Source organism: Pinus tabuliformis, chromosome 1_1, assembly GCF_031772625.1.
Source record: "Pinus tabuliformis cultivar Carrire ecotype Pingquan chromosome 1_1, CPIR1, whole genome shotgun sequence".
NCBI lineage: Eukaryota > Viridiplantae > Streptophyta > Pinopsida > Pinales > Pinaceae > Pinus > Pinus tabuliformis.
This window is the reverse complement of record NC_142297.1, coordinates 736,360,498-736,432,586: the sequence shown is the minus strand read 5'-3', so window position 1 is coordinate 736,432,586 and position 72,089 is coordinate 736,360,498.

Sequence of the window (72,089 nt, the reverse complement as noted above, 5' to 3'; positions counted from 1 at the left end):
GGCAGGTAAACTAGCAATTTCCCCTAAAGGTGCAAAGATACACCGAAGGAATAAAAGATTTGGAAAGATCTTCGTAAAAAGCTAAATTGGTAAATATAAAAACTAATCATCTTGAAGTACATAGACAATTTTATACTTCAAAAATACATTTAGAAAACAACATAAAATTTAAGAACAAGTCAAGTCATGGCATGAGTGACACTTGTTTCACCCAAGGTTTTCACATAGGGTTTGATATTTAATGTTATAATGTTAAGCAATAGAAGTTCAAATAAATTATCTAAGTTTGGGAACCCTTAACTACAATGTGTTAAGTGGCATTATTTATAATAATAGATCACTTTGTGGGAAGAAATTTGTGAATTTCATTTTTAAATAAAATGAAAATAATAATAATACATATTTTATATATACAAATTTACATAAATTTAAAAGAATATTAAAAATTTTACGAAAATGCTTTTTAAAGTAAAATGATGATAATATTTATATTATTTTTCAGAACGAAAAAGCACAATTGTAATGATAATATCTATATTATATATAGAAACAAAATTCACATAAATTTAAATTAAAAGGCACCGACAATCTTACTATTTTTTTTTAAATATATATAAGCTGATACAATATTTTATATAAAATTTGCCATGTAATTATACACATTTTATTGCATCTGTCTGGATCATGAATATGTATATAAACTAATACTGTACATAAATTTAATTAAAAGGGGACCGAAAATCTTAACGATTTGTTTTTTGAAGTATATATAAACTAATACAGTATTTTATATATAGAATTTCCAATGTGAATACACAGTTTTTTCCGAGATCATGATCTTGAGTATATATAAACTAATACATTACATAATTTTAATTAAAAAGGCAAGACTCTTACACCCAGGAGTCGAACCTAGGGTCTAGCATGTGTAGTGTATTGAACCTGTGACCCACAGGAATGGCCACTGAGTTAATATATATGCACACCAACCGAGATCAATGATCCCACTGCAGGATCACAAACCTCGGGTCTGCACATGGAATAACACAAATTTTATTGTGGCAATCGAGCTCTAAATTTTTTAGGGAAAACATCCCAATCAAATATTATCTTAAAAACTTTTATCATAATCACAATGGTATAAAATATGAGTGGAGTTGCCCATTGTTATATGTGATACTTTTTACAAGTGGAAAGAAACAATGGCAACTCATTCCTTCCATGTGGATGAACCGTGACCTTGAATTGAAAAACATTTACCTTGAAGCTTTTGTATTTCATCATTTTACAGGGGTTTGGATGACTTCAAAATTTAATCTTTAAGGTAAGCAACCATCCTGGTTGCCTCAGCTCAACTCAGTCAGCTATGGCCATACCAATCCGTGTTTCACAGGTATCTTGAACATCCAAGGCACGCACTGCACTAGTTTTTTTCCATATCCTCTAATTCACAAATCCAAGTGTTTATTTAGCCATCCTCCCTATCCATCTGGCAGACATGCATTCCTCTATCACCATTATGCCCTTTGTAACAGGCTTATGCAAAGAGTGCTAGCTTTTTGGCTTCTCCCTGATCCTTTCGACCCCTAGTCTCAGCGGAGCCTCTCCCCCTGAGCATTTCTCTATCTCTTTATCAGAGGCCTTAGTGTTCAATTTTCTATTTTTGCGGTTTTTGCTGGAGGTCAACTAGTGCTCTCCCCTTGATATGCGCCTAGAAAGAGGTCAGTATATCACCCCTTATAGTCTCTGGTTTATCTTTGTATCTGTATCTCGTTTCTTTATGGAAGTAGTTTTTTAAACTCTAAGTTACAGAGGTGGTATAATATTATGGGCATGAGTGTTGTTTTTCTAATTCGAAATTCCACGTCGTTGTTTTAAGCACTATAGATGGAAGGAATATATGGATAAATCTTGTTTGTGTGTTTACCAAAGTGTTTATTTTAAGTCTATGAGCATTGTTTTGGTTTTTTACAATGGTCTGGGAAATCATCCACAATTTGAAGAGATTCATAGTTATTCATAAACCTTGCTCAAACATTCGTCTTAAGATAGGGGGGTGGTGGTGCATCATGGAAATATATTGTTGCTGCTTGGTTTGTAACGACTCCTCTACCAGCTAACAATCCACAGGAAGATAGCATATCTCATGAGCCTCATCCAGTTGTTAAATGATTCATCCCCTATAAAACCTGTGACCTCCAGGAACTGAACCCTGAAAGCCTTGTTCCCCGCCTACCAGAGTTTTTCCTTCCTCAGGACCGGAAAATTTCCCACGAGACCAGATTTTTTCAGCTAAATCAGGAAAGGAATTCCAAATCTCATTGGGATTTGAAGAGTGTCCTTTGGGTGACGTGTTTTTGTACTTGAGAGTACATTCTATATAGGATCATCCTTTCTTACTTAATTTCCTTCAGTAGTGACGGCCCCCATCAGTTAATATTTTTGACCATAAATTGTTTTTCTAATCCCATGCATGCCTCGATCCCTGGAATCATACTTCTCGAGTGTTCTGGGTTTCAGTCTCAGTGTCAGATCTGTTTTAAATTCCCCTCATCTGGCATTAATATTCTCCAGGATTTATATCTAGAGTATGGCTAGAGATTGATTAATTGCTGGTACCAAGTCTGATATGAAAATCTATTTAGGACATAGATAATCTCGATAATTATTGAGGTAATTACTGAGGCAAAGGAGTTGGTGGCGCATGGATGGTGGATCGGATGCGTCGGCCACGGAGGCCATGGTCAGGGCCGCAATCCAGGTCGAAAAAGCATGGAAGAATGCCACGTTGCCGGGTGAAAGGCAATCGGCCCGTGATGACGTGGTGGTGAAGCCGACGTGTTATGAAGCTAATAGAGACTCTCGCTGAGATAGGCAATTCCATCGGCGGGTTTGTTTATGTTGATCCTTGGTGCCTTGGTGCGAAGGACAAGAGAATAGCGTGGATCCTCATTGAAAAGGCCTATAGGGGGGGGGGGTTCCCAGACCATATTGAGATTGCCTGGAGAGACTTGAAAATAAAACAAAGGCTGGATTTTTGGGGCATCCCTTTCAGATGCTCTACTTGCCACAGAACAGGTCATTTGATAAAGAATTGCCATCGGATGTCGAAACCGAAAGGTAGACTAGCGCATCGAAAGATTCGGACAAGCTCGCCCACGCGCGCTGAAAGGGAGGTCCCATCTCCTTCAGCTAGCCTATCCCCGACGGTTATAGTGGATGGGTAGAATAACAATGTCATCCTATCCCCGCAGTTTTTACCTCAGGACTTTTCCTGCGACCAGGAGTCAAAACCTGAAAGCTCGGGCAAGCTTGTACGCTCTGAGAAAACCATGTCTCCTCTTCTGCAGTGTTCGCCCATTCCTGAACCGACCGATGACAGAACTGTTCCATCTCCTCCTCCCATCCAGTTTAAAGACTTTATAGTGGGATCCCATCCCATTCTTATATCCTCATCATCGCCGACGCCCAGAAAGAATACGCCTCCATCCTCTAAAGGCAAGGAGCCGATGTCGACTCTTACCCCGCTAAATTCCTCGGTCTCTTCCCCTGCAAATCCATATGACAATGATTTAGACTTTCTCCTAAGTAGAAGATCCCTGGAGCTTGAACCGCTGACCATTCATAAACCTTCAAATCCGACCCTGCCATTTATAAGCCCGAACTCAGCAAGGAACATAATAGTAAGAAAGAAGCATAATGGAGGAAGCAGACATTTTAGAGGAAGGACAACTGTTGATGACAGCGGGATAAGGAACCTATCCCTGACCGATGTTCCCATCTATGAAATTCCAGAATCTCAGCCTCTTAGAGCAAGTACGGCTGGAGAATCTTCCAAATGACCTTTATGATCTCCATGAACATCAGAGGTCTGGGAGCAGACCTTAAATTTTTGGCGTTGAAGGATCTTTTCTACTCAGCTAAGCCAAAAATCATTTTGATACAAGAAACCATGCATAGTAACCATGTGTCCATAGCTTATTTCAGGAAAATGTTTCCCTCATGGTTCCTGGTAGCTTCAGAGGCTAAGGGTCTTTCGGGAGGGCTGGCGGTGTTGTGGGACCCTGATTGGATCAGGGCAAAGGCGTACAAATGTTTTGCTGGTATTCTCATTTCAGCTTCTATCAGAGGGAAAGAATGCCCAATTAATATTCTGAACACCTATGCTCCTTACAAGAACAGGATCCCTTTTTGGGAAAAAAATTTTGATTCAGAAATTCTTGATATTGAATCATTGATAATTGCAGGTGACCTGAATGTAACATTAAGCCCAGAAGAACGATGGGGAAACTGCAGGTGTAGTGATCCGCTTGTTGACCGCTTGAAGTATGAACTTCTACACAGAAATCTCGTAGATATAGCTCCATCTAAAATGATGCCGACCTGGGACAATGGAAGATCAGAGGAGGCGTACATTGCTAAAAGGATTGATCGTTTCATTGTTCGTGGTAGCATTATTGATAAATTGGGTATGCCATAGTCTGCTATTGGGCAGGCATTCATATCTGACCATAGACCAATTTATCTCAGCTGGAAGGAATGTGGTTTCAGAAAAGGGTACTCCTTTAAATTTAATAGGGCATGGTTGGAAGACCCGGAGTTCAACGAGGTCATTGCCAAATCCTGGAAGGATCTGTCTGCATGCGATATGGCCCCCCCTTTCATGACTTTCAGGGATAAGCTATCAGCCATGAGGAAAGTGGTCAAAGATTGGCAATTTAAAAAAAGACAGAGGGACAGGGCCAGTCTTCAAGAAACGCTGAAGGAGCTGGACAATATTTTAAAGGATTTGGATGCTAGCTCTTTTTCTTTTAGTCTGAGATGCCGCATCAAAGAATTGGAAAGGAAAAAACAGAACTTCCTGAAGCAGGAGGAAGCATTCTGGAGGCTAAAAAGCAGGGTAACTTGGCTACAGGAAGGGGACAGGAATACTAAGTTTTTTCATAAATTCGCTAATTCTAGGCGCGAGAAAAATACAATATGGAAAATAAGCGATGGCCAGGGGGGCTTTTTTACCTCACAACAAGATATATCTAAAGAAGTCGTAAGACATTTTAAAAACCAATATAACAGAAGAGAAGGATGCGGCTTCCAGGACATTCGTTGGGGTATTGACCTGGTCCCTCAAATGTTTGACGATGAAAAGAATGCAAGCCTTTTTCGGCCTATAACAGAAAATGAGCTCATGGATGTCATGAAGGCCTTTAAAAAGGACAAATGTCCTGGCCCGGACGGCTGGACAATAGAGTTTTTTATTCACTTCTTTGATATCATCAAACAAGACTTGCTGAGGATGGTTGAGGCATCCAGAATCTCAGGGAGCATTCATCAGCTCACATCATCAACTCAAATAGCTCTCATCCCAAAAAAAGTGGAGGTGGTCTCCTTTCAAGACTTCAGACCGATTTCCTTATGCAACATAACCTTCAAGATCATCACAAAAATCATAGCGGAAAGGATTAAAGTGACTCTGGCCACTTTCCTTACAAAGGATCAACATGCTTTTTTGAAGGGAAGAAATATCCTGGATGCCGTCGCTAATACTCAGGAATGTCTGTTTTCTATGCTCTCTAAGAAGTCAGACGCTGCCATTCTTAAAATTGATCTACAAAAAGCTTATGACTGCTTAGACTGGGGTTTCATAAGATGCTTACTTGTGAAGATCGTCCTAAGTTCAAACTCTATCAGCTGGATCATGGCATGCGTGGAAAATGTGAACTATGTTGTCATTATTAATGGTATGCCTTCTCCTTTTTTTCCAGCTGAAAGAGGCCTCCGCCAGGGATGCCCCCTCGCCCCGCTTCTGTTCATCCTGGCAATGAACTCCCTAAGTCTTCACATAAACAAGGCGGTCTCTGAAGATAGATGCAAGCCAGTAAAGATATGCAGGAATAAATTCATCTCACACAATCTTTGTGTTGATGATGTTCTTATTTTTGCAATGTTATGCAGGGTATTGTGGATCTGCCTAAATAACATCCTTAATAGATTCCAAAAAGCTACTGGATTATATATAAACAAGGCTAAATCTATTCTCTTCCACAACGACAGCAACTTGGAAATGGTGAAATGGATCTCAGAATTGTTTGGAATCGAGTCGAGATCGATTAAAGATGGCTTAAAGTACCCGGGCTTTCAGTTAAAAGCAAATAGTTATTCTATAGCAGACTGGCAGTGGTTGATGGATAGATACTATAAAAAGATCTCGGCATGGGAATACAAGTTTTTATCCTTGGCTGGTCGGGTGGTATTAGTTCAAGCTGTATTAACGCAAATCGCTGTTTACTGGGCTCATATTTTTTTCCTCCCCACAAGTATCATCCACAAAATGAATAAGATTTCTGCAAATTTTATTTTGGGGGGCAAATCAGACCAACAAAAATATCACCTTACTAAGTTGGAAAAGGTCTCTTTGCCCAAGAATTTGGGAGGCTGGGGCTTATTGGATTTAAGGACTTTTGGCAAAGCTCTCCTTTGCAAATCTCTGTGGAGAGGAGTCTTCGAGGATGGTTTGTGGAGCTCCACCATAAAAAAAAATATATGAAAGGAAGAGGCATAGAATACTGGTTCAGGAAAGGTAGGATTGGAGCCAAATATGGCTCTGCTATTTGGCTCAGTTTCCACAAGATTGAGAAATATTTTTCAAACAATTTGAAGTGGAGTTTACAAACGGGCAGCAGAATTCTTATTGGCATAGATCCCATCATGGGGGGTCGAGAAAACATATCCTTTCCAGGGAAGCTTCTTATCTTTTTCCACAGATATGGTTTTTTTACCTGGGATAAACTCATAGTTGCGTGGAATGGTCCAATCCCCCTCTGGAAGGAGTCCTCTGATTTTGGCATGCCAGCGTCGCTGGCTAAACTGTGGAACACTGTAAAGGAATCGTTGACTAGTTGCGGCTTTCATCGTTCATTCACAGCTGACTTTCTGACCTGGGCAGTTCCTAAAGCCTGTCTGATGGCCCAAGTAAAAGATATCTACAAGGATCTGATTGGATTGAAGACTCCTCTCGCTAGCTCGCCTTTTCCTCCGATCTTATGGAAGTCTGGGTGCCCTCCAAAGTTCATTTTGTTCTCATGGTTGATGTTCCATAACAGAAATTTGACATGGGAAAATTTGAGGAAAAGGAGATGGCACGGTCCGAGCAGATGTGCTATGTGTGAGTCTAGCGAAGAATCTAATCTTCACATGTTTTTCAAATGTCAATCTTCTTTGCAAGTCTAGCAGGCTCTGGCAAACCTATATGGTTTCCCTCTCATTGATTTTGTCTCAATTCAGGAAGCTTACATCTAGTGGAGCGGACAAAGAGATTCTTGGAGGCCCATGATTATTATTTTTTCCTAGTACGCTTGGAAATGGAGAAACAACAAAATTTTCAAAGAATCAAGGATATCCCTAATGTCTATCGTGCAACAGATCATAGCATCCTTTGATGCCATACCAATGAAGCGTCCCAAGATGAAAATAGACAACAGTAAGGCGCAGGCGAGCATCTGCACTGGATCCCCATGTGCGTTTTTTGATGGAGCTGAACAACAATCCATTTGTGGATGCGGGGTTCACATCATAATGGATAAGGATCTCCAATACTTTATTTCATGGAATGGAGGAAAGGGCACAAATAGTTTAGCTGAGGCGAGGGCTCTTGCAGGCCTTCTCGCTTTTTGTATCTTTTTTGATATTCAGGCTATCTCTATTTATGGTGACTCCAAATCTGTGATTGATAATGTCCTGGGGACGAGCCATATCAAAAGCCCTCATCTAGCAGGCTGGCTGGACCGGATCATGTTTTATTGGGGTCTCCTGAAAGACAAATCCATTCAACACATCTGTCGTGCTCAAAATCAACATGCGGACAGCCTGTCAAAGGAGGGTCTGCTTCTTGCTGCAGGTTCATGGTCTTTGAAGATATCAGATGGTGAGAATTCCTGCTTTATCCAGGACTTCTCAATCCCCGGATCATAACTCCCCTATGGTGTATTCCCAGGTTTTTCCTTTATCATCTTTTTGCTGTTATTTTTTTGGACAGGCCGAGGTATGGCTTTTCAGAAATCCCTGTGATAAAGGACTCATATATGAAATGGTTTTGTCCGTGAGGCATATGTCAACGTTTCTCATATAGGATATGGTTTATGGTATGTGATTATCAACGATTTTTGTATATGTCCGATGATTTTTGTTTCTGCACTGACGTTTTCCTTCTCTCGTGGGGGAATCGTCTTTTTCTTAGTTTTTTTATTTAGTCTTGAGTAAAAGATCGAGATCTAACTGCTCGACTACTATCTTATGTGAAAGCCTAAATAGCATGTGGAATTCAATACTTAAAAGAAAATAAATCTCTAGACAGAGCATTAATATAAATGAAGCTGCTACCTCGAATAAATGGTTATGCATATTAATTTAATCCTCTCATTAATTAAATGATAGCTATGAACAACCATTCTTTATATGTGCCATTAAAATTACTTACTGTAAAGAATTATAAACACTGGATGCTCAAGTATGCTTACCTCCAGCCATTGATGTTACTTTTGTTGCAAACCAAACTTACTGCGAAGTTTGAAACAATCCCTTCCTCATATAGATAACCAGTGCTCACGACAACGGATGCAGAAACACGTGATTTTATGCTGCACAATCTCAACACTACGCTCCACGGCTGTTGGTGGATTCGCAGCGACCCATCTCTAATTATTCATTCGCTGCACTACTCTGATGTGTTGTAACGAAGAACAGTCTTCAAGTTTAAATCAGACATGTGAATGTATGGATGAACGGATGGATCATATATGTAAAACAAAATTTATATGGACAACGCTGTCAAATGCATATAAACCTACAACTGCATTAAATCTAAAAGCAGAGCTTTCAATGCAGAATTTGTAGAGCTTCCAACTATGGGAGCATACAATAGCCAAAAGCAACAACGGTAAAAATAACGTAACACAATCTTCACCCAAGCAAAAAAAAAAGAACACAGAAAATCTGAAGGTACTTCCAAGCTCTGCTCTCTCAGCTTGATGGTGTAAAACTGAAGGGGATTGAGATGCTAGCTTGGGGACCAAACAGATAAATTTATAGCCAAGCTTCCATCAAGCTTCTGATGGCTATGTGTCAGGTGTTCCACAGATCAAGGTAGAGAAATCCAGATGGAGTAATGGACCACTTCAGAAGCTCCCAACAAGAAAATTAATTAACTGCAGTCGATTTCCTTAATTTAAGGAAATTACTGCAGTTGGTTTCCAGAAATTAAGGAAAGACTACAGTTTACTTCCATAATTGTAGGCAGCAGTTGGTAAAAAAAATTAATGGAGCTTAACATTCTCCCACTTGGTCCATACTTCCAAACTTAATGTCTCAACTTAAAACCCATTGATAATATGTATTAAGTAATAGATACATGAATCATGGCGATAAGTCCTCTAATGACGAATATTATCTTCCATGTATTACTATGTATTTATTCTTATTATAATTTATGTGGCAACAATTTCTTAATGAATAAACCTTATGTTTATTCTTGGTCTTTCTTAAATGAATTTTCTCAAATCAACTTAAGGTGCACATAAATATGAGAAAAAACATCACAATAATTAAGAATTTCATTAAAATAACATTGTCCATACAATGAGAAACTACATAATGGAACCAAGTCCCATATTCATTACATGATCCTTGAATTTAAACGGTGGCATGCCCTTTGTCAAAGGATCAACGATCATCAACTCAGTGCTGACGTGCTCAATGACCACTTTCTTTTCTTTAACACGTTCCCTTATAGCTAAATACTTAGTGTCGATGTGTTTATTTCGACTCCCGCTTTTGTTGTTTTTAGCCATAAAAACAGCAGCTGAATTGTCGCAATATATTCTCAATGGCTTAGAGATAGAATCCATAATTCTAAGCCCAAAAATGAAATTCTTAAGCCATACACCATGTAAAGTAGCCTCAAAACAGGAGACGAACTCGGCTTCCATAGTGGAAGTGGCAATCAAGGTCTGCTTGGCACTCCTCCATGATACAACTCCACCGGCCATCATAAAAATGTATCCTGATGTTGATTTGCATGAATCAACACATCCAGCAAAGTCAAAATCTGAGTAGCCAATTACTTCCAAAGTGTCCGTCCGTCTATACATAAGCATGTAGTCTTTGGTTCCTTGAAGGTACCTCATTACTTTCTTTGCAACTCTCCAGTGGTCTAAACCTGAATCACTCTGATATCGTCCCAACATTCCCACAACAAACGCAATGTCAGGTCTTGTGCAGACTTGAGCATACATTAGGCTTCCAACAACAGAAGCATATGGAATGTTCTTCATTTGTTCCCTTTCAAAGTTGTTCTTCGGGCATTGGTTCAAATTGAACCTATCACCCTTCACAATGGGAGCTACACTTGGTGAACAATCCTTCATCCGAAATCTCTCTAAAATTTTATTAATATAGGTTTCTTGTGATAGACCCAAGATGCCTCGAAATCTGTCTCTATAGATCTTTATGCCAATGACATAAGATGCCTCACCCATATCCTTCATATCAAAATTTTTAGAGAGGAATTGTTTCACCTCATGTAGCAAACCCTTATCATTGGTTGCTAGCAAAATGTCATCCACATATAAAACAAGAAAACAAATTTTACTCCCACTAACTTTCAGGTATATACATTGATCCATAATGTTTTCTACAAAACCAAAAGAAGAAATTACATTATGGAATTTGAAATACCATTGGTGGGATGCTTGTTTTAAACCATATAATGACTTCTTGAGCTTGCAAACCAATTTCTCACCATCACTAGAGGGGAATCTTTCAGGTTGTTTTATGTAAACCTCCTCCTCTAGATCTCCATTAAGAAAAGTCGTTTTCACATCCATTTGTTGCAACTCCAAGTCAAAATGGGCTACTAATGCCATAATAATGCGCAAGGAATCTTTCTTAGATACAAGAGAAAAAGTCTCCGTGTAGTTGATTCCTTTTTTCTGAGTGAATCCCTTAGCAACAAGTCTTGTCTTGTATCTCTCAATGTTGCCCAATGAGTCTTTCTTTGTCTTAAAGACCCATTTACATCCAATGGCTTTTGCACCATTAAGCAACTCAACAAGATCCTAGACTTCGTTACTCTTTATGGAATTCATCTCTTCCTTCATGGCATCATACCATAGTTCTGATTCTTTGCAACTCATGGCTTGTGAAAATGACTCGGGATCATTTTCAGCTCCAATGTTGTAGTCAGATTCTTGTAGATACACAACATAATCATTAGGAATTGCTGATCTCTTTGGTCTAGTAGATATTCTTAATGTTGTACCATCATCTTCTTGAGAAGTATGTGGTTCAACTTGTTGTTCAAAAGTTCTTGGCAACTCTTGAACTCCCTGATCTACTGGAATATCGTCAGCAGCTTGTGGAACTTCAACAATTGGTTGTTCAACACCAGTTTATACTTGAGGGGTGCTATGAACAATAACCAATCTATCACTTGAGGTGGAAGGTTGAGATTCTGAATGATGTTTTTCAAAAACTATGTTCCTGGTTTGATCGCTCCCACTGATCAAGTCATTTTCAAGGAACTTTGCATTTCTTGATTCCACAATCCTAGTGCTGTGAGATGGGCAATAAAATCTGTAACCTTTAGACCTTTCAGCATATCCAATGAAATACCCACTAATGGTCCTTGGGTCCAGCTTCTTCTCTTATGGATTATAAATTCTCACTTCAGACGGGCATTCCCAAACGCGCATATGTCGCAAACTTGGTTTCCAACCTTTCCATAATTCAAATGGCGTTTTAGGAACTGCCTTGGTTGGAACTCGGTTTAATATATACACTGCCGTCTTAAGTGCTTCATTCCACAAGGCTTTAGGAAGATTAGAGCTGCTAAGCATACTCCGCACCATGTCCAATAATGTTCGGTTTCTTCTTTCTGCTACACCATTCTGGTTGGGTGAACTAGGCATGGTGTACTGGGCAACAATCCCATGCTCTTGAAGAAATTTAGCAAATGGACCAGGTGCTTGTCCATCTTCTGTGTATCTACCATAATATTCTCCACCTCTATTTGATCTCACGATCTTAATTTGCTTGCCACATTGTTTCTCTACTTCAGCCTTAAAGATCTTAAAGGCATCTAATGCTTCGCTCTTTTTATGAAGCATGTAGAGATACATATATCGTGAGTAATCATCTATAAATGAGATGAAGTATCTCTGACCATGCGAGTCCATGTCTGGACTGCATATATCAATATGTATGATCTCTAATATGTCCGAACTCCTATTGGCACCTTTCTTTGACTTGTTGGTCTGCTTTCCCTTTATGCAGTCCACACAAGTCTCAAAATCAGTAAAATCTAGAGTATTAAGTATTCCTTCATTTACCAATCTTTTAATTCTTTCTATGGAGATATGACCTAGTCTCCGGTGCCATAATTTAGAGGAATCTTCATTAATAACACATCTTCTAGTGCCAGTGAACATGCATTGAACCATAAGTGACATTGTTTTGTAAATTAATGCAGTAAAGATCATTAGACAAAATACCATTCCCAACATGATCAGATTTATAAAATAGACTGAAGGATTTTTCTGAAAAGTTAAAGGAATATCCAAAAGGTACAAGCCTTGAAACTGAAATCAAGTTTCTAGAAAAACTTGAAACATAAAAGGTCTTTTCTAATTCTAAAACAAAGCCACTACTCAAAGTTAAATAACATGTTCCTATAGCTTCCACATGCGAGCCCATCTTGTTTCCTGATAAGATGCTCTGCTCACTTTCCACCAGCTTCCTTAGGTTTTGCAAACCCTGCAAGGAATTTGTAATGTGAATTGTTGATCCAGAGTCAATCCACCATGTGTTAATATTAACGTTAACCATATTAGATTCATAACAAACAAATGAGATTAAATTACCTTTGTCCGCAAGCCATTTCTGAAATTTGGCGCATTCCTTCTTCATGTGTCCCTTCTTTTTACAGAAGAAACACTTGGAATCCTTCTTGATATCGGCTTGGGGAGGTACTTTACCTTTCCCTTTCTGATTGGCTTGAGATTTGCCATTTCCACACGTTGCCAACATTGCACTCTCTCCCAGTTCCATCACCAGTCTCTCTTCCTCTTGAACACACATGGTCATGAATTCATTAATTGACCATTTATCCTTATGTGTGTTGTATGAGATTTTGAAAGGTCCATATTGGTGCGGAAGGGTGTTCAAGATGTAGTGCACTAGGAAGGACTCCGATATATCAACCTCGAGTTTCTTCAATTGAGCCACAGTGTCCCTCATCTGCATGATGTGCTCGTGCACACCTTTCACACTGGTGAGCCTTAGGGATGAGAACTTCATGATTAGGGTGCTTGCTAGTGCCTTGTCTGAAGTGACGAATTGATCATCAATGGCCTTCAACAAGTCTCAGACCTTTTCATGCTGATCAACGGAACCACGAATACCAGTTGAAATTTTAGTCTTAATGAACATCATGCTTAGACGATTGGATCACTCCCATCGTTCATAAAGCGTGATGTCCGCTGCAGTGCTGGTATTAGTGAGTGTCGGTGGTTCATCTTTCCTAATAGCATAATCTATGTCCATCCACTCCAAATGAAGTAGAATCCTATCCTTCCAAACCTTATAGTTATCTCCCTTAAGTTTGGGAATGTCACAACGAATTCCAGATAAATTTGCAGGTTGTACAACTGCATCAAAATTAAAAAACCACATGCTTATGTTAAAATTGAGGCTTAGATAAAATTTCATGTTTTACCAATGTAAATCATGCTCAAAATTGAATCTAATGACATAAAAATTGCCTATGGGCTAAATTTTCAATTCAAACAGATTCAATTATTCATAATTCTGAACTTTATGATAAAACTTATTAATTCATAACTCCTGTGGGTAGGTTATGAAATTTTATCCTAATTAATTACATAAATATAATAAAAATTCCTGTGGGATAGAATTTATTATATTTAGTCTAATTAATTACAATTTAATGTCTAAATAATTTTATGTGATCTAACCAATCATAATATATAATTTTATTTAATTAAAGATGTTGTGGCTATTCTCTAATTAATTAAAATTATATGGATCACTAGACATTATCCATTATAAATTGCATAAACAAAAATATACACAGTTCTTCACGTTTCATGCTACGAGAAATGGTGTATACACAGTTTAATATAAAGCAATTTAAAATATATATATATATATGGAAAGCAGAAACAATTACCGCACTAATCAAACTCTTAAATTTTTTTTTTATAAAATTATAAACATTTCTTTAACCAGAGTAAAAAAAAAATGTTTAGTAAAATGAATAAGTCAAAATAACATTTTAAATAAACTTCATACAAGAGAACTATATGAGTAAAAAATAAATATGAGTATTACTCCAAATGATAGCAAGAATTCCTTTCTAAAATAAATAAACCTTAAATGATTTTTTAATGAAAAACCATATAATTAAAATAGTTAATATTTTGGGGAAACATATTGTTCTTGGTCCACAGAAACTTCATGGAGACCAAGAAAACCAAAGCGAGAATTAAAATATGCAACAATTTATCCCCAACCTCACTATCGAGAGCTACACACTATAACTAACCATAATATTAAAAAAAAAAAAAAATCACGGAAAAATTCCAACAATTCTAAGAGCATGGACTGTAATTTCCGTTCTCATAACAACATGATTTGGTACGCAGAACACACCAAGGCAGAGATAAATTAAAGCTCCGATACCAATTGAAAGCCTAAATAGCATGCAAAATTCAATACTTAAAAGAAAATAAATCTCTAGACAGAGCATTAATATAAATGAACCTGCTACCTCGAATAAATGGTTATGCATATTAATGTAATCTTCTCATTAATTAAATGATAGCTATGAATAGCCATTCTTTATATGCGCCATTAAAATTACTTACTGTAAAGAATTATAAACACTGGATGCCCAAGTATGCTTACCTCCAGCCATTGCTGTTACTTTTGCTGCAAACCAAACTTACTGCGAAGTTTGAAATAGTCCCTTCCTCTTATAGATAACCAGTGCTCACGACAACAGATGCAAAAACACGTGATTTTATGCTGCACAATCTCAACACTACGCTACACGGCTGTTGGTGGATTCGCAGCGACCCATCTCTAATTATTCCTTCGCTGCACTACTCTGATGTGTTGTAACGAAGAACAGTCTTCAAGTTTAAATCAGAGACGTGAATGTATGGATGAACGGATGGATCATATATGTAAAACAAAATTTATATGAACAACGCTATCAAATGCATATAAACCTACAACTGCATTAAATCTACAAGCAGAACTTTCAATGCAGAATTTGTGAGCTTCCAACTATGGGAGCATACAACACACAAAAGCAACAACGGTAAAAATAACGTAACACAATCTTCACCCAAGCAAAAAGAAAAGAACACAGAAAATCTGCAGGTACTTCCAAGCTTTGCTCTCTCAGCTTGATGGTGTAAAACTGAAGGGGATTGAGATACTAGCTTGGGGACCAAACAAATAAATTTATAGCCAAGCTTCCATCAAGCTTCTGATGGCTATGTGTCAAGTGTTCCACAGATCAAGGTAGAAAACTCCAGATGGAGTAATGGAGCTCTGCTCTCTCAGCTTGATGGTGTAAAACTAAAGGGGATTGAGATGCTAGCTTGGGGACCAAATAGATAAATTTATAGCCAAGCTTCCATCAAGCTTCTGATGACTATGTGTCATGTGTTCCACAGATCAAGGTAGAGAACTCCAGATGGAGTAATGGACCACTTCAGAAGCTCCCAACAGGAAAATTAATTAACTGCAATTGATTTCCTTAATTTAAGGAAATTACTGCAATTAGTTTCCAGAAATTAAGGAAACACTGTAGTTTACTTCCATAATTGTAAACAGCAGTTGGTAAAAAAAAATTAATGGAACTTAACATTATGTACTATTTGGTCCTTTATATTACCTAAAAAAAATTAATACTATTTGGTCCTTTATATTACCTAAAAAAAAATTAATAGAACTTAACATTATGTACTATTGGTCCTTTATATTACGTCAATATGATACATTGAAGCTTTTTCGTTCTGAAAAACATTTTATTTTTGTTTCTTTATTTTTCACTTGCATATTTGTCATATTTCACTTGAGGATTGCCAAATTTTTTGTATGGAAAATATAACATTTTTGTTTCAGCATTTTCTGAAAATTTTCGTTAAAAAATTGTTTCGCTTCATTAATTTTTCTAAATAATTTGCATAAGGTTTAAGTAGATGATTGACCAGTAAGGATTTTCCAAAGTTTGATATTGTTTCATCATATCTTCTTTCAAAATTTTGCATAAGGTTTTGTATGGAAAATTTTGTTGTAAAGACGTCTTGTTTCATGTTTTTTCCTGAATAATTTGTCTGGAGATATAATGGAAAATATAAAAATAAGAAAGCGACAATCTTATTCGTTATTTTTCTTTTTCATATTTGGTAGAGGTTTCGCACAGGAAAATTCATTGTTAAGCTGAATCGTTTCACTAGTTTTATCAATAAATTGCGTAAGATTTTGTTGTGTATGGAGAAGTTCTACCATAAAGGATTTTCTGCAACATTCTTCTTCATAAAGTGTGGCTGACATCAGACCACAAGCCTATCCTCCTCGACTGGCGATTTTCTGATCGACGTATGGGTTATTCCTTCAAGTTAAATTCTATTCATCTACTGGACGCATCTTTCAATGAATTTATAAAATCCAGCTGGATGGAAATCAATCAGGCCGTCGATGCCTTTCTTCACACCTTTCGCGACAAAATTCAGCTGCTCAAGGATAAAACTAAAGCATGGCAGATTGAAAAAAAGCGCAGAGACTCTCAGGACCTGATCGACATCAATCTTCAACTAAGCCGGTTTGCATCAACCATCCAGCAAAATGGAAGGTCTCTAGATATGGCCTCCCTCATCTGTTCCCTCGAATGAAAGAAAAGACAACTTCTATTAAAAGAGGAAGCATCTTGGAGGTTAAAAAGCCGCGCTACTTGGCTCAGGGAGGGGGACAGGAATACCAGATTTTTCCATAATTATGCAAATGGCCGCAGATCAAAAAACGCCATATGGAAAATACAGAAGGACGACGGTCAATGTATCTTCTCCCAGCACGAAATTTCAGCAGAAGCAACTAGATACTTCAAGGAGCAATACCAGAGGCAACACAGTGATATATCTGACTCACTATGGGCTGTGGACCCTCTGCCGATCATGTTCGACGACGCTGCCAACGACGACTTCTTCAAACCGGTTACGGAGGAGGAGCTATCTGAAACCATCAGGGGTTTTAAAAAAGAAAAGAGTCCCGGTCCTGATGGTCTGCCAGTGGAATTTTTTTCCCACTTTTACGATCTATTTAAAACCGGTCTGCTGGGTATGGTTGATGCTTCTCGCCTCTCCGGAAGCATTAATAGTGCTCTCTCGGCCTCTTTCATTGCATTGATCCCGAAACAATCAAAGTCCACATCCTTTGGTGATTACAGGCCGATTGCCTTGTGCAACTCGCTATACAAGATCATTACTAAAATAATTGCCGAAAGACTGAAGAAAGTCCTCAACTCCTTCATCTCAAAGGATCAACATGCTTTTCTAAAGGACAGACTCATTATGGATGCAGTCGCCATGGCACAGGAATGCCTCTACTCCATATATTCGAAGAATATCGACGCTGCAGCACTCAAAATCGATCTTAAAAAGGCTTTTGATTGCGTCGACTGGAGCTTCCTCAGAGTTCTACTTGCCAAAATTGGATTGAGGCCCTTGGCCGTCAGCTGGATCATGTCATGCGTTGAAACTGCCCACTACTCAGTGATTATAAACGGGATCCCATCCTCTTTCTTTCAAGCAGAGAGAGGGCTCCGTCAGGGATGCCCTCTCTCTCCCCTCCTTTTTATTTTGGTGATGAACTGTCTCAGCGCTCACATCAACCTTGCTGTAGCGGATGGTAGATGTAAGCCTGTTAAAATATGCAGAGAAGTCCTCCTCTCCCACAACCTCTTCGTCGATGACATCTTAATTTTTGCAATTTTGTGTAAATCTTCTTGGATCTGCCTCTATATGCTTTTTCAGAGGTTTCAAGGCGCTACTGGACTCAAGATCAACTGTGGCAAATCTGTTTTATACCACAACGACTCAAACCCGGCATTGGCTCTCTGGATCGCTGAACGTTTTCAGATCAACCTTCGTCAGATAAAGCAAGGTTTCTCTTATCTGGGGTTCCGATTAAAACCAACGAGATACCGATGCCAGGACTGGGCCTGGTTAGTTGACCGCTTCTATAGCAAGATCTCATCATGGGAATTTCGCTTTTTGTCCCTTGCTGGTCGATATATTTTGGTCCGAGCGGTTCTCTCTCAACTTGCGGTATATTGGTGCCATCTTTTTTTCCTCCCTGCATCTGTTATCAAGAAAATGAATTCCATAGCTTCAAATTTTCTGTGGGGTGGACGATCCTTCCACTCAAAGCTCCACCTTGTTAGGCTGGACACCATCACTCGTCCTAAGGAAAAGGGAGGCTGGGGACTTCTAAATATGTATTTTTTTGGAGAAGCGCTCATCTGCAAATCTCTACACAGGGGCATATTCGGGAACAGCCCGTGGAGTACCTTGATCAACAAAAAGTACCTGAAAGGAAGGAATCTGGCGTTCTGGCACAGAAGGTCCTCTCTCGGAATCAGGAGTGGCTCCCCCATCTGGCATAGCTTCAAAAAGATCCTACCCTTCTTCCTTTCCAACTTAAAATGGACTCTTTCTACTGGTTCGGCTGTCCTCATTGGAATCGATCCTACCCTTCACAACCTAGAGTCTATGATCCCACCGCCTTTACTCTCCTTTCTTCACTCTAGGGGCCTCTTTACCTGGAACCATCTTATTCACTCTTGGTCCTCTCTCGAGCCAATCTGGAAAACTGACCTTCAGCTTGACATTCCCCCCCCCCCCCCCCCCCTCCGTCAAATATGGCTCTCCTTCACATCCAGATTCACTCATCGCGGGGTTCTCCAAATTGGCACCAAGGATGAACTAATCTGGTCCACCAACAGCTCTATTCACCCCATCACTGTCCGGAACATTTACTCTGTTCTCTCTGCTGCTTTACCTTCTCTTCCTTCTGTCTTTCCCATCTCTCTCTGGAAAGCCCCCTGCCCTCTCAAATCCATTCTCTTTTCCTGGCTCCTTTTCTGCAACAAGAATCTCTCCTGGGATGTTCTACAAAAGAAAGGATGGTCTGGGCCCGGTAGATGTCATCTTTGCCAAGCAGCTTTGGAATCGAACTTCCACTTGTTCCTTCAGTGCACAGCATCCACAGCTCTATGGTATGAACTCTCCTGCATCTTCGGTTTTCCTTACAAGCTGTTTTCTTCTGTACAGGATGCTTTCTCCTGGTGGGGCACTCAATGCCCAATCTGGCAGGCTCTTTTTATTACAACATGTTGGAACATCTGGAAGTGGCGATGCCGGCGCATCTTTCAGGACTGCCCCCTTCCACTTTTCTCCATTCTTCCTATTATCCGGGGGTCTCTGCCTGATCCGTCCTAGGATGGGCGCTATTCGGTGTCTTCTTTTCTGCTACTTTTCTCATTTCAGCCTTTTCTATATATATATCTATTTGTATTTGCATATTCTCTGCCTCATCCTGGGCAGTTCTTTTTGTGCTATCTGCCTTATTCGAGGCACGATCTTCCTCTGCTTGCATTTGTGGTACAGCAGTTCGGCTATCTATATATGTTCCTATTTCACTCGATTGTCATATTATGGCTTTGCTCAAAATGCTTGGGTTCCTGCATGAGGCATCGCCTCCATTGTATTTCTGGATCTATACTTCATCTTTGCCTGTGGCTACTCGCCCTATGTATCCTCGATCTTTATATCATCTTAATATAATACATTCAGCTTTTCCTTCTGAAAAAAAAAAAAGAAGTCTCCACATTGAAAACTTTACTGTAAATCGTTCTGGCGTCGTCATCATTTTCTACAGTAATTTTCCAATAGCTTCAGTATGTCGAATTTCTATGCCAGGTTTTCTTTTAAGATTTCTTTCTGGATAATTTACTTGAACTTTCAACGAAGAATGTTTTAGCTTAAATAGATGTCTATCTCATCTTTATTCACCACTTTCGTAAGGCTTTATACTGAATAATTTTATTCAAAATATTTCTTGTTTCATAAACCGAAGATAATACCAAAATCTACCGGTCCTTGCATTTAAACGTATCAATCTGCAAGAGAAACTCGCCAATTCGAAGATTTTCCTTAATTTCAACTTAATGTGAAAAGATCTTGCTAGATTAAATAGATTATTTGATCTCTTCACTCGTGGATTCATGTAAGGGTTTGTATTGAAGCTTTTCATGAAAAGGTCTTGCTAGGTTAAATAGATTATATGTTTCATCTTTCTTCTCTCGAGGATTGAGTAAGGATTTGTAATGAAGCCTTTCATTCTCAAGCTTTTTTGTTTCCAGGATCTTTATTTAAAGGTTTTCGATTTAATTTCGATTTAATCGAAGATTATAGTAAATCATACTGCTTTTCACTTTTAAATGTATTAACCTGCAAGTGTAGCTTTCCAATTCGAGGATTTTCCTTCATTTCAACATAATATGGAAACATCTCTTTTTAATTTTTTGGGAAGTCACTAAATGTAATCCAGAGGGACGTTTCCATTTTTAAATTTCTGATAGAAGTGACGTGATTCTTTCGCTTCTGCTAAAACGAATCAGTATGTGTATCTTTTCCGTTAGGATGTGATCGTGTCATTAGTTATCATAAACAACATTGCGGCTTCCAGGCAACAACTGCCCAGCATTAAAATTCAAAGATTCTGGATAAATTATAGCTACCGACTCAGAATTTGAATAGCTGTCTCCCAGGACTTGAACTGTCGATCACATATATTTAATCAGTTGGCTATAACGCGATTTTTTGAAAGTTTTTTCGGTGGGTTTTTTCAGTCGAAATCCGGCAGGAATTTATTGGAATCACAAGTTTGATAGCTAGTTTCTGTAACTCCCAGGGTTTTCCAGGGTGCTGAATCCAAATATGTAGTTAAAAAACCATTTTAATTGCAACAAATCAAGATTTAACCTCAATTTCTTCTGCCAGATTCCGTCACCAAAATCTCCAAAAAAAAATCAACATTATAGACAACTCCTATTTAATAGCTAAGGGGGAAACTTGAACAGCCGACCTGTGGCATTAATTGGTTTAGTCAAACTGCTCTGAACAAGATTTACATTCAATATCTAATGCAACGGGTACCCCTATCATTCGAGAAACTGCCAAAGGTACCTATCGTAAATCTGCCTCTGGTTTCCATTTAAACCATATATGGTTTTTGATGTGCCCATGACGAAAGTAGGGCCCACACCGTTTCCACTCCATTTCAAAATTATTTTATAGGTTTGATTTAAAAGGTTTAAGAACCTCGAAATGTAGCTATTGTATATGTATTGTTTAAAGGGAGAGAACACGATTTAATATTATATATTTATATATAATATTAAAACTAGTAATGGGTCGTACTTTAAAAAAAGGGAATTCATTATTATTTATAAAAAGATTTGAAACAATTTTATAACTAAAATAGTTCAACTTTAAATATTACTTTCAATAGTTAGCTTAGGGGGACATTAAAAAAAAAGGAAAAATGAGATAAAATAAAGGTTTGGACACTTATAATGTAAATGGTTATGTATGGGCAATCTTTTAGAAATCAATAAAATACAATCAATTTGATTTCAAATTATTGATCACAATTGCAATGTTGTTTTTCCTTTTATGTATTTATCGTTCCATTTATGTTTTTCTTTTGTTGGTCAAGTGTATGTAGCATCAAGTTCATTTAAATTAGGACTATTAATTTGCCTTATAAATAGTACTAATGTTTTAGTTTAAATCTCTTAATGGGCATTCCATTTTTCTAGAAATTCATTCACAATTCCTTCTTCAAGGTTCAAGTTCAAATTCATAAATACCTAAGTTATAAAACCTTGTCCCTCTTTTTTTCCTCTAACCATCTATTTAATTTAAAGCTTTGCAACCTTCATTGATTTGGTCATTCTGATTGGAAATGATAGGCTTTTGAACTAGAATGTCCATTACATGCTTTATGATCCCGCTCTGACCAATTATAAAAAAAATCTCAAGATATTTGTGGATGTCCTGGGCATGGATTTCCTGCAGTCAGAGGTTGTCTCCAAACTACAACATATACCACTATAATGTTCCCTACTAAATTATCTTGACCAAACTTACAAAACCTTTGACTTTTATCTTTAAGACATTTTGTCAAACACTTTGCATGTAAACCTTTCTTCAAACCCTTAGCATGTAATTAAATAACAAGCCTTTATCTTGTAGACATTTTGACAAACATTTCACATGTAATCAAATCATAAATGTTTCTAACATAATGATCACACGTCAAATGTACCACAAGCAAGATCACCACAATAAATACCTCGACAAATACATTCTAATATGTTTATTAATCTGGCCTTTTATTACAAGCCGGGGTAACCATTTAAGGAACAAAAATAAACTCAAAGAATCACATGAATATCATTAATTGTGGCACAATTTGATAGGAAAAAGAGAATGATAATAGTGTTTGTATATCCCCTCTCCTAAATACTAAAAAAAATAATGTTGGATAGATTAGTTATAGTAGATTGATCCTTCTTTTTATGCCAAGAACCAACAAAAATTGAATTGTTTTGCAGAGAGAAGTAGTGTTGGGAATGAACAACAATACTTGAATCAAAGTAGCCCCTTTAAATGTTTATAATGTAGCTTGTAAATGGGAATGAAACCTCCCCACTCCACAAACTCAGGTTGTACCCGTGGCTTGGCCAAAACAAGTGAATAAACCCTTGAATGGATAAGTATAATTGTTATGCCCTCCTTAAAAAAATCCATGGTTTGGCTATGAGATGGATCTTCGGTAGTAAGTACTTATGAAGATGTGGGTGACATTTACTCATGATCAACTAGGATGGATTTGTTTCACCATTAAAACCAACCCAAGTCAAATCTCTTATAAGCCCATTGTGAGAAAACATAATGATTTCCCCAACTTACAAGCTAGGGTTGAATCTTTGACAACTGAAACGAGAATACCCCAGGCTGATGGGAGAATGTCTTCTGTGTTGAAAATAACAACAAGAAATGTTAAAAATAGAATCTAGAAATTCCAATTTAATTTGCCTTTGAATTAAATTGTAACTATTTTCTCATGGCAACTTGTAATAGTTAACTAAGTTAAGTTGACTTAGTTATCTTAGGAAATTTGAGTTGGAAGTCTATATGGAGTCATGTAAGTATGATCCCTATTTTTAGGGTTCCAGATTGAGTCTATTGGAGTTGTAATTAGATAACTTAGTTTGATTGAATTATAGTCATTTAAACTAGTTCTAACTGTTGGAGGAACTGGTAGAGGTCTAGTAGTGAGTTGGCACACTGGTGCATCCTCAGTGCAGAGTGTTTATCATACTTGTGTAGGAATTGTTCTAGTGAGAACAAGATTTGTATTTTCTTCTCAGATCTTTTGACTAATGCAATATAGATAGTATGGGTTTTGAGCAGTGGCTTTCCCTAGATAAATATTGTGTTATGTGCCATTGATGTTCTTCCTCTTGCTGATTATTGTTTTCATCAATCATTGGTTTCCATTGTTTGTGAGTAGAATAGATTCTTGTCTTGTGTTTTAGTACATTACATGAGTTGTGAATCTACAGGAAAATCTACATGGTATCGGATCTGATTACAGTACAGTAGAGGATATTTCGAGTTTGGGGTTATAGGAAAAATTCAAATCTGCAGTTCACACTTCAGGGTCAGAAAATAGATTTCTATGGTTTCAGACTTGAGTATGCCTTAGATGACAACTCGAATTACATATCCCGGAAGGACATGATGGAGGTAGCATTGGAAGATAATGGCCTCAAGGAATTCATTGATTAAGACATTCCTAAGCCTCTAGCATTGGATGCTAAAGATCTGGCTAAATGGAAGAAGTGTGTGGCAAGGGCGAGGAGAATTATCCTTGAGGGAGTTCGATACCACATTCTCTCAAGTCTCCATGGCAAGGAAACTCCGTATGCTATGTGGAAAGCATTGATGGACCTATTTCAGAAAAACAATGACCATAGGAAGTTGGCATTGAAGGAAAACTTTGAAAAATCAAGATGGAGGCGGACGACTCAATTACAAATTACTTGAGCAATTTCACTCATTGTCAGGATGAGCTTGGAAGTGTTGGAATCACTATTTTCGAGAATGATATAGTGAGCCTAGCTCTACTAGGACTTCCCAAGATTTTGCATAGTTATCAGGACTCTGTCAATGGGAGGGAGAATTTACTAGATTTGGAACAACTATGGTCAAATTTGGTACAAGAGGAGTTTCGACAGAACACTAGAGATGGGACCTCTTCCAAAGAAGTGGAAGAGGACTTTGCCTTAGTGAGTAAGGAAAAGAATGTCAAGGGAAATAATTCCCAAGGTGAGGTGAGAGACAAGAAGATGGACTTGTCGAATGTCAAGTGTTTTCACTGTCACGAGCACAAGCACTATGCCACGAATTACCCACAGAAGAAAGCAAGAAATAAGGAGCTAGCAGTAGCGACATCGGGTGAAGTTGTACCTTCATAATTTGAACTTGATTTCGCTCTCATTGCATGCATGGACATCACTGTCATGGGAGGCATAAGGTATCTTGACAATGGTGCCTCGTTCCGTATGACGGGGAACAAATATCTCATTAGTGATTTGGAGGAGAAAGACCTCAAGCAAAGCATAGAGTTTGGAGATGACAGGAGGTATAGAGCTACTAGGATCGGTATAGTTACCTTTCAGAGGGAGTTTGACTCCCCTCTCAGAATCACATATGTGATGTATATTCCAGAAATAAAGAAGAATATTGTTTCAGTCGTGGTATTGGAATATTGTGGCTATGATGTGATTTTTAGTAAGGGAAATGTTTTCCTTAGACACATCGCCATGGGACATGTGAAATAAATTAGTACACGAGTCAAGAACTTGTATGCCCTTGAGATACAAGATGCATATAAAGCCTTGAGGAGCAAGGAAAGGGTTAGATACTTGGTGGTTGAGAGGGAGAATGAATTAACTCTCAACATGAAACCCAGAAGAACCCTCAGAAGCAGTCTTAGACAATTACGGAGCAGCCACAATTGGAGAAGAAAAGAGGAGACCAAGTGGAGAGATCCACTCAAGTAGTCTTAGACAATTGTGGAGTAACCATAATTGGAGAAGCAGAGAGGAGATTGAGTGGAGGAATCGACTCATGTAGAGACCTCTAGTAGGGGGGGATTTCGAGCTAGGTGGGCAGAGGGAGCACATGCAACCATACCTCAAGGTGTGAGGTGGGGCAATGTGAAAAGATAGTCCTAAGAGGGCTGAAATTAGGTAGGGTCCATTGAGAGGTTTTATCTCATGGATTGTACCTTGCTACGGGATCCCAAAGTACATAGTAGCAGGAGGAACCAGTGGTGGTTGATGCAGTCAGAGATCAAAGTGACAGAGGCTAGAGAAATCAGATACTAAAGAGTGCAGAGAAGAGTTGACAATAGTGCATAATGGTAGAGTCAATAGAAGCGCAGATTTTTCAGTCAACAGAGGTAGTAGCAGTTAAAGAGTTTGATGAAAGATGCATCATATTGATTCAGGTTGGATGTTTTCTTTTGGTTTCAAGAGTTGTTGTAGCAACAACACTAGAAAGAAGTGTTGCATGTAGAACATTCCAAAGGTTCAGGATTGGGATAGAGTTGAATTCATTTCTTGTTGAGAGGGAGTGTTGAAATAGCAACAAGAAATGCTAAAAATAGCATCTAGAAATTCCAATTTAATTTGTCCTTGAATTAAATTGTAATTATATTCTCATAGCAACTTGTAATAGTTAACTAAGTTAAGTTGACTTAGTTAGCTTAGGAAATTCGAGTTGGAAGTCTATATGGAGTCATGTAAGTGTGATCCCTAAGTTTTAGGGGTCCAGATTGAGTTTATTGGAGTTGTAATTAGATAATTTAGTTTGACTGAGTTATAGTCAGTTAAACTAGTTCTAATTGTTGGAGGAACTAGTAGATGTCTAATAGTGAGTTGGTGCACTGTTGCATCCTCAATGCTATTCTATCTAACTGGAGATTCACTAAAGAGAAACTCATGCATGTCAGTTCAGAGGAAGACCCAATTGAGACTAGAGTGTAGGGACAATGTACTACCAGTTGTATAATTTTTGGAGTTGTACAGATGGTGCATGCAATAAGTTGAGGGCCTTAGTTTGGATTGCAATGTTATGCAAGAAGGATTTCCTCATTAAATAGAGGTTAATTCCTCTAGGAATTACGCAAGGAAGTAGGGGCTTGGAGAGCAACAGAATAGGCTAAGTGTTGGCTTGAGCTAGTTTGTGAGTAGAGAGTTGATCATACTTGTGCATAAATGTTTCTAGTGAGAACAAGATTTGTGTTTTCTTCTTGGATCTTCAAATTAATGCAATATAGATAGTAGGGGTTTTGAATAGTGGCTTTCCCTGGATAAATATTGTGTTATGTGCCATTGATGTTCTTCCTCTTGCTGATTATTGTTTTTGTCGATCATTGTTTCCGTTGTCTGAGAGTAGAGTAGATTCTTGTCTTGTGTTTTAGTGCATTACATGAGCTGTGAATCTACATGAAAATCTACATTCTGAATATAGACTTGGTCAAATCTTATGATTGCGTCAAATGGGAGCTCCTCGGGTTGATTCTACATAAATTTTGTTTTAGGCTTTTGACGGTAAGATGGATCATGGCATGTGTTTATTTAACACACTTGGCAATTATCACAAATGGGTATCCAACGAAGTTTTTTAGGGCATCCACAAGGCTGAGGCAGGGTTGTGCTTAGTCCCCGCATTTATTCTTGATCATGATAGATGGTCTTAGTAGAAGGATTTAGGATGCTAAATCTAGGGATATTATCTTTGGATGCAAGCTATCTAGACATGTGACTATGTCACATCTGATGTTTGTTGACATTGTCCTTCCGATGGGAAAGGGGTCATATTTGGAATGGCAGACTTTTTTCCAGATTCTTGGTAATTATGGGGATGCATCAGGTTTGGTCATTAATTATGGGAAGTCAGCTCAATATGCTGTAGATCAAGAGTTGATTGTGGTAAATAAAACTGCCACCCTTTTTGGGGTTACTTCTCACTCAATGAGTAAGATTTTGATACCTTAGTTTGTTCATCAAACCAAATTGGTACTAGATAAGTGACTAGAAGGGGTTGGAATTGAAATTTAAAAAGAGGCTAACATCTTGGTCTAACACTTGGCTTTCTTTGGGTGGCAGATTGGTATTGATAAAGGTTGTACTTCAGATCATTTTGATATATTGGATGCACATTTTATGTATTCTAGTTGCATTTATTCATAGGATCAAGTCGATTATGGAAAACTTCCTTTGGGAGGGTGTTTGGGACAAGAGGAAGTTTCATCTTTTGAAATTTTAAGTGCTTTCCATAATGTATCTACAGGTGGGTGGGGTATTATAGATATATACATTTTCAATTAGGCTTTGCTGATTAAAATATTTGGAGGGTGGTCAACGTGAAGGATTTATGACATCAAATTATCAAGAGTAAATACTTACGACAACATTCACTGATATCATGGATCAGAGCGGGTTCACCTATTAAAAAGGACGCATCGCTATCTTGGAAGAGCCTGATGAAAGTTACCCCCTCAATTGGGAGTAATCTGAGGTGGCTTATGGGTAATGGTAAGCTTGCGGAGATAGGCCCGACTGTTATCATTGGTATGCTCAGGTATAATCAACTATATCTTCACTTAATTAATTACTTACACAACAAAGGAATTTTTAGTTTCAAGGTTGCTATTGAGGATAGATATCTAGTGATTATGTGTATCACTTGGAAATAGGCAGAGGCCATTGGCCTTATGGGGGACCTTGTGACAGAATGAGAGGAATATATTCTTCTCTTGAAATCATTGAGCATTAGCTTATCCGGAGAGGTAGATTGTTTTATGTGGAATGGACCCATGATTAATGGGCAACCCATCGTCAAAGATATATATGCATCTTTTAATCAAGGACAATCATTCTACCCTACATTTGGTTGGTTTCAAGCTGTGTGGAAGTGGTATATCCCACTGAAATTGACTTGTTTTGTATTGCTGGCAGTCCATGAAAAAATCCTTACATGGAAATTTTTTTTTTATTCACATAACAAATGTATATATATATATATATATATATATATATATATATATATATATTGTAAAGTCAACTTATATCCCTAAAAATTTACTCAAATTTTGAGCCGGAGCACTTGTTGAATGCATAATTGAATTCCTCATCCAAGGAGTACCCATGTTGTATACTTTGGATGAACCCCGCTACACGAAAAAAGATAAATACATGAAAAATGTGATCGTAATCACATATTTTCATGAATTTTTTCATGTAGAAAGGTCCACCAAAAGTACGCAGCACAAGTACTCATTTGATGAGGAATCAAAATTTTCATCCAATGAATGCTCTCGCTCAAAATTTGAGTAAAACAATTATATTTTTCATTTATTTATCATTTTTAGTGTAGCAGGGTCCATCAAAGTATGCAACATGGGTACTCCTTAGACGAGGAATTACATTCCACATACAACGAGTGCTCCCCCTCAAATTTTGAGTAAATTTGTAGGAAGTTAAAAATATGAGTAGTAAAAGTAGTTTTTTCATTTTTCCCTCTAAAATTTGATGATGTAGTCTAATCTTATTGTTGGGTGTGGAGCATGATTATTTATAGGTCTTTGTTTGAGCCGGATGTATACCCCAGGAAGTTTTTAGACCCCGGGGGGGGGGGGGGGGGTGCGGGGGGGGCTTGTCCCCCCAATGGGGGTCCGGGGGGGCCCATCCCCCCTGGCTGGGGGGTCCAGGGGCCAGCGGTCCCCCGACGGGGGTTTCGGGGGTAGCGCCCCCGAAGCTAAAAACAGATGTAAAATTGCCTTGTAAAAGTATAGTAATTTCTAGTCAATCTGGGCCGTTCATTAGGCGGATGATCTGACGGTAGAACTTATGTTTAGTTTAAGGTTTTTTTCCCTAGAAGCCAACCCCCTTTCTTTGTATGAGGGCATTGTATTGAGGATGTGTAATGGAGGTGTATTCTCTGAGCGAGAAACAGAGAGGTGAGACTGCGAGAGAAAACAAAGGATATTATAGCGGATCTGCTGTAGGTTGTTTCTCTTCATTTTGCTGGATAATAGAAAGAGAAGGACTCGCTGTTAGGTGTGGACGTAGCCCAAACTATGTGAACCACGTATATCTGTGTCTCTCTGGTTTTATGCATTTTCTGTGTTTATATTTATGCAATATTCTATGTGTTCCATTGCTCTGTAATATATAATTTTCTAACACTTATTTCATTATTTCCACTATTATTTTATAATATTCCTTAGGAGGCCCATTTTAGACCTCAAAATTTTTCTAATGGAACATTTTTTGGCATTGGTCAATGCATTATTTCCTTCACCTTTTCTCGGTCAATTGAAATCCCTTCTCTTGAAATGATGTGCCCGAGCTAATGAATTTATTTATGAAACTGATATGGATTTATGAAGGAACAAATGAAATACAGATTCAAATAAAAAACACAAATATACAACGAAACTAAAATTCAATTAATAAATAGCAAATACTGAAAAATGTTTACATGTAGAATGGAAGCAAACTAGCTTGACTGGTAGTAGCTTATTTATAAGGAGAGATGTGACAACTACATCCCTCTAAATTGTGTTACAATGAGGCTATGAGGTCTTTTTATCGTGAAGAAATAATGAGAAACCCTAAACAGCCAAAAACCAAACCCTAGGTGATGAAGCGCCAAAATCTTATGGGCCTCGTTGGGATTAATTGGAACATTAACTTTTCAGGGTCATAACTTTGGCATACGATCTTCATTTGGCATGCATGATAGCCTATTAGGAAGGTCTATCCAAGGAAAACAACTTTTGAATGCATATTTCAATCAACAACTCACATTTTCCCATTTCACCAAGAAAACATCGTTTAGGGCTTCAAAACAGGTCTATAAGTTATGGACCTGAAAAAACGTCCAAGAATAGAAAACTGTCGAAACAGGAAACTAGGTTGAAAATTAGGAAACTAATAGGAAATAGTGTTAGGGGTTCAAGTGAAATAGGTGGGTGACCACCAATATCCACTTAAATCTGAAAGAAAGAGAATTTCAATATTTTTCCATAGAATTTATTTTCCCTTTAGCATTGCAACACAATCCTTACGTTCTCTTAATGCTCCTGTTCATTCTAAGTACATGAGAACACCATATAGAAATACTTTCACAAAATGGTCTAGATACTTCTGGAACACACCATTCATGAGGCTCATGAACATTGGCAGTGCATTGGTCTAACCAAGTGACATTACTATGTACTCATAGTGCCAAAATGGAGTTTGAAAGGCAATTCTTTGGATGTTTCCTTCCTTAATCCTTACTTAGTGGCATCTAGATCGCAAATTTATTTTTTAGAAAACCAGTGCTCCCTTCATTTAAGCAAAGATATATTTTATTCCAATAATCAGGTACCTATTCTTTAATGTGGCTCAATTCAAGTCCCTATAATCTATTCACAATCTTAGGATTCATCTTTCTACTTGAAAAAAATCACTGGCACACCCTAGAGTGAAGTACCGAGAATAAACCAGTGCTCCCTTCATTTAAGCGAAGATATATTTTATTCTAGTAATCAGGTACCTATTCTTTAATGTGGCTCAATTCAAGTCCCTATAATCTATTTACAATGTTAGTATTCATCTTTCTACTTGACAAAAATCACTGGCGCACCCAAGAGTGAAGTACAAAGTCTAATAATTCCCAAATCTGACAACTTTTTTAACTGCATCCAAAATTCACAAAGTTTGAGAGCCATCCTCCTATAGGGTGCCCCATATATTGGCTTCGTACTAACTTTTAGGTTGATTTTGAAATAAATCTCTCTTAAGGGGTAATCTTGGCAACTCCCTTGGGAAAATATCCTTAAATTTGACAGGATGGGTGCTAATTTAGGTAGGGTCCCTTCTTATCACTTACAACCTCAACCATATATAGTTTACAAGCCTACTTGAGGTAGTGTTTTACCTTCATAGTTGACATGAATCGTAGTGACATTCCCCTCTTAGTACCACATATCTCAATTTATCTACCTTCATTGTCTAAACATATCACTTTCTTATTGAAACAATCTACCAAAGCTTGATGAACTTCCAATCTATCCATTTTGATGATTGCATCATAGATCCCCAATGTAGTGACATATTCCTTCCACTTAGTTGTACACACCCTGAGGTTTAATCAACATTGGTGAACAATAGGCCTACTGCTTGTTTTACGTCAAAATCCATCTCTACTTGTTTAAAGCCATCGTGCTCATAGGTTACCAACTCACATTTTTCTATGAAACTGGTGAAATGAACTATCAATAGAACCCAAATCATATAAAATTTTAATTTGTACATGATTTTTCATACATGAGGCTTCTACCATGAGGGATTGGTGTTTAACTTGGTCATTATCAACCACTACATAAATTGGATGGTGGCTACCTACTTCTCCCACAAGTTCTTTTCCTTCTCTACAAGTGTTACTAGGTTGTGCCTTAGGGAAGCCATGCTAGTAGTGAACTCACTCACATCTCCAACAAGTGATACAAGGAAAATTGTGTATACGGTTCTTTGGAGCCCTCTACCTTCCCTAAAACCTTTTCTTTTGTTTGCATCTCAACACACTTGTCCTATACTTTCACGAGTCTCTGAAGTTACTGAAAACATTGCACTGACAACCATTGAAATCCTCGTTGCCACTATTCAGGAGACAACCCTATTTCCATATGACGGTGACCTAGAAATTCCTCCCTTGGAGAAGGTTTGAGGTACCTTTCCCACAAATCTTGGTTGTCATGGAAACAAAACTCTATTTTACCCTTTCAAGCCTAAGTGATCTTCTACATAGAAAGCATTTTCAACAACTTCTGCAACTAAGGATGGTTTCCATATTCACACCATTATCGTAACCTTAAGGTTCAATCCATAAACGAAGTGATTTTCTTGTTACTAATCAATATCCATGTAGGATACATACTTGACTAGCTCCATGAATTTGATCTCATATTCTTCTACTGTTTGGTTTCCTTGAACCAAAGCAGGTAAGGCTCCCACTAGCTATTCTTCGTAAAATGATGGAAAGTAATTCATTTTTGAACCCTTCCTCAAATAACTCTTATGTGACAATTTCAAGAGTGAGGGAAGCTATCACTCCAAGTTACCCCACCAATTTTAGGCATTATCTCTGAGTTGAAATATTTGTATCTTAGCTTTCGAATTTTAATTATACTCTCTCAACAAGAAACATCTTTCATTTCCTCTAACCAAGTTTCTACATGTTCACTGGCATGACCTCCTACAAACTATGGGAGTTTAATATTATAGAACTCCTTAGTAATATTCTCTCTTGGAAGTCCTCTATCAAAGTCCCTTTACCCCTTAAATTTTTCCACCCTTGATGGAGGATGTTCTACTTCTACATTAACAGCTTGGTGCCCTCTTAAAGTTTCATTAATTGCCTCAAGGGAGCACAAGATAAGATGCAACACTAGTGATGGAAGTGGTGGTTATGGTGGAGGTGATCCTTGATCCTTGCAATGCCCCTCCTCAACCTTGATTCCCTTGTTTTCTCACCATTATGACCTGGTTGAATATCTACATGACACACAACGTTCATTAGTGTAGTTTTGAACATTGTCAGCTCTTACTTAGTTCTGACATGCATACAAAATAATAGGTGTATGTTTTCTCTTTTATTACGCTCATAAACAAGCATTACTGATATTGAATAGATCCTCATGGATATACTAAACCCTCTCCCATCGCTAGCTAAATGAGCACTATGATGCACTACCAGTCACCCTAACATGCCTTCCTAGCATCAAATTCCCCCTATAACAATCTTTCTTAATTAATTAATTAAAACATTAACCTTAATATTAACTACTTAGCCTTAATATTATTGTGATTTTTATGCTAAATTATTGTAAAATTTTATATTGTTAATTTATTTAAATAAAACTATTATTTACCAAGAGAGGCAATTCGATTGGTGATTGTCGTGCTACCAAGTATTATGTAAGTTATGAGGTTCAAAGTTCCAATTCCATGATAAATGCTTATCCCAATAAATAAATAAATTAATACTCTTATTTAATTAATGTTAATTTAATCCTCAACTAAATATTATAGATTTTTATTCAGCATATTAAATCTATGTTATTTATTATCCATGTCGTAGCATGTAATGCATTAATTTTTTCATTGACTGCATAATAATTTAATTTTGACCAATTTTTTTTATACTTCTGCAATAGTTTAACTTTAATCTTTTTTATTATTATTATTTTTAATTATTGAAATATATTTTTCTCATTTACATCTTATTTATTTCCAAATGATAATGGTCTGAGCAATCATACTCATGACATGGTGCTTGCATAGTACTGCAATTATTAATTAGATATGTACAATTGAATCTTGCATTGGTGGTTTCTCTAGAGTCATCATGACATCTGAAAATTTCCTTCTGATGGGACTAGCCCCTACGACCTTCGGCTAAGTGTTAACTATAATGGTTAATGATATATGCGTTGATTTATTTGTTTTATTATCCTGTGGTTGGTTAACTTTAATGCAATGTACTATGGGTGTGTGGAGATGAGGACATGTGTCCAAACCTCGGGCTCTGCTCCTTCCCTCTCCTTCTAACCCCTGAAACACTAGTCCTTCACTTCATTTGGCATTTCTTGCGTTACTGTGCCGCTATGCTGCTGGTGAGGGTTTGGGGTTTGCTGTGCGAGGGTTTACTCTGTAATTTCTCTGCGTTCTCGTTCTCGCTGAGCTTGGTTTGCTGTAAGATATGGGTCTCTGCTTGTGAGCGATGCCTCGCTCGTTCTGTGCTCGTTCTATGCTAGTTACGGGTTGTGAAACCCCTGGTATTGGTTTCCTCTGTCGACTTCTACTCAGCTATGCTAGTTTTCACTGTTTCAGTTTTCTAGTCATTCGTCTCTTCTTGTGCACTATCTTCACAGGTTAATGGTTTTGTGTGTTTGCTACAGGTTACAGCTACGTAGTCGCTCCGCTTTCGGTCTCCTTTCAACAATTCCCCGAAGGTATGCTCTCCTTCTCTACCATTTCTCTTTACTCCATTTCACTCAGGCGTTAACGGGCTCTGCTTCTCTGTGGTAGTGGGTGACTTTTTGGCTACGACCTTGGTTCCGTGGCTCCATTGGTGGCTCGTTCAAGTCTGACTCTGCCTCGTAAGTTTCCACAACTCCTCCCTCTATCTCAGTTGTTGTTCGTTGTTATAGCCGTGGCTTTCTCTACGAGAGTTGCTAATGGCCTGGTGGTTGGCCAATGCAGGTGGATGGTGGCTTGCTTGTGGTTCTTGCATCAGTCTCCTACACCTGAAACGAGTAGGGTCGTTCTATGGTCTCTGCCTGTAGTTTGTTCGAGGGTTTTTCTTTTAATTGTCTCTAAGGTTATATGAGTGGTAGTTGTAGTTGGCTTGTTTGCTATGGGTTTTGACAATACGGTTGTGTCTCCACCATATGCGTGCGACTCTATGGTTTATAGCTTATGTATGGACTTAGATGGCCGGTAATGACCTTGCAAGGGTTTTGTAACACAGTTGGTTTTGCTTCTGTTTGCTGGTCCTTGACCAAGGCGTTGTAATGTCTCGAACTTTTGATAAATAGATATTTATGACTGTAATTGTTACTGGAAATTCGTTTGTTTATTTGGCAATGGAAATTTGGAATATATGTTCAGTTTCGTTACCTTAAACTTGTCTCTGTTTCTTTGGCTTGCTCGACTCCTTCATATCTTAGCTTTGTTGGCATTGTGCTTTGTCCATTAGCTCTCCTCGCCTTTACACTTGTTGTTCACCTGTATATGTTAGCTTTAATGATGGAAAATGAGAAATAATTTCACAGTACAGAATGGAAATGAATGTAGGACTGTAGCATGAATGGTTTCAGATGTTCCTTTTGTATTCAGAAAAGATTTCTGTATATTCTCCATGTTATTTCTATGATGGCCAAAAGATTACATCAGTTGATTCTTCTTTCTGTTTTGTAGAGAACACTTGGTAGTTGGCAGAACTGCCAGTGGTTACATAATATGGTTACAAAAAATAGTTCCTGAATAATTGTCTTTTCTTGCTTGTAAATTAAAACAAATTCTAAATAAAACTAAGAGAAAAAAAACAATTATGTAAGCAACCATTGTCATTGGCTGAGACAACCACTCCTAGAAAATAAAAGAAAATAATAAAACTCAAACTATTTTTAACAAGAGAAACTCCCGCCATGTCCTTCCCTGAGTTGGATGCTCCTGCATGAGGCTCCCGGGGTAGGTGAAAAATCATGGCTCCAGTCCATGAGCTCCTCGATAGAGTAACCTGCACATTGTATCTGCCCGACATCAAGCCACGAACTGTCCTCAATAGGGCGGTTCTTCCACTTGACGAGGTATTGTAGGTACTCCTTTCTCCGAGTCTGCCTGACCACTTGTGTGTCAAGAATTTCTTCGATTTCAAGTGGTTGAGCCGTAGGCATTTGTCTTATCCACGAATCACTTCCTTCTTGGGTGTCCCGCTCCGGCTGTGCCAAACTGTCCTCTTCCAAATTGGCAGTGTATGGGAATAAATCTGCCACATTAAAAATGTGCGATATTCCTATACCTGGAGGTAATTGCAGTTCATGTGAATTGGCAGAAAATTTGCGTAGAATTTTACAGGGTCCAATTTTTTAAAATTTCAGCTTATTGTATGCGCCCTTAGGAAATCTTTCCTTGCGCAGATGCGCCAGAACCTGATCTCCAACATTAAATTGTCTTCACATTGCTTCAGATCTGCTTTTTGCTTGTACTTTTGACTGCTGTCCTGTAATTTCATTTTCACCTGCTCATGTAGGTCGTTAATTTCCATTGCAAAGTCCTCCCCGTCAGCACTTCTTTTCTCCAGCTGTCCCAAATCCCATATTTCATGCACTCCTTGGGGATGCATTCCGTACACAATCTGAAAAGGACTGCTTCCTGTGCTTTGGTTTGGTGAATCGTTGTAAGCTAATTCTGCTTGGGCAAGTACCCGATCCCACATACATGAATTTTCTCCCACTAGACTCCTCAGCAGGTTTCCTAAACTTCTATTCACCACCTCAAATTTATCCATCCGTCTGTGGGTGATAAGCGGAGTTGAAGTTCAACTGTGTGTCTAGCTTCTTCCACAGGGTGTGCCAGAGATGTCCTATGAATTTCACATCCCTGTCAGAGACAATGGACTTAGATAAGTTGTGCAACCTGACAATCTTCATGAAAAACAAGTGTGCTACGTGAGTGGCATCACTGGTTTTCCTGCAAGGAATGAAATGTGCCATTTTTGAGAACCGGTCCACTACCACCATCACAGAGTCATGACCATGCTATGTTCTTGGCAAACCCAAGACAATGTCCAAGCTAACTGAGTCCCACGGTCTACCTGGAATAGGTAGTGGTGTGTAGAGTCCCGTATTCTGATTGTGTCCTTTTGCCAACTGACACACTTTACACCTGGTTACAAATCGCTGCACATCCCTTCACATCCTTGGCCAATAATAAAAGTGACTGAGCTAATCTAAGGTCTTATCAATGTCGAAATGCCTAGCAAGACCTCCACTGTGTTTCTCCTAGATGATGTTCTCCCTCATCGAACAGTTGGGAATACACAACTATCCTCCCTTAAACAACAACTTCTACTGTAGGTTATAGTCCAGCCATGAACTATTATTCCTCATCAAAGGGTTTTGGCAGGCTTCATAAGCCTCCTTAAAATCTGCATTCGTCTGATACAAGTCTTTCAGGTGTTCAAAACCTAGCACTTGTATCGTGCTCTCCTGCAAGAGAAAAACCCTCCTGCTCAATGCATCTGCTACCTTGTTGGCCTGTCCACTAATATGTTTCAACACAAATGTGAAACTCTACAAGTATTCAACCCATTTCACATGCTTTTGGTTCAGCTTATGCTACTGCATAACATACTGCAATGCAAAATTATCAGAAAACAAAACAAACTCATTACCTAGCAAATAGTGCCTCCAATGCTTCAATGCTTGGACGACAGCATAAAACTCCTTGTCATAAGACAAGTACTTCTGCCCGCTTTCATTCAAATTTTCACTGAAATAAGAAACAGGTTTGTCTTCCTGGCTAAGTACAGCCCCAATGGCTGTACCGCTGGCATCACAACGAACTTGAAAAAGTTTGTTGAAGTGAGGTAGCCTCAAAATTGGCATCTCAATGATCTTATTTTTCAATATCTAGAAGCTCTTTTCCACAGCTTCAGTCTACTGAAAAGGTTGACTTGCCTTCTTGATTGTATCCATCATAGGTGCGCAGATCCCACTAAAATCCCTTATAAACTTACGATAAAAACTTGCCAACCCATGAAAACTTCGAACTTCGAACAGACTCGTAGGGGATGGCTAGCTAAGTATAGTTGCAACTTTTTTTGGGTCCATTTTCAACTCATTCTCTACAATCACGAAACCCAAATAGACCAACTCCTTCTTAAAGAAAGTGCATTTCTTCAGATTTATCAGCAACTTGTTTTGCTGCAACTTTTCCAGAACACAATGAACATGTTGAGAATGTTCCTCCCTGGTTTTGTTGAAAATCAGTATGTCGTCAAGATACACAATCACAAATTTCCAAATGAACTTCTTCAACATTTCGTTCATCAGGCGTGTAAAAGTACTAGGCGTGTTACTTAACCCAAATGGCATCACCAACCATTCATACAACCCTTCGTTAGTGTTGAAAGTTTTTTTCCATTCATCCCCTTCCAGGATTCTAATCTGGTGATATCCACTCTTCAGATCTATCTTTGAAAAATATGCTGCCCCGCTCAAATAGTCCATCATATCGTCCATACGTGGCAATGGAAACCTGTACCTGATCATAATCTTGATTATTTCTCGCGAATCTGTGCACATCCGCCATTCGCCTCCTTTCTTGGGAGCAAGAACTATCAGAACTGCATAAGGGATCAATCTCTCTCGAATGAGTCCCTTATCCAGCAATTCCTGTACCTGTTTTCTAATCTCCTTGTTGTCTTTGGGGCTCATCCGGTAAGCAGCTTTATTCAGTAAACTAGCCCCCGGAATGAAATCTATGTGATGAATGATACTCCGCTTTGGTGGCAATTTATCTAGTAAATCGTCCACCACAACGTCGTTGAAGTCTTGCAACATTTCCTGGATTTCTGTGGGTAAATTAGAAATTTCAGTATGCAACAACACTATTCTTGTTCTCCTTACAATAGCATATTTCACCTCGTCATCTTCAATCTATTTAAAAAAAAAATTCCACACACCAATAGTACTTTTGTCCCACTAGTCTCTGTTGTTTCCTCCTCCTTGATGGGCACTAGAGTATACTTAATCCCATCCTTAACAAACTTGTAACAGTTTGTCTTCCCATCATGAACAACTTTCCGATCATACTGCCATGGTCTACCTAGTAGAATATGACACACATCCATGGGCATGATGTCACAAATAACTTTGTCCCTATATTTGCCAATATGGAATTCCACCTCACACTGCTCATCAACTAGCAGTTGATGACCCTTTTGTAACCATGACACCTTATAGGGAGTTGGATGCTTCAGTTGCTTTAAACCCAATTTCTCTACCATCTCTGTTGCAACCAGATTATCAGTGCTTCCATTGTCTATAATCAGTTTGCAACATTTGCCATGTGACTTGCAGACAGTTCGGAATAATGCCTTTCTTTGGGTTTTTTTAGCTGTTTCTTTTGCTGGTTTCAGCAAGACCTTATTCAAGACTAAGGCCTCTCATGTCTTTGGTGCATTTTCTACCTCCTGAGGTGGTGCCTCCGCTTCTTCTGTCTGAGCAACATATGCTCCTCTTTGACCGGCCTGTTCTCCTTTAGGACACTCAAAGGATCTGTGCCCCCACTTGTGGCACTTGTAGCACTGGTAGGTAGTGATGAGCCCCAAATTTGGTAACATTTTGGGCTCATTTGGCCTACTTACCCTTGCTCAACCCTTCATTTTTCATCACTTATGCATCATTTTTTAGTATATTCATGTTATTTGTAGGAAGGAGGGCAGTCACTATTCCTAGGCGGCTAATACATGTTTATTTCAGGTTTTTTGACATTAAATGGAGCAAAACCACGCAGATGAAGGCAAGGAGACAACCAAGGTGGCATTGCGATTTTGTAGGAAGGTTGTCCATAGCCTTGAATGGCCTTCCTCGTGATCTCCACCCCAACTTAGAGCTCCAACAGCTATCACCACCGAGCTAGAAGGCAGCCAACGGATTCTAAGGGAACAACAGTTTACTTTTAGTTGGTCAGCCAAGCCCCACTAATTTAGAAGGCCAGCTGGGCCCTCATAATGTATAAATATTGAGGCTGTAGCCTTCGATGGGGACTTTTTTAAACTTTGTTGTTTATTCTAGACTACGAGCTGATAGCTCTGTTTTGCTTTTTGTAAGCCATTTTTGGCATGTTATCAGACTTTTGACTATTATCTCTTAATGAATAAGCAGGCAGATTTGAGGCAGCTCTGAGTTCTTAAAGGAGCTTAAGCTCTCAAGGTTGGGCCCAACCTGAGAGCCTAAGGCTTCCTTCCTTTGTATTGTTACTTGTCTTTCTTTCAACATTATATTTCTTTGCCTTTACACGCATTTGGAAACACAGTTTGCTGAGTTGAATTTCTTGATGTGATTAAGTAGGTTAGTTTTATGGATCAAGTGCTTTCAGTAGTTTAAATTAGAGTAAGGGGATTATAGTTCATCAGAGCTCCAAAAAAAAGGTTGATTGCACACTCACTTCCACCTCTGTTTAGAGATTGGGAGTGCAGACCGTGCCAACTACCAAAAACACAGTTTTACATGTTCATGCAAGCTTTAACGTAATATTTCCATTTGTAGGAGTGTCCATGCATTTGGATCTTGAGCAATAACTCTTCGTTTCAGCACCATGCACGATTTCCCTTTGAACTACATTACTGTTCTTTGGTTTCTAATAAAACAGTTAGAGTAGGTTGATGACATTTCGGTTATACGCAAGACAGGGGTGATTTGTTTCATTTACACTGCACAACACCACTCTATCATTTCCTTATCCTTCTAAGCCGTGCCTAAGCCATCTACTTATCTCCTAGCTAGATCATTTGCCTCCCAACTCTTCTATTATCCACGTTGTTTTATCTTTTCGGCCTTCCATTGCCTCTACCCTCCTCTAGACCAGCCAGCTTTACACACTCCCTCTCCATCTCATCTCTCTGTCCATAAGCCATCACAAGCTCCCCTCCTACCTCCTTATCCACCCATACAGCTCATTCACTCATCCATCACCCAAAACTCCGATTGCAGAACATCCTGTAGAAATTACGGGACTTCCTGTAGAAATCCTGAACTTCCTGTAGAATCCCCTGCAGACATCCTGTAGAAGCTTGCAAACACGGTTGCCAGGAATCTGAACTTTGTGAACTCCTGTGGAATGATGTTAGGGATCCCTTAGACCCTCTCAGAGTCCTCCTGACCTTTTCCAAGCCTTCCTCCCCTTGATCTACCCCTGCACAGTCAAGACCCAGTAAGAAGCACAGTCATAATAACCCCAACAACTTGAGCAAAAATACAAAAACATGTTCTCTTCAGATGAAAGTAGTTTAGACACATGCATCTCATCTCAATAGAAATAATGGCATCACTTTTAGAAGTTGCATTCCCACCATTGCATCATAAGGATTAAGCTGGTAGAATTAGGGTTTACTAGGGTTTCCATGTTTTGTTGGCTTTCAGTTCATTCTTGCAAAGTAGGTTAATTCCTTTGAGATAGCTTCCGTTCATCACTTAAAAAGCTTCTTCTGAGAACATATAGAAGTTGGCTTGAGCCCTAGTGGACTTGTGCCAGCTGACCAAGTGACAGCTGCGACAAGAGCTAGTACTTGTGCATACAGCACTGTCGCTTCCAAGTTTGTTACGAACTACCGGGTTGATAAAATTAGAGAAGGAAGCTCCAGGAGTTGTAGCATTATTGCTACAATACTGGAGCCCACCATCTTTTTGGCGCCGTTGCCGGGGAAGCGTCAGAGTATTAGTAATTGTTGCTTTTCTTCTATTTTCCTACTCTCGCCTTCTGCCAAGTAGTTTATTTCATTTCCATTCTGCAAAAGTAGCACAGACATTTCCTGCTTTCATAGATTAACATTTCAATTCCGCAATTTCAATTTTGCAAGCATAGATTAGCATTTCAATTCTGCAAGCGTAGACTAGCATTTCCATTCCTGCAATTTCATTTGAGCAAAGTAGATTGGTTCTTTCTTGCTTTCGTTTCAATTCTGCATTTTCATTTCAGCAAGATAGTTAGTTGTAGATCAATTCGTTTCAATTTTTGCAGGTACCAGAGAAAAAAACAAGAGCAATCAAAAGTCTTTCCATTTCATGCCTCATAGGAATCGAGATAAAACAACAAAATTCTTACCCAACACCCCCACTACATCACTGAGTCACCCTTCTCTCTTCTTTGGTGACAGTGATCCAGAAGAACCTATAGGTGAACCTCCTGAGATATACGAAGATCCTATAGCAGAAGAAGAATTAGAAACCATCCCATCTGAAGCTATGGCTGACAATAGAGGAGAAGATGAGAGAATAGAAGGTGCCTTCCCCATCCGAGAGACCAATGGAGACATGAAAATGAAGAACATTAGCCCCTCCGCTTTACCTCACTTCCATGGACTGACTACTGAAGATCCTGGTATCTTCCTGTTTGAGTTTGATGTCCTTTGTCGAACCTATGACTATACTGAAGATGAGCAGAAGCTGAAACTCTTCCCTTCAACTCTTAAGGATGCAACATTACGCTGGTTCATGGGCTTACCTGGGAACATTATCACCACTTGGGCTCAGATGCAGCAAGCTTTCAATACCAAGTACCGGGACTACTGTAGGTCCAAGGAAACCAAGGGAGAAATCTTTCGGATGACCATGGGAAATGATGAGTCCTTAGAGGATTATGAGGAAAGGTTCCAACTTAGCTATAAACGGTCCAGGTGCACACTTGACCCTGAATCCCTCAAGTTGGTCCTGCTCCGAGGAGTCCCTGAAGACCTCTTAGATACCCTTCACATGTTAGCTGGAGGAGATATTTACCAACTGCCTTATGAGGACATAAAGACTGTGTTTAGAAACCACTCTAGGGCAGCCCGGAAACGAGGTAGAGGAAACCTCCTCTCAGCTGGTATTCCTTTCTCCAAACATGAGTTTGCAAATCAATTAGAGGATCTCAAAAGTGAGGTGAGACAGACCATTGCCATGCAACTGGATACATTCAGAATCCAGCAGAAGAAGGAAGAAGATGAGAGGGCCTTGGCTATCTTTTGCCCTAGGTGTACAAGGAGACACCCTAAGAACGAATGCCCATTGCATTCAGTTGAAGTATGTTTCGTTTGTGAGGAGGACCATCCCACGAACCAATGTCCAACCTTACCTGGGCTTAAAGCCATGTATCAAGGGACAGAAGCCCCCACCGAACCTCTCTATTTCCTCAACCAAAGGAGGCCACAAGGACCTAGACCTTACCAGCAGGGGATGCAAGGGGCACCCCAAGCTTATTACAGCCCCAACCAATCTGCTCCTATGCCTTCCTAGGGTCCCCCTGCTCATCCTTCCTGGTCTGTGCCTCCTCCATGGTCTTATCCACCTCAGTACCATACTCAACCCACTACTCATTCATATCACTCACATGCCCAGCCACAGCCTCAGTGGAATGCACCTCAGTCGGGGTGGAGGCCCCAATACAACACTCCTCCCGCCATTTTGCCTCCACCACCGGTTCAACCTCAACCATTACCTCCTGCTCCTCCAAGGTAACCTCAAATTCCTGCTCAACCGAACCCGAACCCCAACAACAGACAGGCCCAGCAGGTATACACTGGGGAAACATCATGCCCTACCTATGCTGTGGAGATCCAGGAGATCAATCTGCGATCTGGAAAGACTCTTCCGGATCGCCAACCTCCTCCCCCAGAGGACGAGGAAGACAAACAGAAAAGTGAACCAAAGGCTATTCCACCCTTTCCTGGGAGACTAACAGCCACCACACAACCCAACCCAGAGGAGGATGAGCTTCTGGGAGAGCTCAAGCAGTTGTGTGTGAAAATACCACTTCTCCAAGCCATCAAAGATGTACCGATATACAACAAACTGGTTAAGGAAAAGTGTTTCAGACACCCAAGCAGGCGAAAGAGAGATGCTTCAACCATCAATGTCTTAGGACAGCTGTCTGACCTTATGTTGGGACAAGTCATCTGCCCAAAGTACCTAGATCCTGGGTGTCCTGTAGTAGATGTCCACATCAATGGCACCATCATACCTCACACCTTGATTGATCTGGGGGCTGCCATTAATGTAATGACCAGGGATACCATGCTCAAACTCAACCTTCAGGGTTCCTTGAGGAAGACCTCGACAGTCCTACAACTAGCAGATCGCTCCACCGTGACTCTTGAAGGGATTGTGGAGGATGTCTTGGTCTCTGTTGACTCTTGGGAATACCCTGCAGATTTCTTGGTGATGCAACCAAAGGCAAAGCTCACTGGATATCCTCTTATTTTGGGAAGGCCTTGGTTAGCCACTGCAGATGCTTACATAAGTTGCCGTGCAGGAAACATGACCATAAAAAATAGTCCTATGTCCAAGCAGCTAGTCTTATACCCTCCTGCCCAACCCTCATTAGAGCATGACTTACCACTTTGGTTGGAGGAAGGACAAGAAGATGAGGTGTACTCAGCACCCTTGTGCACCCTAGACACTACTAGGGGAGACCCCCTAACAGAGGATGATTTGATTGAGACCTTGATCCAGAATCCACCTCCCAGCGCACTGACCTTAGAGGAATTGGTGGAGGACGCCCAAGCCAGCACCTTAGTGGACCTTTGTGCGACCAACCCTGTCACTCCCAGAGTCAAGAATGTGGAGTTCGGCCCTGAGAGAACGTTAAAGATCAGCTCCTCCCTATCTCCTTCTCAGGAAAAGGAGTTGTGTAGTCTGTTGGCCAGTCATCTAGATGCTTTTGCTTGGAGCTATAAGGAGATGAAAGGAGTCCATCCTTCGGTTTGTACCCATCACATTTACATCAAGGAGGATTGTAAACCGGTTAGGCAACCCCAGAGGAGGATGAATCCAACCCTTAAGGACATTGTCAAGGAAGAATTGCAAAAATTGTTGGATGCCGGATTCATTTACCCCATCTCAGATAGCGAATGGGTGTCCCCTCTGGTCTTGGTTCCCAAGAAAAATGGGAAGTGGAGAATCTGTGTGGACTACCGAGAACTGAACAAAGCTACCAAGAAAGACCATTTCCCTCTACCTTTCATAGATCAAGTGTTGGATGGACTGGCAGGAAAGAAGTTTTTCTCTTTCCTGGATGGGTTTAGCGGGTACAACCAAATCCAAATCAGCCCGGAAGACCAAGATAAGACCACCTTCACTTGTCCTTGGGGTACCTTTGCCTACCGAGTTCTTCCCTTTGGGCTATGCAATGCTCCTGCTACCTTCCAGAGAGCCGTCTTGAGCATCTTTTCTGAGCTGGTCCATGATGCGGTGGAAATCTATATGGATGACTTCACTCCTTATGGGCCCAACTTCCAGGAAGCATTGTCCAATCTGGGAAAAGTCCTAACCAAATGCATTGAGATGAACCTGTCCCTTAGTCCTGAAAAATGTGAATTCTTGTTGACTGAAGGAACCGTGCTAGGCCATACCATTTCTTGCCAAGGGTTACAAGTGGATCCTAACAAAATTGCTCTCATCAAGAAGGTTCCACCTCCCCAAAAGGTAAGGGATGTTCGGAGTTTCTTAGGATTAGCAGGGTATTACAGGAGATTCATTAAAGACTTCAGCAAGCTAGCCTCACCATTGTTTGGCTTGTTGGCAAAAGATGTGGAGTTTAAATGGACTGACTATTGTCAGAGGGCTTTGAATGAATTAAAGGACAAGTTGGTGTCTGCCCCAATCTTGAGAGGTCCTAACTGGGCCCTACCTTTCCACATCCACACTGATGCCTCGAACAAAGCCATAGGGGCAGCCTTAGGACAAGTTGAACAAAAACTTCCGTATGCCATTTACTTTGTCAGCAAAAACTTGTCCAAAGCAGAACTGAATTACACTATAACTGAGAAAGAATTCTTGGCTGTGGTCCATGCACTGAACAAGTTCCGACATTATATCACTGGCTATCAAACATTTGTACATACTAGTCATGCTGCAATTAGATATTTAATGAATAAACCAGATATGAATGCTCGTATTATTAGATGGTTACTTTTGTTGCAGCAGTTTGATTTGACCATTGTTGACAAACCAGGTAAAGAAAATGTTGTTATTGACTTTTTATCTAGATTGGATCTATCTGCAGATGAGGATGGAACAGTGGATGACCAGATGCCCGATGAACATCTGTTTGCTAACTCAGTACTCTCTCCATGGTTTGCTGATATAGCAAACTACCTTGTTTCAGCACAGTTCCCTCCGCATCTATCCTCAAGAGAGAAGAGCAGAATCATCAGAAAAAGTGCCTCATTCACTTGGATCGGGGGCAACCTGTTCGAGCTTGGCCCTGATCAGATCTTAAGTCGTTGTGTAAGGGAGGAGGAAGTCTTTGATATCCTCCTCACCTGTCATGATGGGCCTTGTGGAGGACATTTTGCAGCAAAGAGGACTGCCTTCAAAATCCTGCAGGCAGGCTACTATTGGCCCACACTTCATCAAGATGTCAGAAGGTATATCAGCCAATGTGACCGATGCCAAAGAATGGGGAAACCGACTCAAAGGGATGAGATGCCTCTCCAACCTCAAGTGACTCTTGAGCCATTTGAGAAGTGGGGTATGGACTTTGTGGGTCCAATCAACCCTCCTTCGAGGCAAAGGTCTTACATCATTGTGTGCACTGACTACCTGAGAAAGTGGGCAGAAACTAAGGCAATCAAAGCAGCAACAGAAGAAAAGGTGGTTGAGTTCTTAAGAGAAAACATCTTCTACAAATTTGGCTACCCAAGAGAGCTAGTCACCGATCAAGGAAGCCAGTTCACATCCAACTTAATTGAAGACCTACTAGCTCATCACAAAATCAAGCATAGGACTTCCACCCCCTGTCATCCACAGGCAAATGGGCAAGTGGAAGTCACCAACAGAGCATTGGAAGGGATTTTGACTAAGGTGGTGAGCAGCAGTAGGAAAGATTGGGCAGATCGCCTGGTTGAGGCCACATGGGCTTACAACACCACCTGGAAGACCACAACCGGCTTCACACCTTATGAGCTGGTCTATGGGAAGAAAGCTTTGCTGTCCATTGAATTTGAATACAACACTTTGAGGATGGCAGCTCAGCTGGACCTAGATCTCAGCCATGCACAACAAGAAAGGTTATTGCAGCTGAATGGACTAGACGAGCACCGAATGCAGGCCCTCCTTCACTTAGAAGTGGTTCAACTTCAGAGAAAGGTGTGGCATGACCAACACCTCAATGACAAGCAATTCCAGCCAGGAGATTGGGCGCTGTTGTATGACTCCAGGCACAAAGATTTCAAGGGGAAGCTGAGAACCAGATGGCTGGGACCATATGCAGTGGAAAAATGTCATGACAATGGATCTGTTCTTATTCAGACCATTGATGAGGAGGCCATCCCCCTGCTTGTCAATGGGCATCGACTGAAGATCTACAGGAAACCTCTCTCAAGACAAGAGTTCATCAAAACTGTGGAGAAATCAGTGTTGGTCATAGAGAAGGGTTCTGCCTCTGCTTTGGGCATACCCTGAAAGATCTAAAAAAAAATAAAAAAAAAAATAAGGATCCTTGGGTGAAAACCTTTCTGAGGCTCCCAAGGCAGGTGGTAGGGGTGAAAACCTCATTGAGGCGCCCCTATTGTCTTTCAAAAAAAAAAAAAAAAAATTTGAAAAAGATCCTTGAGTGAAAACCTCTCTGAGGTGCTTAAGGCAGATGGCAAGGGTGAAAACCTCATTGTGGCACCCCTGCTATCTTTCAAAAAAAAAAAAAAAAAAAAAAAAGAGAAAAGAAAGAAAAAACAATAAGCAAAAAAAGACAGGGACAACAAGTTTATAATGTGGAAATGCATGCAGGTTGCAGGTGTTCTATGAAGGAGAGGAGGTCTCTCAACTCAAAGTCAAGGATCCTTATCATGCTGCTAGGAGACCTCACCAGCACCTCCTCCAAGAATACTCATCTTCTCCAAGGTATGGGCACGATTTCATCACAGCTTAAGTCTTCTACAGGAAGGCGCAGACTTTCTACAGGAAGGTGCAGACTTTCTACAGGAAGGTGCAGACTTTCTACAGGAAGTTCTGTATTTCTACAGGAAACTTCCTGTAGAAGTTTTGGACGGCCCAGAACTAATTGTATGAGGAGATCTAACGACCAAGGTCCGGTATGGACGCATGCAAGCTACCATTTTCTCCCTCACACACTGCTGTCACCTCCTTCTACCACCCTTGTCGACATGCAATGAAGATACCTGCACAATCAAAGCGGATCATTGAGTTATCAAGAGAAAGCAATTTTTAAATGAAAAAAGACGCTGAGATGCCATGCCATACCCATCCTAGCTATCCTAGAGCCCTGTGAGCGTGATCGCGAGGCCACTGTCTTCATCGTGCAGCATGCACTCGAGGAAGAAAAACTGCTACAGGACATCCTGCAGGAGTCCCGTAGCAGTTAAGCCAACTAGAGTGTACACCATTCCATCGCCTGCAACATGCAGGGATAACGCAGGCACATGCAGCCGAATCATAAGATTCATCGTCAGCGGTCTATGAAGAGGAACCTCCGGGCCTGTGCAATCAAGCAGCAGCAAACAAATCTAGTCATCGTCGTCCAAAAGCCTGAAGAATCATGTCGCGGCTGCACAGGTAAGTGCCTCGCCCTTTCTTCCGTCGAATTGCATGAATTTTACTTTGAAATGTTTACGAGTGTGAAGTAAATGAGTTGAGCGGTCGTATGGCCATTCGACTGGCCACGTCGACCAGTCAGATGGTCTAGTCGGATGGTAAACGGTGGTCGTGGCAAAAGGAACGGGCAGTGCACACGTGAGAGCCATCCAGTCGGGGAGAAGCGCGTTTTAACAGAAATGATGGTGGCGGATCTGCGGGGAATGATGCGGCAGTAAGGGAACTTGCAGAAGAATGATGGAGTGACGTCGTCCAACGGTCCGGCAGGGAAAACTCACCCCCGCGCCACGGATTCCGCCAGATTCAAATCTAGTCGGCTAGATTACCACCCCACGCATTTATCATTCGCCGTTTGAAAGTCGAGTGAACATCCGGATTCCTCTGAAGCTCGACACTCCAAGTCTTCGGCCGTTCGAACGCCTGTTAAGCAGCACAGAGAGCGCAGACCCACTGCAGTATCCTCTAGAATTTGTGCGCTGCTTCTACAGGAAATTGGGTTCCTCACGTCAAAAGGTGGCGGATTAAAAAGGTAAGCCTGAACCTTCCATGCAATTGGTTTCGGGGGTGGCAGAGTCGACGTTCTACAGTCTGGTCATAAAAAAATTGCAAGTATTGTCTGCCGTTGCATGAATTGTCGTCCTACAGGATGTGAGTTATAATTAAGCCGTGTTCAGGCTCGTCGGGAGATAAGTTTTCGTGAATTGTATGCGTGGCAGAGGCGTAATTCTACGCTCTGTCCCAGTAGGCCAATTTTCTTCCGCACCCGCCACCTCCAGCTAACGCAACAGTTTTTCACCATGCCGGTTGGGTTCATCAGAAGGGAACCAACCAACTCAACAAAGCTAAGAGAGAATCCTGAGGTGGTGGAGCTGTTCACGCAAGCGCAATGGATGTCGTTCTGCGACAAATTGCAGGGCTATGACGATGAGGTGGCAGAGGAGTTTTTGCAAGCTCTGAAGTCGAAATCCAAAACATTGGCCACCGTCAAATTCAGGGGTTTGAGTCTCAGACTCACCCCACAATTCATCAGCCGAGTTACTGAGCTCCCAATGGGATTACCATGGGATAAAGAAGAGAGGAAATTGGGCCAGAAGGCTAAGAAAGAATTCTTTCCCCCAGAGGAGGAATTCTCAGAAGATAAAAACGGGGTTCGTAGAACCAGCTTACTGCCACTTTGGAGTGAAGTTAGCCTTTAGATTATGAAGTACATCACCTGCGAAGGTCGGTTTAGCATTGTATATGGGTACCATTTTCGGTTACTCACGGAATTAAGGCATCAGATGGACCTACCTGTAGAAAACAAACTAAGTATCCCCTACTTTCTACTACAGTCTATGATTGAATGTGCCACCAAGTTGAAAGAAGGCACACCAGACCAGGTAGCCCACCATGGACTCATTAAAATCCTCGTGGAGGATGCGCTCCACACATACAAGGTTCCTCTCTCATGGGAAGCCTTCAGAAATTTGACCAAGGATGGTGATATAAAGATGCTGACCAAAGAGCTCGGTTCATCTAGCAGTGAGGAGAAGGAGTCAGTGCCCGCAGGGAAGAAAGAAAAAGGCCAGAAGACCACGACCACGGAGCAGAAGAAAGAGAAAAAGAAGAAACAAGAGAAAAAGGGTGCCAAAGAGAAGGATGACACACCCATGTTGACGGCCAGAGAGAAAATATTACAAAGCAAAGTGGACAAGGCTGAGCAGGTCCACATCAGCAAAGGCACCTCGACAGCAGCCGCAACCAAGTCAAAAAGTAAAACACATTCAGCAAAACAAACTAAAGCGGTGCCACCTGTTTCTACAGGAAAACCGAAACCGGCTTCTACAGGAAGCCCGAAATCAGCTGAAAAAGGGCCTTCTACAGGAAGCCCTGAGAAAAGAAAACCCAAGGAGAAGAAAGCTGACATTCTTGCAAGGGAGGCAGCAGCCGTGCTGGCCGCCCTCAGTACACCTCCTAAGCCAAAGGAGAAGAGAAAGAGGGAGACCCCTCTATATTTTAAAGCTAGAAGAAGTGTGAGAATAAAGACGGGCAAGCCACAGCCTCCGTCCAGCAGCCCAATCATTATCGAAGATGCCCCTACTTCGCCCAAGGAGAGGTCCCCCTCAAAGATATCAGTCACCTATGAGAGGGGGAGCCCGAAGAAAACTACTTGGAAGGATAGGTTGGACTAGTTGGCCTCAAAAGCCCGGCTACAGGATGCTGAGGATGCTCTACAGGAAACCTTAGCCCGTCTTAAGGAAACATAGAGAATGGAAGGGGAAGCACCCTCATCACCACCGAGGGAGGGCGAAGTAGAGCCACCAAAAGAAGTAGAGAAAGAGCATATTCCAGAGCCTAGCCCTCAGCCAAGTCTGAGTTCATATTACAACTTCTTAGAGGCTGGCAAAATTATACCTCAGAAATTCACTGTGCCACTGTTCTTTGCATTGGAGGAAGAGAGAGTACGTACACACACGTGGATGAAAATAGCCAAGTCAAAATGTGTGGCGGACATAGGCCCCTTGGAGGAGCAACTCAAGGAGGCCAGAAGTGAATTAGCCATGGCTAAACACGTGGCAAATTTCCAACGAGTGTTCCTATAGGAAGAAAACGAAAAGCTTAGATTGCAGCTACAGGAGCTGAGGACAGGAACAGGTACATCCTCCGGGGACACCACAGCAGAACAGCAAGGCAAAAAGGAACTGCAAACCGGTCTTGGGGAGCCAACCTTGCATCTACAGGAAGCAGAACAGCAAGCACAAATTGAGGTGCAAGCTCTCAGACAACAGCTGCAGCAGAAAGAGGCACAATTGGCCTGCATGGCCAGTTGGGCCATGGATGCTATACAATGCAGACAGCCGGCCAAATCCTATGGCCTGTACCTGAAAGACCAATGGTTGCAATTTCAAATCAATACCTTGGCGCAAAGGGGTATCTCTCAGCTCCAAGACCCGCAACAATTCACTGAATTATGCAGTACCAGCTCATCAGAGGATAAGGCCAAATTAGCGGAGTTCTACCTCCATAATTTGGCCCTGCCTAATGTAATTTCATGGGATCCCAATACGACCTTAGGAGATATGCAATTAATGGCATTTGCCTCATGGTTGAACCATGAGGACAAAAGAGCAGCAGAAGCCAGAGCGGTCATGAACCGAGAGCTGAATGAGCCATTGCTAATTAGAGCAGAACCAGGGGATCCAGTTGCACTAATCTCGGCACACCAACACTTGTCCACTGACCCTCAAGCTTCATTGATATATATGAATCAGCAGGCCCAAGCCATAGCGCATTTTGAGGACATGGAGAGACTGTTAGGAGACAACGCTGTCCAAGCTTGCACCCGCCGATGGAATACATTGGCCCACAGTCTGAAATCAGAGAGTATCATACCCCAACTCGGATGAGGGAAGCTCTAGTACGGGTGGCCCTCTATAAGAAATCCATGCAAAACCTCCAGGCCAGCTGGATTGGCCTCAAGCTAAGCCCACCACTGCTGCTAGGATTGATGGAAGGTAGCACAGAGAAAGATGATAATGAACAATGGGAAGAGGTGAACAGAAAGGCTGGGTTCCATATCAGCAAGGAGGACACTACTACAGAGGCTTGGGATGTAAGGGTGGCAGTAAAGGCAATGAAGGATGAGGAGCTGGATTAGTTGCTCAAGGATGAGCAAATATTTTAGCTGGGGGGTGATGATGAGCCCCAAATTTGGTAACATTTTGGGCTCATTTGGCCTAATTACCCTTGCTCAACCCTTCATTTTTCATCACTTATGCATCATTTTTTAGTATATTCATGTTATTTGTAGGAAGGAGGGCAGTCACTATTCCTAGGTGGCTAATACATGTTTATTTCAGGTTTTTTGACATTAAATGGAGCAAAACTACGTAGATGAAGGCAAGGAGACAGCCAAGGTGGCATTGCGGTTTTGTAGGAAGGTTGTCCACAGCCTTGAATGGCCTTCCTCGTGATCTCCACCCCAACTCCGAGCTCCAACAGCTATCACCACCGAGCTAGAAGGCAGCCAAAGGATTCTAAGGGAACATCAGTTTACTTTTAGTTGGTCAACCAAACCCCACTAATTTAGGAGGCCAGCTTGGCCCTCATAATGTATAAATATTGAGGCTGTAGCCTTCGATGGGGACTTTTTGAAACTTTGTTGTTTATTCTAGACTACGAGCTGATAGCTCTGTTTTGCTTTTTGTAAGCCATTTTTGGCATGTTATCAGACTTTTGACTATTATCTCTTAATGAATAAGCAGGCAGATTTGAGGCAGCTCTGAGTTCTTAAAGGAGCTTAAGCTCTCAGGGTTGGGCCCAACCTGAGAGCCTAAGGCTTCCTTCCTTTGTATTGTTACTTGTCTTTCTTTCAGCATTATATTTCTTTGCCTTTACATGCATTTGGAAACACAGTTTGCTGAGTTGAATTTCTTGATGTGATTAAGTAGGTTAGTTTTATGGATAAAGTGCTTTCAGTAGTTTAAATTAGAGTAAGGGGATTAGAGTTCATCAGAGCTCCAAAAAAAGGTTGATTGCACACTCACTTCCACCTCTGTTTAGAGATTGGGAGTGCAGACCGTGCCAACTACCAAAAACATAGTTTTACATGTTCATGCAAGCTTTAACGTAATATTTCCATTTGTAGGAGTGTCCATGCATTTGGATCTTGAGCAATAACTCTTCGTTTCAGCACCATGCACGATCTCCCTTTGAACTACATTGATGTTCTTTGGTTTCTAATAAAACAGTTAGAGTAGGTTGATGACATTTCGGTTATACGCAAGACATGGGTGATTTGTTTCATTTACACTGCGCAGCACCACTCTATCATTTCCTTATCCTTCTAAGCCATGCCTAAGCCATCTACTTATCTCCCAGCTAGATCATTTGCCTCCCAACTCTTCTATTATCCACGTTGTTTTATCTTTTCGGCCTTCCATTGCCTCTACCCTCCTCTAGACCAACCAGCTTTACACACCCCCTCTCCATCTCATCTCTCTGTCCATAAGCCATCACAAGCTCCCCTCCTACCTCCTTATCCACCCATACAGCTCATTCACTCATCCATCACCCAAAACTCCCATTGCAGAACATCCTGTAGAAATTACGGGACTTCCTGTAGAAATCCTGAACTTCCTGTAGAATCCCCTGTAGACATCCTGTAGAAGCTTGCAAACACAGTTGCCAGGCATCTGAACTTTGTGAACCCCTATGGAATGATGTTAGGGATCCATTATACCCTCTCAGAGTCCTCCTGACCTTTTCCAAGCCTTCCTCCCCTTGATCTACCTCTGCACAGTCAAGACCCAGTAAGAAGCACAGTCATAATAACCCCAACAACTTGAGCAAAAATACAAAAACATGTTCTCTTCAGATGAAAGTAGTTTAGACACATGCATCTCATCTCAATAGAAGTAATGGCATCACTTTTAGAAGTTGCATTCCCACCATTGCATCATAAGGATTAAGCTGGTAGAATTAGGGTTTACTAGGGTTTCCATGTTTTGTTGGCTTTCAGTTCATTCTTGCAAAGTAGGTTAATTTCCTTTGAGATAGCTTTCGTTCATCACTTAAAAAGATTCTTCTGAGAACATATAGAAGTTGGCTTGAGCCCTAGCGGACTTGTGCCAGCTGACCAAGTGACAGCTGCGACAAGAGCTAGTACTTGTGCATACAGCACCGTCGCTTCCAAGTTTGTTACGAACTACCGGGTTGATAAAATTAGAGAAGGAAGCTCCAGGAGTTGTAGCATTATTGCTAAAATACTGGAGCCCACCAGGTAGCTCCTCTGCCTTTGCCATTTCCCTTGCCTCTCTGGTATGGCCTTCCTCCTCTAGTGCTACCCTCCTTTTCTGTTGTCCCTGAAGTTTTAGAACTGCTACCCTCTTCATTGTTATTGGCAGTCCTTCCTCTGCCAAAGGATTGTCCTTTTCCTCTGCTTGTTCCTTGTCCCCTCCTAGCATTCTGCTTTCTTGTGATCTTTTCTTCCGCCTTTAAGGTACTCTGGTATGCTTCTTCTATGTTTTTTGGAGAAAGAATACTTATTTCATCCAATATTTCCAGCCTTAGGCCATTCACAAACCTTGCTGTTTTCTCTGGGGTGTCTTTAATATATCCAGCTCTTAAGTTCACCCGATAAAATTCTTCAGTATATTCTTTCACCGTCATTCCTCTCTGCTTCAAATTTTGTACCTGTCGATGTAGAGCAATCTGGTAGTCTTTGGGTAGGAACCTGCCCTTCATCTTGGCGACCATTCTGGTCCAATTTTTAATCAGCAACTTAGTCAATCTTCTCCTCTCTACTTGGACACTGTCCCACCATAAGGCTGCGTGTCCTTTCAGCTTAGTAGCAACGAATTTAACTCTCCTGTCTTCGCTGACCTCCTCATATTCAAAATACTTGTCCAACTCACTAATCCAGTCCAACAACACTTCTATGGACAAATTGCCATCATAATTCGGAATCTCCGGCTTTGGCTTACTACTAGCCAACAAGACTGACCTTAACAATTTGATCTCCGGTCCTTCTTCATTTGATCCATCTGTTGTGACTACAACTTCCTCCTCACTGTCATCTCCTACTTCCAGATCCCTTCTTCTTCCTGCTTCTACTGCCGCCAGATGGGCATTCAGGATCCTAATCTCTTCTCTCAACCCCTCATCTACTACTCTCTGAATAACTCTACCATGACCTCTTCTTCCAGCTTCCATTTTATCAGTCAACTGAACCTGCGCTGATACCAAAATTGATGGGACCAGCCCCTACGACCTTCGGCTAAGTGTTAACTATAATGGTTAATGATATATGCGTTGATTTATTTGTTTTATTATCCGGTGGTTGGTTGACTTTAATGCAATGTACTGTGGGTGTGTGGAGATGAGGACATGTGTCCAGACCTTGGGCTGTAATCCTTACCACTCCTTCTACCCCTCGAGACACTAGTCCTTCACTTCATTTGGCATTTCTTGCATTACTGTGCCGTTATGCTGCTAGTGAGGGTTTGGGGTTTGCTGTGCGAGGGTTTACTCTGTAATTTCTATGCGTTCTCATTCTTGTTGAGCTTGGTTTGCTATAAGATATGGGTCTCCGCTTGTGAGCGATGCCTCGCTCGTTTTGTGCTCGTTCAATGCCGGTTACGGGTTGTGAAACCCTCGGTATCGGTTTCCTCTGTCGACCTCTACTCGGCTCTGCTAGTTTTCACTGTTTCAGTTTTCTGGTCATTCGGCTCTTCTTGTGCACTGTCTTCACAAGTTAATGGTTTTGTGTGTTTGCTACAGGTTGCAGCTATGGGGTCGCTCTGCTTCCGGTCTCCTTTCAACAATTCCCTGAAGGTATGCTCTCCTTCTCTGCCATTTCTCTTTACTCCATTTCACTTAGGTGCTAACGGCCTCTGCCCCTCTGTGGTAGTGGGTGACATTTTGGCTGCGACCTTGGTTCCGTGGCTCCACTGATGGCTTGTTCAAGTCTGACTCTACCTGGTAATTTTCAACAAATCCTCCCTCTATCTCAGTCATTGTTCGTTTTTATAGCCCTGGCTTTCTCTGCGACAGTTGCTAATGGCCTAGTGGTTGGCTTGTGTAGGTGGATGGTGGCCTACTTGTGGTTCTTGCACCAGTCTCCTACACTTGAAACGGGTAGGGTCGTTCTATGGTCTCTGCCTGTAGTTTGTTCGAGCGTTTTTCTTTTAACTATCTCTAGGGTTATATGAGTGATAGTTGTAGTCGGCTTGTTTGTTGTGGGTTTTGACAATATGGCTGTGGCTCCACCGTATGCGTGCGACTCTGTGGTTTATAGCTTATGTATGGAATTAGATGGCTGGGTAATGGCCTTGCTAGGGTTTTGTAACACAATTGGTTTTGCTTATGTTTGCTAGTCCTTGATTAAGGGGCTGTAATGTCTCGAACTTTTGATAAATAGATATTTATGACTGTAACTATTACTGGAAATTCGTTTATTTATTTTGCAAAATTTGGAATATATGTTCAGTTTCGGTACCTGAAACTTGTCTTTGTTTCTTTGTCTTGCTCAACTCTTTCGTATCTTAGCTCTGTTGGAACCGTGCTTTGTCCATTAGCTCTCCTCAGCTTTACACTTGCTGTTCGCCTGTATATGTTAGATTTAATGATGGAAAATGAGAAATAATCTCACAGTACAGAATGGAAATGAATGTAGGATTGTAGCATGAATGGTTTCAGATGTTCCTTTTGTATTCAGAAAAGATTTCTGTATATTCTCCGTGTTATTTCTATGATGGCCAAAAGATTACATTAGTTGATTCTTCTTTCTTTTTTGTAGAGAACACTTGGTAGTTGGCAGAACTGCTAGTGGTTACATAATATGGTTACAAAAAATAGTTCTTGAATAACTGTCTTTTCTTGCTTGTAAATTAAAACAAATTCTAAATAAAACTAAGAGAAAAAAAAAACAATTACGTAAGCAACCATTGTCATTGGCTGAGATAGCCATTCCTAGAAAATAAAAGAAAATAATAAAACTCAAAATGTTTTTAACAAGTCAAACTCTTGCCATGTCCTTCCCTGAGCTGGATGCTCCTGCATTACCTTCATTGATTTGTTGCGACAACCAGACAAATTTCCATTGGTTACCTTTCAATGCATACCCTCATACCTTTGATTCAACATGGAGCTTCTTCTCCACCATCTCTTGTGTGCAACGTTGTAGTATATTGCAATGTAAATGCATGATTTAAATCGTTGGTTTAGAATTAATTAACTTATAGCTCATCTCAATTTTACACGTATAGCATCAGAGGTATTGCATTAATTATCAACTTTTTTTTAGTTACTCATGAAGGATATTTAATTAATGGATTGCTTGTCAAATCAAATCTAGATTTATTGTGTGTCGACCTCTCTAGCTTCAATAATCAACATTATTTTATAGGTATAGTTCACATTAAATCATTACGTAATTTTCCGTCAATTTCTATATTAATTTTAATTAGCTTAATAAGTATTGTATTATTAGATACATTACATTTAGATAAATAATAATTTTTGAATTTAGGTTTCTGTGATCTATATTATAATTGTTGCGCTATCTTTTGGTGAAAATTATATGGGAAACTCTTTGTCGATGTGTTTCGAATCATCTAGTGTGGTCCATCATCACGACAAGATGGAGATTCAAATCATGACACCATATTAAATAGACAGATCAATGTAGAGACCTTTAATATTTTTAAAGTTTATGATATAACAACTAGTTTTGAAAAATAATTTTTAGAATGTTAAAAAGGACCTGAATCAAATATTAAGATTTAGATCAAGTCAAAGTAGGAATTAAATTGATTTACTATTATTAAAATTAATTTTAAAATGCTAAAGTGGACTTGGGCCAAATATTAAGATTTAGATTAAGCCAAAAAAAAAAGATTAAAATATAAAAATTAATTTAATTTAATAGTATTTTAATTTATAAGTTAATTAATTAGATTAAAATATAAATATATAGGAATTAAAATAGTTATTAATTCTCATTCAAATATAAATATATTTATATTTTAATCTAAATATTTGGCTTGATATAAATCTAAATAAAATATAGACACCCTATTCCAAAACATAATTAGAAATAGAATTTTAATTCTAGAAATCCTATTCCAAAATAGACGCGCTTAGGAAATATTCCATAGATATTATGTGAAGGTTAAATCCATACCATCCACCTAAGTGTTATTAATAATTAATTTAAGTCAAATAAGGGCAGACAAAGTGGTTAATACAATTGTTAACTCCCTTTCCACCCGAGTTCAATTCCTCAAAATTACATCATGAGCATGTTGTGATGAGGCTAGAGGAAATAGGTGCCCCCCCCATATCACTCCAACAAGTTAAAGATCCACCATGATTAAAAAAAAAAATCAATAAGATCGACACAACTATTCACATAAAAAGAACAAAGGACATAACTACTTTTGAATTTTTTTTATATATGCAATAATATTATTATATGTCAATAATTGTAAGGCCCCATTTTAGGGTCCTTGGACTATAACAAAATTTCCACATAATTTTATACATATTTAATGACACAATATATAAGAAGCATATATATTTTTTTGACAATCATGAGAATTTATAGAGAACCAATGCTTTTGAAATGCAAATTGGTAACTTTGACAGATCATTTGCCACTACTACACCAAATACAACTATTTCATAAATTCCATTAACATGCTAGTTACAACATGTCCTTGGAGGATTCAAGCCACTAACTGGAGAAACAATTTTTTCACCAAATCACTCGAGCTAATATCCTTTAAAAACATACTAAAAACATATTTAAAAGTTGATTTGTGGACAATTTATATAATTTAGCTAAACAACAAGAAGAATACTTAGTAATAGTGGCTCCCGTTGCGGTGCTCCTTTTGGGACCACCTGACTGAATATGCCACCCTACCAACTAAGAAAGTCTATCCAACTTCCTAGCCTATAAAACCTCCAAAATTTCCCTAGCCCTCTGAGCCTAAGTCCAAACTACAATCGTAGTGTTTCCAAATTCCTTGTGTCAACACCCCTCCAGTGTTCAACTCCAAAATCCACCACTCTCCATGATAGGCCCAAATCCTCTCCAACTCCCAAGTACCAAATCCCAAAAAAACCTCCCCCCCTCCCCCTCTAATTTTTTCGAAAGATATTAAAAAAAATGGTCCCCTTCTCTCCTAGGATTTCCCGTATGTATCCCCCTAAATCTATGTGGTCTTCCCCCTAGCCCCCAAATCAATGCCACCAAACACCATCCCCTTCTTGAGCCCAAAACCTTATTCATCACTGCAACCATCTCCACCTATCCTCTTATACTCAAGTTAATTTGGGGATCAGACTTTCCAATCCATAAAGAAATGATAAAATAATAAAACATTAATTATATAATAATAATAATAAGGGTCAATCAAGTCAAAATGGATTCATGAAAATTCGAATTAATCATAATAAGTATAAATCATTAATTAATTATTAATTAGGATTAATAATTAATTAATTAATCATTAATCAAGCTTAATATTATTCATAGGATACTAATGTATTTGTGCAAGGTGTGGGTATGTAGCTAGCATACACATACCTCATACTTTTAATAATAATACCTATAAAAATCAATCACATAAGTAAATCACTTAGCAGGTAGGTTAATAATCTAGAAACATAAGACGACATGACCAAGGAGTGGGCATAACATACAAACCTCCTTTAAAAAACTTCATCCCAAAATTAGAGTGAAGAGGATACAAGCAATCAAGCAGTAACATGACTATCAAACATAACAAAATAGGGAGAAAAATATAGGAACCAAAATTGAAGTAAATTAAACAATAATATCACTTCCCATTTAGAGTCCCCAACTAACCTATAATCTCCCATCCTCCCTAACTTACTTCCCCTCTAATCCTATCCATCCTGTACTGCAATAGACTATGGAACTGTTTATACTAATCTAACCATTGAAAAAACCAAAATGGTAGAAGTGTCGACTATATCAACCTAACTTCCCCTGTAGGAAACTGACAATCATAATAACATGTCTAGAAGAGCATGTCCATCACCAACATCCCACAATTTTAGGATTTGAAGTTACATGGTGGGAAATGCCTCCACCCCTACAATGGAACACACTATGGCACTAGTTTGGATCCTTGTCATCTAATAATTCAATTGGGAAGTCATTCCACTTGCAATATATACCTTACCCCATGCCATATTAGTGCATATCAAATAAATACAAAACAAAATTGTAAAATGCACATCATGCCATTCGTTGTTGGATGTCTCGACATCCACTAATTGCTAGCATGGATTTTTGGCTATCACATAGCCCCCTTCAAATCTCCAAGTTAGTTCACACACACACACACACACACATGCACACACACATATATAATCGTAATAATCATATTATTAGATCTGATATCCACGTGCCAAAATTTCTTTTTTAATATCAACATATTGGAAGTAAATCATACATAAAATAGATCATAAATAAGATAATTCATATGTTAAATAAATCATATATCAGATAATTTAATCAGTAGAACATAATTCATCAAGTGTTTTACATAAGTATTTTAATCTATTCAATTTTGAAATGCATCAATATTACATAGCATTCATAACCAAAACATAAACAAAAATACAGATAAGGCATCAACATAAGCAGCCATATAGGTCAAAATGGGCATCACATATGGTAAAAAAGTGATGGGTAGTATCAACATATAATCTTTTCGTCCTCTTAAATAGTAAACCGTATGCTATATTTTTCCCATTAGACTTTAGCCTTGTTCACCAATCGATGTCTGATCTCTCGAACTCTGTGGTCCAATATGCATAATGGTTCCCACACCCAAGACCTGCAATTTTTTCTAGTTGAGTTTGTGTGATTCATTAGAAACATAATGTCATAGAAGAAATACATGAAAAACATCGTGAGTTTTATGTAAGTGGAGCGGTAATACAATATGATAGACAATTGGCCCAATTTTCTCTTTGATCCTAAAAGGTCCTATAAATCAAGATGAAAATCTCATCCCTTTACCAAACTGAATGGTGCTCTTATTGGGTCAGATACAGTTAAAAACTTGATATCTCACTTTATAACTTAGATCTATCCTATGTGAATTGACATAACTCTTCTATCTATCCTATGCTTCCTTTAGTCTTTGTCGAATCTACTTTACCTATTCCTCCATTTCTTGAACAAATTTCAGCCCTACTATTTCTTTGTCTTCCAACCTTTCCCAACTTAGTCGTGTCCTGCATGGCCTACCATATAGAGCTTGATATGGAGACATCTAATTGAATTGTGGTAAATATTATTTTAGGTGAACTACACCAATGGTAGGTGCCTCTCCCATTGATTCTAGTTATCTATAACATACATTCTAAACATGTTTTACATAACCTAATTTACTATTTTAGCCTACCCATTTGTGTCCAGATGATATGTGATGCTCAAGTTCAGCATAATCTCAAACACTGGTACAAACTTATCCAAAACCTAGATGTATCTTGAGAGTCCATGTCTGGAATGATCTTTATGGGTAACCCATGTAGCTAGATAACTTCGCTTATGAACACTCATGGCACATCAATGACATCATAAATGTATACGACTAGGATGAAATGGGCAGCTTTGGTCAAATTATAAACTACAACCAAGATGGTGTTGTGGCTGATGTGAGTGGAAAACACATAATGAAATCCATAGAAATGACCTCCCATTTAGACATAGGGATGTCATGAATTTGTACTAGTCTTGTTGAGTGGTGATGATCGACCTTCACTCGTTGACATTAAAGACGGTTGGTGATAAACAAAACCATGTCATGCTTCATGACTACATGAAAGAAAAGTTTCTTCATGTATGTAGACATCTTATTCATGCAAAGATGCACATAGTAAAGTGCTCACAAAGTGCTCTATCTGACTTCTTGAGGATGGTTCGTCTTACACTCCCTCCCCTAGGGATGTATAGTTTTCCTCGAAATATCAACAATCCATCTAGTTCAAGGGCATGGCCCTCAAACTTTGGTTATATATTCTTCCCACTCTGGAGTGCAAATGTAACTTTTATATACCAACTATCTTCAAAGAGTTTCTCTAACACACACTCCCTCAAATTGACCCCTACAGGTACTAAGTAGAAGATTCGTTGTCTTATGTTTAGTGCATCAGTTACCACATTCTCTTTCCCTTGATGTGAAAAATTCCAAAATTGTACTCAGTCATGAACTCACTCCATCACCTTTGTCTAGCATATAGATCCTTCAAAGTGAAGAGATGCTTCAGCCTCTCATGATCAATGTTCATCTCAAAGCTTATCCCAATGAGGTATTGCCTCCAATGTTTCAAACATGGTATCACTACTACTAACTCTAAGTCATGGTAGTGTATAATTTTTCATTTTTCTTCAACTTCTTAGATCAATAAACTATTAATTCCATTTCGTGCATTAACACAACTCCTAATCCTTGCTTGGAATCATCTATGTAAACTGTGAAGTGCTTCTCCATGTTACGAACTGAAAGGATCGATGCACTAGTGAGTAATATCTTTAGTTATAAGAATGCAGTATTGAAATTATCTACCCATTCATATCTAACTCCCTTGCATTATAATGTAGTGATGGATTTCACAATATTTGAAAACCCCTCCAAAAAAACTGACAATAACCTACTAGCATTAGACAAATTTTGAGGTACAAAATGGGCCTAAAAAACAATTTACAGTGAAAATCAAATTTATAAGAACCAATAGGATTCAATATGATGACATCAACCATTGGGGATGATTCACCATTTTTGGAGTAAAAAAAATAAAAAAACGTATTTTCAACTTATCTCCCTACATCTTTACTCAAATTATGAGTGAGAGCACTCGTTGGATGCAGAATTTAATTCATCATCCACGGAGTACCCATGTTGCATACTTTCAATGAACCATTCTACACGAAAAATGACAAATACATGAAAAGTGTGATTGTAATCACATTTTTTCATGTATTTCTCTTTTTTTGTGTAGCAAGGTCCATCAAAAGTATGCATCACGAGTACTCCTTTGATGAGGAATCAAATTCTGCATCCAACGAATGCTCTAGCTCGGAATTTTAGTAAAGCAATACCATTTTTCATGTATTTCTCATTTTTAGTGTAGCAGGGTCCATCGAAAGTATGTAGCATGGGTAATCATTGGATGAGGAATTATATTTTGTATCCAATGAGTGCTCTTATTGATAGGGAGTGTTGAAAAATGCAATAAGAAAATCTTAATTTAATTTTGTCTTTGAATTAAATTAGGAATTAAATTCTAATTCTAATTCTCATGGAAACTTGTAGCAGTTAACTAAGTTAATTTGACTTAGTTGCCTTAGTTAATTTGGTTTGGGAGTCTATCTAGAGTCATGTAAAGTTGTTACTAAATTTTAGGGGCCTAGGTTGAGTTCTTTTGTGTTGTAATTATTTAATTCAGTTTAACCAAGTTAAACTCAATTTAACTAAATTAAATTCAGTTAAACTGGTTCCAACTGATGGAGGATATAGTGGGAGATCCAGTAGTGGGGTGTAACCAGCACTGCTCAACCAGTAAACTGAAGATTCACTCATAACTAACTTAGTCATGTCAAATCAAAGAAAGACCTGATTGGGATTAGAGTTCAGGGACAATGTACTATCAGTTGTATAATCATCTAAATTATACAGGTGGTGCATTCAATCATAGGAAGGCCTATGATGGATTACACGGTTATGGATGAGAAATTTCTCAATTAAATATGGGCTAATTCCCTAGGAAATTGTGCAAGGAAATAAGAGTTTGGAAGACAACATATTTGGATAAGTATTAGCTGGAGCTTGTTTATGAAGCAATGTGATAGATTGAGATAGTGCAAAGGTTGCTTGGGCTTGAGAAAAGCATTGTAATCTTCTCATATTTTCTTATTAATGCAATATACAGATAGCAGGGGCTTTAAACTATGGCTTTCCCTAGAAAATTATTGTGTTATGTGTGATTGAATTCATTCTCTTTTATGCTTCATGATTTCAACAATGATTTATTGTTTCCATTGATGAGTAGAGTAGATTCAAGTCAATTTTTTTAACATATTACAATCTACAGTTTGAATCTACAAGAAATTTCTACATGGTATCGGAACTAAAATCACTATAGAAGAGGAGAATATGAGTTTGTCTTTTACAGGAGAAATCAAATTTGAAATATCATACTTTAGAGCCAGCAGGATGTTGTTCTATGGATTGAGACTCGAACATGCCCTTGAGGGTAGTTCAAACTATATTTCTTGGAAGGAAAGGATGGAGGCAGTGTTAGAAGACAACGGGCTGAAGGAATTCATAGACAAAGATATTCCTAAGCCAGTTGATGCTTAGGAACTGGAAGAGTGGATAAAGTGTGTAGAAAAGGCAAGAAGGATTATCCTAGAAGGAGTTCAAGATCATATTGTCTCCATCCTCCATGGTAAGGAAACTCCATTTGCAATGTGGAAGGCCTTGAAAAGCTTGTTTAAAAACAACAATGACCACAGGAAGTTGGCACTAAAGGACAAGATTAGAAAGGTCAAGATGGAGAAGGGCAAAAAAATACCAAAGTACTTGACCAATTTCACCTAATGTCGAGATGAACTTGGAAGTGTCAATGTTATAGTTGGTCAAGATGATCTGGTGATCCTAACACTTCTAAGACTTTCCAAGAGCTGGCACAGCTACCATAACTCAGTTAATAGGAGGGAGAAGCTACCAGAGTGGGAGTGATTATGGTCTGACCTGGTACAAGAAGACAATCGACAAAACACTGGAGATTGATCCTAATTCACGCATGATGATGAGGAGAACCGTGCCTTAGTTGGGAAGGAAAAGAAAGGGAAGGGGAAGTCATCCCATTCCAAATAATAATCAGGGTGGCAAGAAGAAGGGCATGTCGAAGATTAAATGTTTTCATTTTCATGAGTTGGGACACAATGCTACAAAGTGTTTGCATAAGAAGGCTGGTAAGAAACCCTCAGTAGGAGTGATAGGTGAAGCTCTTGTTTCACAATTCGAACTGGATTTCACCCTCATCGCTTGCATGGTGACATTGGTGATGGGTAGTGTGTGGTATATGGATAGTGGAGTCTCATTCCATATGACCGAAAACAAAGAGTTCTTCAGTGACTTGGAGGAGAAGGAACTACATATGCACATCGAGATGGGAGATGATGGGAGGTATAGTGCAACCGACACCAATATTATTACCTTTCAGAGGGAGTTTAGTTCTCCTCTCACATTAAAATATGTCATGTATGTTCCAGGTTTGTAGAAGAATTTAGTTTTAGTTTCCATGTTGGAGGACCGTGGCTATGATGTGATATTTAGAAAGGGAAAGACTTTCCTTCGTCATATAGCCTTAGGACATGTGAAGCAGATCCGGGTTCAGGTGAAGAACCTCTACAAATTGGATGCCGAAGATTGCGTTGTTTTGAGAACTAATGAAGAGAAGGTATAGAGACGAGACATCGATGTGTTGTGGCATAGAAGATTGGATCACTTGCACCACAGAGCTTTGAAGATCATGCAACAAATTTCTACAGAACTTCCTAAGGGTACACTAGAGAAGAGAGACACATGCAAAGGGTGTACATTGGGGAAGTACACCAAAGCTTCCTTTCATGATAAAGACATTTGAGTGCAAGCAATTCTTGATTGAGTTCACTCAGATGTGTGTGGACCATTCTCGATATCATCCATGGCCAAGCACAAGTATTATGTAATATTTGTTGATGATTTTTCTCATAAGTGCTGGGTTTTCTTCATGCCAAAGAAAGATCAAAAGTTCGCTAAATTTTATGAATTTAAAGCACTTTTTGAGAAAGATAATAGAATGAAAGTTAAAGCTCTCAGAAGCGATAATGGTGGAGAATATGTGTCGAATGAATTCAAGAACTTATATTCTTCAGAAGGCATTCGATAGGAGTTAACAACACCTCATAACCCACAACAAAATGGGGTCAATGAAAGGAAGAACAAAAGTATTATGGGAGCGGCATGAGCAATGTTACATGATCAGGGCCTAGTGTTGTACTTGTGGACTGAAGCATGCAACACAACTGTTTATTTTGTAGAACATAAGCCCTCATCGAATTCTCGGGATGAGTACACCAGAAGAAGCTTTTTCAGGTAAGAAACCAGATGTGGCACACTTCAAGATCTTTGTTTCATCAGTCTATTATCATGTTACCAGGGATGCACGGAAAAATTTAGATCCAACAGCTGAGTTGGGCATATTTTTGGGGTAAAATGATACACCTCACAACAATCAGGTGTACTTGTCGTCCAACAAGATGACAATGGTTCGTAGATATGTGAAGTTCGATGAAGAGAAGGCCATGAGATGTTCCCTTGAGAGGGAGCTTCAATTACATGTAGAAGAGAAGCTTTTAGCTACAAAGGAGGAACCTGAGGATGATGTGGAGCAACCACATGCAGAGGAGAAGAGATTGGAAGCACCCACTCATGCAGAGACTTCCAGAGATGGAAGGAAGCACACCAGAGAGGCTGACAGATTGATGCATGATGCTAGAGAGAATGTGGGAGCACCCACATCAAAGCGCAGGTAGAGGAGGTCACCAGATCGGTACAATGGCTACATGGATCTAATGAGCGAGAGTGTAGAAGCTGAGCCATCCTCATTCGAGGAAGCAATGAAACAACCAGTATGGGTTGATTCCATGGTTGAGGAGTATGACTCCATTATTAGAAACAATGTTTGGGAAGTGGTCCCAAGACCAACAGACAAGTCAGTGGTGATTTCCAGATGGCTTTACAAGGTAAAGCAAGCAGCATATGGGAGTGTGGAGAAACATAAGGTCAGATTTGTGGCCAGATGATTCTCTCAGGTGGAGGGAATTGATTACGATGAGACATTTGCTCCAGTAGCAAGGTACTCTTCAATCAGATCTATTCTAGCACTATCAATGCAGATGGGATGGAAGATACATCAGATGGATGTGAAGACAACATTCCTCAATGGTATGATTGAGGAAAAGGTGTATATTGAGCAGTCAAAAGGATTTGCGATCTTCAATAGAGATTCGCATGTGTGTAGCCTCAAGTGAGCGTTGTATGGACTGAAACAAGTGCCCCATGCTTGGTACACCATAATTGATAGTTATTTCACTGAGTTGGGCTTCACCAAAAGTGAATCAGATGTGAACCTTTACCATATTGTGGTTGAAGGTAAATTGTTGATTATATTATTATATGTCGATGATTTGATTCTAATAGGTGACGAAAAATTGATAAAATCTTGCAAAGAGGATCTTGCAAGAGAATTCGAGATGAAGGACTTGGGACTCACGCATTACTTTCTTGGTATGGAAGTATGACAAGGAGATGAAAAATTTCTTGTCTCTCAGGGAAAGTATGCCATTAAGATACTAAAGAGTTCCACATGGAGAGAAACAAACCCATGGAGACTCTTCTAGCAGGTAACTAGAGGAAGGAGGATGTTACTTTAGGTGAAGTAATGGAGGCTACTATTTATAGATAACTTGTGGGTTCACTTATGTAGTTGGTAAACACACAACTGAACATGTGTTTTGTAGTTAACCAGCTTAGTCAAGCCATGGTTAAGCCAACCAAAATTTATTGGAAGGCAGCTAAACATGTGTTGAGATACCTCAGAGGAACCGCTCAGTTTGGTCTTTGGTATAGATGGACAACGGGAGTGAAGCTTCAAGGCTTCACAGATGCAGAATGGGCAGGGAGTCCATTCGATAGGAATAACACATCAGAGGGAATATTCAGTATTGGGTCAACAATAGTTTCTTGGTACAACAGGAAGTAGAGATCAATTGCATTGAGTTCAACAGAAGTAGAGTACATGGTTGTTAGTCAAGTAGCTTGTGAGGTTATCTAGATGAGGAAGATCCTTGTTGGGTTATTTGGTCAACAAATGGACCCTACAGTGATTTACTGTGACAATTAGAGTTGTATCAAACTCCCCTAGAATCCAGTTTTTCATGATTAGTCCAAGCATATCGACATCCAGTATCACCATCTATAAGATTGTGTGCAGTGGAGAATCGTGTTGTTGGAATACATTCCTACAGAGGAGAAGGATGCTTATATTTTGACAAAGGCATTGCCAAGATGCAAATTCGAGTTTCATAGAGGCAGGACCAGGGTAGCAGATAATCCATTTCTTCTTGAGAGGGAGTGTTGAAAAATGCAACAAGAAAATCCTAATTTAATTTTTTTCCTTGAATTAAATTAGGAATTAAATTCTAATTCTAATTCTCATAGAAACTTGTAATAGTTAACTAAATTAATTTGACTTAGTTGGCTAAGTTAATTCAAGTTGGGAGTCTATCTAGAGTCATGTAGAGTGGTTCCTACATTTTAGGGGCCCGGGTTGAGTTCTTTTGAGTTGTAATTATTTAATTTAGTTAAGCTAGTTCCAACTAATGGAGGAAATAGCGGGAGATCCAGTAATGGGGTGTAGCCTGCAGTAATGGGGTGTAACCAACACTGCTCAACCAGTAAACTGAAGAGTCACTCATAATTAAATCATGCATGTCAGATTAGAGAAAGACCCAATTGGGATTGGAGTTCAGGGACAATGTACTATCAGTTGTATAATCATTTTAATTGTATGTGCATGCAATTAGAGGAAGGCCTATGATGGATTGCACAATTATGGAAGAGGAATTTCCCAATTAAATATGGGCTAATTCCCTAGGAAATTATGCAAGGAAATAGGAGCTTGGCAGGAAACATATTTGGCTAAGTATTGGTTGGAGCTTGTTTGTGAAGTAGTGAGATAGCTTGAGATAGTGTCGAGGTTGCTCAGACTTGAGAAAAACATTGTAATCTTCTCATATTTTCTTATTAATGCAATATACAGATAGCAAGGGCTTTTAGTTGTGGCTTTCCCCATAAAATTATTGTGTTATGTGTGATTGAATTCTTTCTCTTTTATGCTTTGTGATTTCGTCGATTGTTTATTATTTCAGTTGATGAGTAGAGTAGATTCAAGTCAATTGTTTTAGCATATTACAATATGCAATTTGAATCTACAAGGAATCTATACAATATATGAGACTAACTATAGACACACACACACACACACACACACACACACACACACACACACACACATATATATAACTTTTTTACTTATAATTAAAAATGATAGTTTATTTTAAAATATTTTAAAGAAAAATAATACAAACCATTTTTATTCTATGTCATGTTGATTTCCATACTAATTGTGAATTAGGTATTACATATTCAACCACTTTTTACTATTTAATTACTTTGTTTTATGTCTGGAATTTCTACAACATATTTAAAATATTGCTTCAGATAATTATTATTGAGAGTAAAACCATTACATATTCAATAATTTGGTGAATCAGTCTTTACTATTCATTTACTTTGTTTTATGTCTAATATTTGTTAAGATATTCATCATCCACCTCTCAAATTGCAACATTACTATATTTAAACTAAGCAACAAGTACTAGCTACTTTGTAACACTAGATTAATTATATTATAGCATATATATTACATTTTATCAACTGAAAATCAAATCATACTTAAAAAAACAAAACAAAAAACATGAGTTGTTGCATGGCCTCTCCCATAACCCTGTATAAGCGGTATTTTTCCTGAGAAAATAAATAAATAAAATAAATTTTAAAACACACAAAAATAAAAAATAAGGTTGTTGCATGACACCCACGTGTCCTCTCCCATAACCCTATATAGCGACATTTATCCTAGATTGCCACTCTTGCGGTTCATTTTCCTCCACGCACTCAATCCTGGTTACACATTAGGGTTTTCTTTCAAGTTTGAGGGCGAAGGCAGCTAACATTTACATGTGCACTTTTTTTTTTTTTCAGAATGAAAAAATACTTTCAACTAATTGATGAAGAGAAAGTATGTTGGTTGAAGAGTAAAACATCTCACTGTCATCCATATGAAAAATAAGAAACTTTTACCATCAGTCATGTACAAAGATACATTGTACATTGAGCTAATTAATCAAACTAACAGTCATGTACAAAGATACAGAGATACATTCATGTAGTATTCAAATAATAAATAAATAAAAAACAGAAATGAAATGAAAAGATATTTTAAGGTTCATGAGACTAAAAATAGTTTATGAGACCATTAATTCCCTGTTTTTCGCTCTTTGCAATTCAGTCCTTTTCCGATTCAAATTGATGATGAGTTGACCCAACCTTCCAACAATCTCCTTGCTAAAAAGACAATGCCAAGAAACTAATGCTAACATGTTCTCATAACTTTCTCTAATGTCTTTGAATGCATCACATTCCAAAATGAAATTTTTTTCCGATTCCACGGTCCTAGACGTGCAAAATGTACACACCCTTTCTTCCCAAGCTTCTTTAGGTGTTTTCCACCATCTTGTTTCATATCGATGTTGATGTGAGTTGGTCCTTAATTGAGCAATAAGAACCTTTGCCCTCCACGAAATGCTAGCTCCAATGAACTCTTTTTGTTGTAAATCACACGTAGGGTTGAATTCCTCAATGTAATATTTCTTCTTTCTACCCAACTCTTTTCCCCATACCTTTTTACAAAACTTCTCCATAACAAAATCCTTTAGCTCCTTGCTATTTGTGGGACATGCATTGAGGTAGATATCCCATTTTTGCATCCATGTGTAGTTTTGTTTCATCCATGTTTCCTTTCTTTCACTGATGCCTTCATTGAAGATAACATTAGGCCATCTACCTACTCTCATTTGTTCAATTCTTTTTAGGTATCTTATGAGCACCATAGCAATTGCTTCAATGGAAGTTGCTCCTGTTTCACTCAACATTATCTCATAAGGTACTGAACTTTTTATTTTGAACTTGCTCATGATCAAGCGTTTTTGGATTTTCTCAATTTGTTTCCATTTTGAGACGGGAATGCTGCTAGCCCACAATTCACACCCATATAGCATCACTGGACAAACTAGGAGTCCAAAAAGCACTTTAATCGTTTTCCAATCCCATAACTCTGCCTCTTTACATCTGTTTTGAAGAGCATATAATGATTTCCACCCTCCTAAAATTCTCTTCTTTCTGCAGTCCTCCCAATTGAGTTTGTTGTTGAAATCAATCCCAAGGTACTTGTATTCCTTTACTTCTTCAAGAATGTTGTCTTCAAAGAAGAAAGAGGAAAGTAATCCCAATGATAAAATGGGGAAAGAGTCCTCTCATGAACTTGTCTAGTGAAGTGTAGGATGTCTCATCCCCTGTAAAAAAAAAACCAGGATAAAAAGTTGCTCCAGAGCAGATAAAAAACAGGTGGCCCAAAGTACAAGCTATCTTCATGGAAAATTACAGCTGAATGTTTCCCGACCTCTGCAAAAATCCATGGTCAAAGCACTGAAAATTGGTCTACTCGGACTTCAAGGTGCATCCATCCTTGGATAGTCGGTCAACAACGTTGTTTTGGATTTGTTAGATGTGCGCGATGGAAATAATGTGGAGCATTTTGATCAAGGCCTTTGTCCTGTTTTTCCAAGGTTCAAGAGCCAGAGAGTTTAAGGATCCTCTGTCATTTGCCCAATCGATGACAGATTTAGAGTCTCTGAAGATACAAAGATCACTTAGGCCAAGTCAAGAGGAACAAAACAGGATTCCTCAAAGAGCAAGTATTTGACTACAGTGAAATTTTTAGGAGGACTCAGGCCCAAGGAAAATGACCATACCACACCCACATAGGCCAAGAGAGGATGCCCCATAAAAAAAACCCATTGGATAAGTAGAACATAACTGACGAGGAGGGGACTCTTAGGAGTAAGGGGCAGAGAAGAGAAAAACTCTAAATAGAAAGAAATGATTTTCTTACATGTCCTCCATACATCAAGGGTCACGTGATAAAAAATTTGAGCATTCCTAGACAGCCAAATCCCCCAAATTATAAATAATGTCAATGTCTTGATCTACAAGAAGATTTATCAAGCGAAATTAACATAGGTCCAGATTGAAGTGGCAAAGGGGCAATGAATAAAGAGGTGATCAATATCCTCTCTGGATGAAAGGTAAATACAACATCTGTCCAGACCCTGAAATCCCTTCCCGCTTAAGATTTCCAAGGTCAAAATCTGGTTGTGAACCACCAACCAGGAGAAACACTTTAGTTTTAGAGGGAAATTCCATTTCCAAGACTGGGAAAACCACGAGAAAAACAAAATTTGTCTATGGGGTTGGGATATAATATGATATGCCTCATGTACAATAACCTTACGCTGCTGTGAGCCACCGAACCAAGTTAATTTTTCTTCTTGTGGAGAGAGGAAAATCCTAGATAGATTGAGATTTGAAATGTATAGATTCCATTCCGGTATCAAGGGCAAGGGAATCTCAAGCATGCACTCTACATGAATCGATATCAAAACCCCCTCACACCACAAA